Raw genomic sequence first — 72,089 nt, 5'->3', positions numbered from 1 at the left:
AAGCCCATTCTTTGCTATAATGGCTGATGAAGCTGTAGATGTATCCAACAATGAGCAGCTTGTGATTTGCTTTCGTTGGGTTGATAATGAATTTGGGGCTCATGAGGAGTTTGTTGGGCTGTATAGTTTGGCAAACATTGAGGCAAAAACTATATTCAGAGCAATAGAAGATGTTCTAGTTCGGTTGAATTTGAGCTTTAATCAAGTAAGGGGACAATGCTATGATATGGCTGCTAATATGGCTGGCAAAAAGTGTGGACTGGTAAAGCACAGATCTTGAAAACAGCAATTTATACACATTGCAATGAACATGCTCTGAATCTTGCCTGCTTCGACACCATAAAGAACTGTAATGTGTTGAGAGATGCCATGGACAACACCAAAGAAATCACCAAACTGGTAAAAGAGTCTCCTCGACGTGAAGGTATGTTGAAAGATATCAAGGAGATTACGGCTCAGTCATCTCCAGGAATTAGAGTCCTGTGTCCACACAGATGGACTGTCAAAGCTGATACCCTTGAAAGTGTTGTGGAAAATTATGGTGCACTTCAAGAGCTGTGGGATGAGTCAATGACCTATGTGATGGACACAGAAATGAAAGCTCGAATTAGAGGAGTGGCCTCTTACATGGAAAGCTTTGAGTTTCTTTTGGGTGTATGCTTTCATCGTGCATTTTACGGAACAGTGACAACCTTAGTAGAAATACACAATGCCATTTTAGAAAGTGATGAAATGTTACATATGTTATATTTGGGATTACACTTTCTTAGTAAAGTACACATTCTAGTACTTTTGGGGTTGAGTCCCATCCGGGATTCGAACCCACACCCTCAGAGTCAGGCACCTAATCGCCAGCACACAAAGTCAGACGCCTAGACCGCTCAGCCACCGCGGCTTCCACCGCCACCGCGTTAAACCTTAGTAGAGCTCTACAAGCCAAAACATGTTCAGCAGCTGAAGGTCATAGGTTGGCTCACAGTACTTTGGCTGTACTGGAGAGTATGAGAACCGATGAAATGTTCAATCTTTTCTGGCAGAAAGTCTGTCTCCAGGTCAAAAAGTTGGACGTGAATGAACCTTCTCTTCCACGAAAGAAACGGCCACCCAAGCGTCTTGATGATGGCTCAAAGGCTTATCAGCCTCTGTCAGTAGAGAAACATTACCGACAAATGTATTATGAAGCTCTGGACCATGTGGTGTGCAGCATCAGAGAAAGATTTGACCAACCTGGATATAAAGTCTACATGAGTCTTGAGAATCTCCTACTTGAAGCTGCTGCTGCTGAAGACTACACAGAACTTCAGTTTGTCTTTGAGACATATTCATCTGACATCAACAAGAGTAGATTAGACACACAGCTGCACACACTCAGTGTACATTTTCCTGAGGAACACGGATCTAAACCAGACCTTGAGATCATCCAGGAATATGAGAAAGAAAACTGTCTCTTGTTGTCAGAAGTTGTCACATTCCTCAAGCTTATTATTGTCTTGCCAGCAACAAATACCACAAGTGAAAGATCTTTCAGCTCCATGAGGAAGGTAAAGAACTACCTAAGGTCCACGATGAGTCAAAGACGTTGAATTAATTTGATGATTTTGAACATCCACATTGACATTTCAGATCAGCTGAGTTTATTTGATGTTGCACGAGAGTTCGTTGGACACAGACTCAGTGTGTTTTGGAGAATCCAGTGAGGACAGTGTTGTGTGTAGGTGTGAATGATTTAGAAAAGATGACCGCACTTTAAATCAAACATAGGACATATTAGCCACCATGTTACCACAGTATATATTTAAGAAAGCAATGTTTTCCGCAAAATTACATGCAGTAGTAAATGTCAATGAAAATATGTTGTCTGTGTTTTTTTGTGTGTGTTCTTTTGTTCACAAAATTAGCTCCCCCCCGCTCTGAAAACCGTTCCTACGCCCCTGACAAGGGATGGAAAACGGAGGATCCTCACCTTTCAAAAATTATTCATGTGTATATCTGCTGTAGCCAATTGATACGACATTGTCGAATGATGGCCTCTTCAAATCTGGACTGACAACCAAGTACGTGTAACCTATGGTTTTAATTTCATGTAATCTATTTATACCAACTTGGGTGTCCCATTTCTTCTGCATAAGATCACTGATGTGACCTCTGATCCCGTTTGTCGCCTCTTATAACAAGCATGGGTTCCTGGAGACCAGTACTAACCCGAATCTTCACAGGCATAAAAAAGACGACAATCACTATAAATAGAATTCATTGACATTTATTCAGACACGAAATATCACATAGGAACATTGAAAAATGTATGAACCACAAGTTAAGAAGTCTCAAACGTAAACAAAAAATAAAACACATTAAATCAAAACTGTATTTTTGCCATAATTTGCCAAAGAAAATATAATCGAAATTGGTATCAGAATTTCAGAGGACGATTGCAACCAATAGTTAGCTTCTCAGATGCTGCAGGTAAGAAAGGACGTGTTCACTAGTGAGGCTGTGATAATAAGTTTAGATCACTACACAATTAGTACACAATCAAATCAGGGTTGTGAGAATATTGAAACACAACAGATACTGGAGATATTGAATTAAACATTCATGGATATCTTTGAGTGAGTCAGCGAGTTAAGTTTTAGACAGCTTTCAACAATGTTCCAGAAATATTACGGGCAGTTAGCCCAGAAAAGGGCTTCCCAAGTTGTACCTATATGGGGAATAGAACATGGGTCTTCAGTGCGAAGAGCAAATTCTTTAACCACAAGGCTACGTCACCGCCCTATATCTTTGATAAAGACATTATGTAGTATATATTGAACACAACAATTTAAAGTCTGTCCTCACAAGGAACAAACTATCCGTTAACTATATGTATCTTACCTTCATGTGAAATACTTTAATTTCATTGGTCAATGACGCTTTAACAAGTTTCCGTGTCACCCGCTGCCACGGTAACCACCAAACTCTCCGCCGAGAAGCCGTATTGTTAACAATCGTATGACGTCATAATATGACGCATGCAGTGTCCGGAGTTCTAAAACCGTTCGATTAGCTGTTTTTGAGTTCACTATGTACAGATTCTTTTAGCGACTTCCACTGCTTTATTTAAACTATTTTATACATTGAATCGTTTGCACAATCGTTAAACACAATTAACCATTTTTTAGCAGTGTTAACCTTGTCAGAAAATGTTTCACTGATTTAAAGAATCCAGTCGAAGGGCAGACGCCATTTTGTTTACATGTCATATAGTCGGTAGCGATCTTTAAAATAAAATGATAGTTTGTACATTTAACATGACGGTAAGATAAATACGTCATACAAAAATGCAACGTATAATATTGTACCTTGCCTCAGCAAGTAGCCTCTTTAGCGCTCCATATATACCTTCTGAGACATGCGTCCCTATCTCCGTTCTCAGTATCCACGCATCCTCGTTTCACTCCACAATAGAGAAGGCTTCTCAATAAAAATAATATTTAACCACATTCAGATGTTTTCATGACTCCACGTTTGTCTTTAGATCCAGGAGCATATATATCTGTGCAATAGCATGATTCATTATACATATCACTCAATAATTACAGAAAGCATCGGTGTGTGACATTCAGTTATTGTGCCATTGAAAGGAGGTGCAACTGACAATCAGGGTAAAACAATCAGGTATGAAAATTGGCATGCTACCATACATCAAGGTATGGACCTATTCTTTGACCAAAAAGCAACTACATCAAACATCTTTCTCGCAAGCATAGTATTTTGTTTCATGCGAAACCCTGTCTTGCCAGCGAAACGCATAGGCCCTGCTAGCCGCAAGGTAGTCTCTGCTTACTGTGGAATTCTCCGGGTAACCTGGAGCCCAAGCGAAATAGGTCACTGGTCGGCTGTCGTGGTATACCCACTGCCCTTCAGTTGCCACATCTGATCCATCGATGAAGTAGCTATACGTTTTGCTATCTGAAAAGATGAAAGCGTAATGTCAGGACAGACTTTGGAGAAATACATATCCCATGCTGTCAATATTTATCTGGTGTTGTAACAGATTTCCAGTGGTCCATTCATAGAATATTCACAATTACTTGTCCTGCACAGCAAATGGATCCTGTTTCAGAGGACATTCGCGACCAGGCATTTTTTGCACTGGGGTTTTATGTTTGCACAAGTCACATATTAATGTACTAAATGGAACTGGTACCAGACTGTTCAGTCGTCATGAATTCTTCAAGTACATTGTTATTAAACCCCTTGATTAACCAGTCAGAGTGATTAAATATGACTTCATGAACGACAATCATTGAAAAAGTAATGGCCATTTTGGGGGGTTGTGAAAATTACCCAACCCCTAAAGTTGTGGTAGACATGTGCATTACATTTTCAGTTTATAAATAAGTTACTAAAATGATGTCCAATTCAATATAGATTTCCACGTTTCCACAGATGGACACTAGATTAACGAGTGTCATCATCACTCTTTGATAGTGATTCATAACAGTCGAAATCTACATTAGATTCTAACTTGTTGAAAAGCGTTCGCTCGTCACACCGAACCCCCGGCTTCGCTTTGAAAAAATCAAAACATCACAAAGCACCAGTTCTTCACTAGACTGGCCGGTGTAGCAAGAACTGTTTCATAGTGTTGGAATAAACGAGCAAATACAGGTTTTTTTGCAATACGAGTCAAACACATTTTAACATACAAAGTGTATAATATCCAAAGTATTTACAAGGTTGCAGCTAACAAGGAAGTACTGATCCATGTAGCAAGTTCCCACAAGTAATCACAAGTATTTGGAGTCAATTCAGATTGACAACCGGCAGAAAAATCCCAAAATGCTTGACGAGTGCGCGGTCTATTTAACAATAGTAAACCTGTACTGAACGTAAAGAGCTAATTGGCTAATCAGTTCATAATTAAGGCGCATATATCTGCCAAGTGACCAATTAAACTTGTGCTTGTGAAAGGTTCCTTTTCTATAAGAGAGTCTCGTATCCTGTCAGGCATCAGAGGACTAGTTTCCCACCTGAAGAGGCTGTGACCTGCTTTACAAAGTGACTCTGCTTGTCCAGACTGTCAATGGTAACCAAGTGTTCTCCTCTTGAACTACAGTCAGCAAAGCCCTCGGCGTAGAGGATCTTGTCAAGATGAAGCTGATAGCAGAAGTTTAGGAGACGGTTGTGAATGTATCCGGGTGGACAAGCACCTGTGACAGACCACAAAGAACAAGAACATTTATGATTTGGATTTAGTTAGATTTACTTTGTGGTGCCTTTTCATTTGATCTTGAATGTTAATGGAATATTTTTTGGCGTTTCCATGGCAACAAGTTTGACTTTGACTGAAACTGGTGGTGGTATTCCTTTCTGGAGCAGAAGGTTAAAACCGTTCAATGTTTCTTCACCAAACCTGGTATATAGATTGGTCTGGTGGTGAACTGGTGCCTTTTAGTAGTTTTGAATTTCTGAATGAAATATCCTTTTTCCCGTTTCCATAGCAACAAGTTTGACGTTGACTGAAATTGGTGGGAGTGCTCCTTTCCGGAGCAGAACTTTAAAACTGTTCAATGTTTCTTCACTAACCTTGGCACATAGATGGGTCTGGTGGTGAACTGGTGCCATCTGGTAGTTTTGGATTTCTGAACAAAATATTTTTTGCGTTCCCGTGGCAAACAGTTTGACTGAAATTGGTGATAGAGCACCTTTCAGGATCAGAACCATAAAACCTTTCAATACTCTACTTACACTTTGTGGGTGTTCAAGAACCTGATGACATGAATCAACAGTATCTCTCTATTTCCAGTGTCAACTTTACTGAGGTACATGAAACCGTAGAAGCGCTCAGGCAGTCTGTTGTTGATTCACAGGTAATCGTTACATTTGGCCGCTTCTAAAAGGGCATTGTGTATACAGGTACTTTGTATCCTTTATCACCTCGAATTCCAACATATATATGAAAGTATATCAATAGTTGGCATATATATGTTTTCTTTAGATCAATGTAAAGAACAATGTAACATTTGACATAGTCATAACTAGTTGACATATTTATGAAGAGTATTCTACAATTGCTGGGGATGTTGATTACTTGTCCTATTGTTATCATGGCAACTCCACATCATAATCTTGGATTATGTTGCATTGTAACTTCATCATACTTTTACGTCATAATGTAATCTATAACTGCAAGCACTAATCCTTGGAGATAAAACTGAAGCATTGAGAACAGTTCCATTTGTATGGTTAACCTATGAATATATATACTACTAATATACACTGTCCACTACAGTACTGTACTACTCTACAGTTCTAAACTTCGCCCCTATGTATTCGCTCGTTGATACTGTCTAAATGTAGTATTTCTGTTTCTGTATTTTCATTTCACGCACTCATGTTCGCACTCATCCATTGCGTTAATTCAGGCAGACAGTGATCAGCCGGGCGGACAGTAAAGCCGGGCAACTCAATTCAAATTTAATGTTGTTTTTCTTACTTCTGAACTGAAACGTGTCCAGTCCATAATTGACAATTTGAAAGTACAACATACAGTCAAGGACGGCCTACTCGTACCTGACCATTTTCTTTTGTGTGTGCATATTTATCTTTAAATGTCATTCAATGGTTTGTTCCAATGTAGATAAACCTATCTATAATGTCAAAAATATGTTTAAACCCAAAGAAAATTTTGTACAGCGAACCAGGCTGATATACTTTGATATATGCGTTGGAATTCGAGGTGATAAGGGCTACAAAGTACCTGTATACACAATGCCGTTTATGAAGCGGCCAAATGTAACAATTACCTGTGTTAAGGTTGCATTTACACATGTTTTGGGCAAAGTACAGATTCTAGAGATAGAGGAAGGGGTGGCTGGGTGGGAGTGGAGTCCAAACTATGAACTCACATTTTCAGAGTAAGGCACCTAGTCAGTAATCTAACCCACTCAGCCAGTCCGGTTTCCACAAAAATGGAGGTCTGACAACTTGTGAGTTTCTTTGTGTACCCCTCTGACAAGTGTCCATTTGCGCGGGTCCTAAGCCACGAATACACATTGCCTTTCAGAAAGTGGTCAAATGTAACATGTCATATCTGGGATTACGTACCTGTAGTAAGACTGTAGTATGTTGTTCCCGCCTCCTCTTGTCCGTCCAGGGGCGACATGAACAGCACGTTATGCAGCTGACACCGTTGATGTTGTGGTCTGTAAAATGCAGACACACACGCCTCGGTCATAAGACACAGCGACACACATTCAACAGTGCTTCGAATGCAGGAAACTTCAGTAAAGATGTCACTTGTTATTATGACATCCGTGAAATTGTCCCACTTGTTTCCAAAGCCGGTCTTTACTGATGGCGACGTTGAAGTGATGACATAAGTCAGTGTGAGAGTGAAGAAACCAAACTGCATTGTGTAATGAATGTTCTTCTTCTGTCACAGAGGTCGAGTAAATATTCAGATATGCCCGCGCGTTATTTCGATCGCATTGGCCAACAAGCAAAATCAATCAATGCCTCTTCGGGAACACAATGCAGCGAATTGATATTTAAATTACCTATTGTCAGTACTCATACAAATCATAATCTGTTGAATCGTACATATATTGCGGCTTTAAATAGAAGCAGCAAAACCCTTTTCACACTCATAAGAAATACCTGTTAAAGAATGAATACACATTGTGACTTAAACGTTTTGGCAATGAGTGGAAATTCTTTGATTCTTGGTGTTTTTGGGGGTACGTTTTTATTAGTACGAACATTCAGTGCTTCAGCCAGGCAAGCGCCATTGCGCCATTCACACTAAAAAATATGCAATGGCACTTTTTTTCAATTTTTCAATGCTAGAGCGCCCATTGGCGCAACATTGAATATAATCCACAGGTCTTCTATACCATGATTACCATGTATGGCAAAAGTCTCAACTGCATTGGCACACATTTTAGTAGTTAAGGTGCCAATTTGCAAAACTAAAAAAAATCCTGGCTGGAGCACTGAACAGGTACTGAAACGATGTACTTCATGCAAAGTCTCCACTCACATGTAAGTATGATGTCTGAAGGATACCTTGTTTTCCCAAATCCCTTTGTGACTAAGATATTTGGCAAAAATATTGATGTCATCAGAAGATTATTATGTCTGTAATTGTAATTCTGTGATTACATTATCTGTTCTTTATAAGGTCGACATTGACGATCTGACGAATTTTACAAAATGAAATTATTTTCAAATATGTATACTTGTATATAAGCAAATCAAAACGATTCCGGTAGTTTTCATTCTCTGTACCTGCAATCTCTCTCTCTGTGTCTGTTTCTATGGCTGCTTGCGCTTTGTTATTGTAAATATTCTTGAAGAGTTATAAGAACTTAACACCGATCCGGGGTTTCTTCAAACTTTGTGATTAAAATATGTTGTAAACTATTATTATTGCCATCATCAGGTTACACAGCAATGCTTAAATTATCTGGTCCAGACTCGATTATTTACCCGCTCCATATAGCTGAGATTGCTGAGTGCGGCGTATTAGATTAAAAGACAAGTCTATGTGCTAACATGTTTTCATGCATTAAGTGTGGAGACAATTTTGTGACAGTTTTGAAGCATTTCATTTGGAATGGTCCGTTTGGCTCAAACGCGGATCGATGAATTGCAATCTAACTTGAAAACAAATATACATATAATACTCAATGAAACGCTGATCATAATCGAAACCTCAGACCAACGCTGTGAATTTTATTGCAATTTGTGCAGAATTAATGTACTTAAAATAAAAAAGTTGTTTAACTAACTGTCATTAAAAAAATGACACAGTTCACTATTTGTTACGAGGGAGGAGTGCAAAGAGAGGAACGGCCAGGTGTGCGAGAAAGGATGGAGACGGCACAGCACAGGTGAATGAATCATAACTGAATCTCTTTAACGTTAAACCTCTTGGCCAAATTACCTCAGACATTCTGATTGGTATGAATAATTAAACATCCGCAAGAAAGGGGGGACAATTGGCGCCCATGGGGATGTCTCCTTCTTGGCGAAATGTTTTACCCAAAATTTCACAAATATGGTATCAATGGGAAATTCAGCATTTCAGTGGGTATACCACGACAGTCGACCATCAGCCATATCTTGGTCGTATCAAGTCTCAACGCAGGAGTAATACATGCAGATCGATAATATAACTTGGGTAATTTTCTTTTATCTGTTATGGATAGTAATAAGTCAATACCTATATATATATAGTATTAATTAAATAATTACTCACTCCAATTTGATATAAATGTCATGTGCATCATGAAGATAAATGTTTATCGGAAAATATACATGGTACTGGATTGAAGTACACGCTTATGGTATTGTACATTGGATTCTACTTTTACTTTACTATTAGCAACGATTCCATCTGAACAAAGTTTTCACGTGAGCGAAGATGATCTGTGATTGTGTCGAATGCTAAAATCTGACATCGAAAGCCCTCAATATTTACAAGTGCTTCACTCATTTGCGTTACCTGACACTCACAGCAATTCAACTTACAGTAGTGAGTGAGTTAAAAGTTAACGTCACTTCGGCAATATTTCAGCCAGTTAGTGACGAGAAATGTTCTACATAACCAATAAATTTAAGTTGCTAAATAATCAGTCATCAAAGGACTGTAAAATAACTAGAGTATCACAGCATGTACAACTATTAAAACTATTTTTTTACGAAGACAATACAATATAAAAACGGGCTATAGGTCGCCAACAACTGAAGTTAGATCACCACACTAGGGACCATGGGGACTAACAGTACATTTGCTATCTTCATGGACCCTAGCTGGATTTACTCCATCCCTTCAGCCACTGGCGATTGTAGGCAAATTTAGCCGGCAGTTATAATAAAAATACTACGTTTTAAAAATCTGCGGTCTAGATCTAAATTTAACTTTGAAGGTTTTGGCACTTACGTACCTAAACTTACAGTAGTCTCCCCTGCTTTCATCTTGGATGTGCCTGGTATATATACATGAATCAGTCCACAACCTAAATGACTTAAAATGTGGACTCATCATCGCAAGTGAGCATGCTTTACTGGCAGTTGACACAACTGTAGTCAGATCTACACCAACATGTCTACAGTCACGAATGCATTTACCACTGGATGACCAGTGAGTGAGTTGGGTTTTACGCTGTTTTTAGCAATATTCCAGCAATATCACGACGGGGTACACCAGAAATGAGCTTCACACATGAGAACAAACGAACACGGGTCTTTGACGAGACGAGCGAACGCTTTACCCACTAGGCTACCCCACCGCCCCTAGCGATGAAAGAAAAAAAAACGTCCGAAAAACAAAGCATAGGCTTCTGACGTCCTGACGTTATCTGAAAACGAACGCGAAACAATCGCTCAGTGTGTTAATATCACTGAGGTCAAAAATAGAAACATTGGGAAATATAGCGGGAACACACTTAATGAATAGTGACATCTCTCCAGTGCTGTATGAGAAGAAATGGTGCACACGTAAGCCTTTTTAAGAATCTTTATATTATGGATTAAGAGATGTCCTGGATGCTAAAATGAAGTCTCTCGCCCAGAACGATGTCTAGTGTATCTGTACGAGAAGTATATATCCCTTCGGTAACTCTAACAGTTCATTTAATGTGGTAAGAAATTAAGTATCATCATGTAATTACCTGTAATATGTTGCAAAGGGGTTTTGGTTCAGTATGTGATAATGTTATTTTTCACATGTTTATAACAAAACAATACTAAGTCTATTATTTTAAAGACTTTTAAGGATACATGTAATCAATAATACACGGTACATTTGATTTGTATAACGTCAAACTGATTATTATAATATTCTCCTGAAATTACTTAGAATACTGTTTATATTGGAGTCTATTATTTTAAAGACTTTTAAGGATACATGTAATCAATAATACACGGTACATTTGATTTGTATAACGTCAAACTGATTATTATAATATTCTCCTAAAATTACTTAGAATACTGTTTATATTGGATTCTTTTATTTATTATGCACATTTTCTTCAAGGCCACACAAGGATTCGTGTAACAGTCTGTACTTGAGACCAGTTACAGTCCGTTTGAGTCAGAAACGGACCGATGAATTGCAAATTTTATCATTGTAGAAACTTGCCACATAAATATAAATAGTACACATGTTTATCATTTACTTATACCCAACAGCTTTCTTATATTTGAAAATTTTCCGGAGTCCACCAAAAAAGTTCTTTAAGAAACTATCATTAAACTTTTGACACAGTTCACTATTTGTTACGAGGGAGGAGTGCAGAGAAAGGGGGACAGCTGCAGGTGTGCGAGAAAGGATGGAGAGAGCACAGCACAGGCTAATGAATCAATAACTTGGTGGGCACTTGTGCACCTTCTTCTCTAACACCTGGCTGTCCCTGTGTACTATTTATATTTATGTGGCAAGTTTGTACAATGATAAAATTCGCAATTCATCGGTCCGTTTCTGACTCAAACGGACTGTAACTGATGCATGGTTTGCTGACGTACACCCTCTGCCGCAGACGGTCAGTCGACTCTGCAAGGCAGCCGGATTCTCAGAGATTTTCTCAAACCACTCTCTAAGGGTACAGATTTTTTACATTTCGATAGATTTCGTAAACATAGTTACATTTAATGATTTTAGTTAACAGATATTGTAAGAGGTATCAGTGAGTGAGTGAGTTAGTTCAGTTTTACGCCGCACTCAGCAATATCCCAGCTACATGGCGGCGGTCTGTAAATAACCGAGTCTGGACCAGACGATCCAGGGATCCACAGCATGAACATCAATCCACACAATTGGGATACGATGACATGTGTCAACCAAGTCAGCGAGCCTGACCACCCGATCCCGTTAGTCGCCTCTTACGACATGCGTGGGTTACTGAAGATCAATTCTAACCCGGATCTTCACGGGTCAAGAGGTATCAGTTCTAAAATAGGACAATATATACTTGTAGACAAATTTCTGTTTTTCTTATGCCCAAATTAGTTGGAAACCCTAAATCTAGTACCATGGTGTGCAGTTAAATGAATAACTCGTGCTTGTTTGAAGCTTGCATTCTGATTAAATGTCATAAGTGATATGATATAACTACACACAATATAAATATCTCTGAGAATATTCTACAACATCACTATGTTTTCTTACAGAGAACGTCCAAAGAAATGGTCGGAAAAGTAAATGACATTGCCCAAAGGAAATGTCATCAAAAGCAACAATTACGATCTCGCCAACAGCATCCGTCGGCACAGATAAACCGTCTACGGAGTAAAGAGATTACCGGAGTATATCAAATATGGTACTTAACGATGGCACCCGTATCTCCGTTCAGTTGTAATTCTTGAATCATTAAATACCTGAAACCTGATTTTGTCACATTTTCGAGAATTATGACAAGGAACACCCATGGACAGTTATAATCAAAGAAGTTTATTTGATCAAGGTCACTTCTCGTACATGTATACATTGCTCACGATTATCACGATTCATCGTGTGTCGCAAATGGATTTTACCAGCTATTCTAGGTGGCGCTCTAGTAACGTGATGGAGAAGGGGAGCGTATTTCAAATACTGCAAGCATGTAGACCTAATGAAGGCTTTTCTCGTACATTATCTGACTAATCTGGACCAAAGACTACTATTTGGGTCAACTAGTTGGGAATATTCATTGTCTTAATTTCTCCTTGCGGAGGGAAATACAACACATGGGTGTAATTCAGTTGGCGCCGAGCTAGAGTATATAAGGCGTAAAGACGTGAATTGTCATTCTCGCTTGTGTACCACGTGTACATTGCGTCATGGATACTTCTAAGAAATATAACCATCCTATTAACGACGGACTTGTTGACATTTTCAGGCGTACGGACTCTCCTTCCTAGGTGGATTTAGAACGGATGATCTATTCTACAATCGAGACTCGACGGTGTGAGGGAAGAGTTTGCGAAAACCACTAACGAAATCCAGAAATTGAAGGCTGATAAAGTCTTTTCGTGAAGGTAATCGAGTCCAGCACAATATTAATACAGAGAAACTTGAGGCCTTTCGTCAGACTGAAGTAGGTGTTGAGTGCGTGAAGTTAAGACTACATCAAAGAAGTTGTGCAGAACTTGGATAGAGCATCGTAAGCAGTTGATACAAATAGCTGATTCATCCGAAGCTGGTTGGGAGACGGTACGACACTACGTGTCACGTGATTTGGCTCGGAGCTTGGATGATGACAGGCGTATCACGCGTGCAGAGAGAAGGCTATCAAAAAGAAGATGATCAAGGCCAAGAGTCTGCGGTCTTCTCACGGACTCCCGTATAGGTCGATGTCACGACCTGCATCCAGCACCCAGTCCGTGTAACTCTGTGGGAGTGCGAGGCACGGTCATCCTGTGTCTACTGGGACTCAGTGTTTTCGTGGCCGGGAGCATGTTTTCACTGCGGGGACTTCTCCTACTGGCGTAGGTAAACATGATGTCATAGTTTTTTGTGTAGAAACATGGAATTGTGCATCAGAATATTTGACTTTAATGGACATTTACAGTTCAGTTGTGTGAAGGATAACATCCAAGTGCTCTAGAGGTATACACATGTCCATAAAAAAACGTATTAAATATTAAGTGAGTGAGTTAAAATTTTACGTCACATCGGCAATTTTTCGGCCATATAGTGACGAGAAACATTTGGTTTAACTAACAGAAATATCTGTCGCAAAGAACAGTAAAACATTAGCAAGTTATCACAATTTGAATCTAAAAACTAACCATTTCAATTGATAAAAGACTTCATTCAACACAAAGATCAATATTACATGAAATACCAATAAAATACAAACTATATACCAGTCACCAAAGCCAGACCAGCTTGCTGGTGATCATGTGGACTTACAGTACTTTGGCTTCCTGCATGAACCCCAGCAGGATTTAAGCCATAACTTTGACCACTGGCAGTCGTAGGCAAGCTAGCCATAATTTAAAACATGTCAAAATATGTGAGCATTAAATACTGGTTATCTGCAAAATACCACAATACCATTGAGACTAACATGCTATCATCAAAGGACAATCTTTTTACAATACTTCAGCCCCATTAAATAACACTGCTATAATAATATTAGTTATCAATTGCATCAACCATAGTTAAAATACATTCATTCAAAAGCTATTGTACAATCCTATTTCTTTCAAAACACTTAGAATTAAATGAGAATTTACATTGCTAAAAAGATCTTGTAAGTTTGAAACTTTGTAATACGTATCCCTAATGAAAGAAAGTACTACACAGTGAAGCCAGTAGTGCTTAACTGTTATTCTCTCATCACAAGGGATACAGATTGGAGGATCCTCTCCCTTCAACAAATACTCATGGGTAAAACGAGTATGACCAATTCGACATCGTCTCAACATTACAACTTCATCATGTCTGGATTGACATCTTAAGTAGGTATATCCTAAGGTTTGTTTATACCTACTTGGGCGTTCCACTTTGTTTGCATTAAATGTTTAATATACTTTTTTATATAAGGTTTAAAATCAGAATATGGTATCAAGAGTGGAAAAACAGACTTTTCAAGAGCTGCTTTAGCTGCAGCATCTGCTTTTGTATTGTCAACTATGCCGACATGACTCGGTAGCCAACACAAAACAATGTCGAACTGGGCAGTTGAAAGATCATTATATAACTCTAAAATATCAAGAACATGTGGATGACTATAAGATACATGTTTCAGTGCCTGAAGGCAGGACAATGAATCAGAAAGATAATAAATTGTTTACTATTTGATTGATGTTCTATATACTCAAAGGCTGTCAGAATAGCCTTAGCTTCAGCAGTAAAAATTGAGCTATTATCAGGTATTCTTAAAGATATTGTTTTGGATCCAATGACAGCAGCACTTGAAACCTTGCCACCATCCTTGGATCCATCCGTAAATACAGGACGATGAGAATCATATTTCATTCTCAATTGTTGATATTCTTGTTTATAAACCAATTGATTTGTGTCTGATATTTTAAATTGAGTAAGAGTTAGGTCCACGTTTGGCCTGATTAACTGCCAAGGAGGAGTAGGTAACAGCTGAAATGGCGCAATTATATCAAGGTCAAGATTAGCAGCTGAAATGTGTGGTTTGAGCCGTATACCGAGTGGAGGAACTAGTTTAGTATTTTTCTGAAATAGTGCTTCATACTGTGGGTTAAAAACTGATTCATAAGCGGGGTTTGATGGATTCGAACGTAATTTAGTAATATACTGAAGAGATAATTTGGTACGGCGCAGTTGGAGAGAAGGTTCATCAGCTTCCACGTACAGACTGTCACTTGGAGAGGTCCTGAAAGCTCCTATACAGAGTCACAGGCCTTGGTGATGCATTGAATCTAATATTTCGTAATTACTTTTACATGCTCCACCATATATGATGGAGCCATAATCCAGCTTCGAGCGAATGAGGGACCTGTATAAGTGAAGGAGAGTAGACTGATCCCCTCCCCACTTGGAATTTGACACGACTTTTAATAAATGCAGTGCTTTCAGACACTTAGCTTTAAGATATTTAATGTGTGACTTAAAAGGTAAGGTGATGTCAAAGATGACACCAAGAACTTGGCTTCTTCTACTACCTTAATGGAAGTACCAGCAACATATAGCTGGGGGTCAATATGCGGTTTATATTACCGGCAGAAATGAATGCAATTCGTTTTTGACTTTGAGAACTTAAAACCATTATTCATCGACCAAGCATCTATCTTATTGAGACAGAGTTGCAACTATCTCTCAATAGTCCGCAACTATTTTTTCCTCGTCATGACACATGAAAATCATCCACAAACAATGACCCGTCAACAGTGTCATTTAAAACTTTCGATAAACTATTAATTTTTATGCTAAACAACGTTACCGATAATATGCTACCTTCTGGAACACCCTGATCCTGATCATAAATGTCTGACAAAATGGATCCAACACGTACTTGGAAATGTCTATTTGTTAAAACTGTATTGTCAACTATGCCGACATGACTCGGTAGCCAACACAAAACAATGTCGAACTGGGCAGTTGAAAGATCATTATATAACTCTAAAATATCAAGAACATGTGGATGACTATAAGATACATGTTTCAGTGCCTGAAGGCAGGACAATGAATCAGAAAGATAATAAATTGTTTACTATTTGATTGATGTTCTATATACTCAAAGGCTGTCAGAATAGCCTTAGCTTCAGCAGTAAAAATTGAGCTATTATCAGGTATTCTTAAAGATATTGTTTTGGATCCAATGACAGCAGCACTTGAAACCTTGCCACCATCCTTGGATCCATCCGTAAATACAGGACGATGAAAATCATATTTCATTCTCAATTGTTGATATTCTTGTTTATAAACCAATTGATTTGTGTCTGATATTTTAAATTGAGTAAGAGTTAGGTCCACGTTTGACCTGATTAACTGCCAAGGAGGAGTAGGTAACAGCTGAAATGGTGCAATTATATCAAGGTCAAGATTAGCAGCTGAAATGTGTGGTTTGAGCCGTATACCGAGTGGAGGATCTAGTTTAGTATTTTTCTGAAATAGTGCTTCATACTGTGGGTTAAAAACTGATTCATAAGCGGGGTTTGACGGATTCGAACGTAATTTAGTAATATACTGAAGAGATAATTTGGTACGGCGCAGTTGGAGAGAAGGTTCATCAGCTTCCACGTACAGACTGTCACTTGGAGAGGTCCTGAAAGCTCCTATACAGAGTCACAGGCCTTGGTGATGCATTGAATCTAATATTTCGTAATTACTTTTACATGCTCCACCATATATGATGGAGCCATAATCCAGCTTCGAGCGAATGAGGGACCTGTATAAGTGAAGGAGAGTAGACTGATCCCCTCCCCACTTGGAATGTGACACGACTTTCAATAAATCCAGTGTTGCTTAAAGGTAAGGTGACGGTCAAAGATGACACCCAAGAACTTGGCTTCTTCTACTACCTTAATGGAAGTACCAGCAACATATAGCTGGGGGTCAATATGCGGTTTATATTACCGGCAGAAATGAATGCAATTCGTTTTTGACTTTGAGAACTTAAAACCATTATTCATCGACCAAGCATCTATCTTATTGAGACAGAAATGCAACTGTTTTATCCTCGTCATGACACATGAAAATCATCCACAAACAATGACCCGTCAACAGTGTCATTTAAAACTTTCGATAAACTATTAATTTTTATGCTAAACAACGTTACCGATAATATGCTACCTTCTGGAACACCCTGATCCTGATCATAAATGTCTGACAAAATGGATCCAACACGTACTTGGAAATGTCTATTTGTTAAAACTGTGATATGAATCGTAGTAATTTAGTCATTTTAATGTATGGCTAAATCTCAGTATAAACGTCAATGGCTGAAGGGATGGTGTAAACCAAGCAAGGATCCATGCAGGTAGCAAAGGTACTGTAAGTCCCCATGGTCCCTAGTATGGTGATCTACCTTCAGTTGTTGGCGATCTATAGCCTGTTTTTATCTTGTATTGTCCTAATAGTGCTATTAGTTTTAACCTTCCACACTAGTTTTAAATCTAATTGTGATATTCTAGTTGTTTTACTGTCCTTCGATGACAGGTTTTATATTATATCCATATTCCATTTCAATGTAAAGTGTTCTCGTCACGATATGGCTGATATATTGCCGATGTGACGTTAAATCTTAACTCACTCACTGTGATATGAAATTAGGTATATGGCCTCTCAATCCCATTTCATGGAGGTCCTTTAAAATTCCATATTTCCAGGTGGTATCAAAAGCTTTTTCTAAGTCGAAAAAAATCGATACGGCATGTTGTTTATTGACTATAGTGTTTATAACAAATGTCTCCAATCTAACCAAATGGTCAACAGTACTTCTATTTTTCCTAAAACCACATGGGATATTTGTGATAAGATTGTTTGTTTCTAAGTACCATATAAGTCAGTTATTGACCATCCTTTCCATGGTCTTACAAACACAGCTAGTAAGACATACATGCAGGCCTATAATTAGCACGATCTGTATGATCCCGACCAGGTTTGGGTATCGGAATGACGATGGCGTTCCGCCATGATGAAGGGAAATTGCCACTAGTCCATATGTTGTCAAAAATACTTAACAATACTTCATGACATGTGTCAGGTAAATGTTTTAATAGCTGATAATGAATGTTATCAGCCCCTGTAGCTGTGTCATGTGCTTGTCCTAACGCAATTTGCAATTCATGTAATGAGAAAATTTCATTATAGTCCTCCCCATTATCAGAATTAAAATTAAGATTCTTCTTTCCTTCTTGGGCCTTACATTTCTGAAATTGTGGAGTATAATTCGAGAGGAGGAGGAATGATTCTCCGAGTTTGTTTGCTATGTCAGATGTATCTGTGATTGATGTGTTACCCGCCTTTAGATGGTGAACACTTGGTCGAGAACCTTTACCTTTAATTTTCTTTATCATATACCAAACATCGGAGTTTTGGAATTGATTTTAGACACGTACTGATACTCGCCGACTGGCGTTTAGGTTGCTTGAAGGTGCGACGGGCCTTAGCATTTGATACCTTGAATCTATTTAAATTATAGACCGTGGGGTGATTTCGGAAATACCGTTCTGCCTTTTTCCTTGCTTTTCTAGCTTGTTTGCAGTCGTCAGTATACCATGGTTTTCGTATATGTGGATTTGTAGAGGATTTAGGAATGCATTCATCAGCAACTTCCTTCAATTTGTCCGAAAAGATCTGGATAGGGTCACAAACACCCAAAATCAATTCAGGTATTAATGTAGTTTTACATAATGCCTCAAACAAAGACCAATTGGCCTTTGTCAACTTATATCTTGTTGAAGGTTGAACATCATCAGGGTGAACTGGTGTTAGTATAGTTGGAAAATGGTCGCTTCCACAGAGGTTACTATGAACCGACCATTCAAATCCATTGAGCAAATCTGAATCAATAAGGGACAAATCAAGTGAGGAGTATGTGCCAGTAGCAGGGTGTAAATAAGTGTGGGAATCATCATTTGAAATACATAAATCAGTATTCATGATAAAATCGTCAAGAACTTTGCCCTTAGTGTTCGTGTGTGTACCGCCCAAGAGCGGATTTTGACCATTTAGATCACCCGTGATGACACATGGTTTAGGTAATTGATCATACAACGCTTGGAGATCAGACTGTTGAAGAACAAAAGAAGGTGGAATATACGGAGAGCTCAATGTAAACACAATCTGCAATGTAATTCGCACAGCAACCGCTTGAAGGTTGACATTAGCGAGACACGGCTGTGGATAACTCCCTCCCTCACTTAAATATATGAGCCTCCAGTAGCCCTTACCCCAGGGGGACAAAAACAATGGTACGAGCTCTAGTGACGTAAATTAATTGTATCTGTCTCCTTCAACAACGTTTCTTGAAGGCTAAAAGCTGAAGGTTTCTGTTCCTGGGCCAATAACTGTAAATCATTTAAATTTGTCCTATATCCTCTACAACTCGACTAAATCTGTGTTTGGGAATGACTCATCTCTTAGGCGGATTGATTGGAGATCTACCTTGCCAGTTTCTTTTAGGCGAAGAACGTGGATGTTTTCTGAGACATCCATCTCTTCTAATGATCCATACTTATTGTACAGTTTGATGGGATCATCTGAACCTTTCGATTGTCTACCATTTTTGATTAGTACGAGAAGATGTTGAGTCTGTTTTATAACTTGCTTTAACAGTTTGGCCTTTTTACAAAACAGAGGATCCTCGCCTTTAAGCAAATATTCATGTGTATATCTTGTGTGGCCAATACGACATCGTCTATGATGTCAATGGACTGCCAATCGAAGTACATAAGCCGTTTTAGAAGAATGTATTGTGTGAGTTTAAGAACAAATATTTCATGTAATGTTAATGGTAAAAAGGTGAAAATTCACACGTCTATAGACAAAGACACAACATTTATCGATGTGTTTCTGCTTACTTGTGTCCACACGATATCGATAGCAGCAAAGTCAGTACTTTGCATGACCACCATTGGCAGCAATTACTGCGCGGCATCTTGTCTGCACAGACTGGATAAGTCGACAAACTCTTCCTGCAATGCTTTGGCCAGTTGTGGAAGTGTCTGAGGCGTGGTTTGACGTTGACGTACACGTCGATCGAGTTCATCCCATAGGTTCCAAGCTTGTTGGGCTAAAATCTTTTGTGTAGCATATCAGGGTCCAGAGCTTGAGACATAAAAACCTAAATACTTAAAAGTGGAAACTATTTCATTGTTGGTTTCACAAATGATCATATTTTCTTAGTCTTCCTTTGTTACTGAAAACAATAACCTTACTCTTGTCATTGTTGATTTTCAATTGCCATTTATTAGTAATCCAACATTTTATTTAATCTCTTCTGTGGGCCCTTGGGCGTACTGTGAAAAATAACAATATCACTTGCAAGTAGCAAGATGAATAATTAAACATATCAATATTTATACATCTTTGATCATCTGAACTTAAGGATTCAACAATGTAATTCATTCAGAGTGATAATTGGAAGGGAGATAAATGGCATCCCTGACGGACATCAAATAAACAATCAACGTGCACATCCATGTTTCAATAATATCAAAGATTTAACTCCCTGGTACATACTACTGATAATTCTAAAGATTTTTCCTATTTTTCTTTACTTTATACATTAGAGTTGTACTTTATACATTAGCCTCTGTCCATGCTGAGTCAAACGCTGTTTTGAAATCAATGAATGCACAGTACAAATATTAATTAATAATAATACACTCTTCCAAAAAAGAAACGCACATGTGATTTTGAGAATATCCGCCTCATGTAGCTGCAGCAGAAACATACCAATACTTTACTTAGAATTAAGCTGAATGTTGCGTCATTACCTGTTAAGGTTCTTCTACACATCTTTGATATGAGTGACGATAAATTTTAACTCACTCACTCACTCTTTGATATGAAAATTATCATCTGATATTTCAAATGTCCATGATATATACTGGAAAATAATTTTAGGATTGAGTAGAACATCTTTCAACAAAGTTGCCAGAAATAAATTAGTTAGATATTCTTTAAAGGTTACACAACAATGTAAGACAATTGAATAATGGTTGAGACTGGTTCAACAAGATGATACTGTTATTTTCAAACAAAGATATCTGTATCAATATCGTTTGGCAATAAGTACAATAAATTGGTGAGCACTACATGTGGAGAAATTATTATATAAATTTGGCTGTAAGTACTTTGGATTACATGAACAGTAGATAGTAAAGATATTTTCTTGAAACAGTTTCATCAAATGTGTGTTGATAGTGATAACCAACAACTGTTTGATAAAGTTCCTAGGTATTCCATTTTTTTTTGTGTTCCTTTAAGAAGTCTAACGTTTTTGCAAATTACATCTCGGATGTCCAGAATAATGTTTATAGAACAGCACATTCTAGGATACGTTGTACTCGTCACAAGTTGATGATTGCTGAGGGCAGAAAGCAAAATCTATCTAGAGTTGAGAGCTTCTGTTCCATGTGTATTATTCCAACACAAGAAACAAAGTATCATATTTTCCTTGAATGTTCTTTCCTTAGCGGTTTGAGGTAGTCAGTCCTACCGAAATGCTTCCCATATTTTCCTCCTTATAAGGAAATGGTACAATTAATGACTAGCTCTTATCCAACTGTGAATCAGAACATTTTACAAGTTTGTAGTTATGTGTTTTGGTTTGACAACTGCTCCTTGCGTGTTTACTAAAATTACACCTGAGTTGGTAAAGTACTGGCGATCTCAGTCGTACAAATGTGTGGTGAGTGAGTAAGGAAGTTATTATTTAACGTCACAGCGGCAATATTTCAGCCATATCGTGACGAGACAAATGTGTGGTATTTCTAGATGATGTGACAATACATGGGAACAGATTGAATAATGCAAAAAGCATCAAGAGTGACCTGATTAAATCCGGTTTTGTACCGAAGGTTGAGAAGTCATTGTGGGAGCCAAGTCAAGTTGTTGAGTGGTTGGGTCTTTTTATTGCTACCTGAGTTATGAAGTTCTACATTCCTGCACGAAGGTTGGACAAGCTAATGTCGTCTGCTGTCTGATATCTGTTAGATCACACAGGTAAAGTTCCGGTTCGATCTGTTGCTTCAGTTGCTGTTCAAATTATTTTAATGAAGACTGTAGCGGGTTTCGTTTGACAGCTGATGACAAGATCATTGAGTATTCCAGTTATTTCCTGGAATGCTTTTAGTTCACTATCTACTGACAGTATAGATCAACTGATATTTTGGAACGACAATCTCCAGAGAGCTGGTGGAGGTAAAGGTTGTTCTTCAAAGATTGTCTGGAAAGTTAACCTTGCAGCGAGAAAAGTGGTTCACTTACAATACGAACGTTGAATCCATAGTGTGTATAGGTAGCACGAAACTAGATTTGCAGGCTATTGCCAGATCCATATTCAATGTGTGTTTATCTCATTCTGTGCATTAGGTCCCTTGATCTCTTAATGATAAAGCTGACATTTTAAGCAAGATAATTGATCAAGATGATTGGGGAATTTCGCAGTGTATTTTTAGAAATCCGCAGAGGATGTGGGGAAGATATGATGTCGACAGATTTGCTGCTCACTAGAACGCCAAAGTGTGAACTTTCTGTTGAAGATCCTGGGATCAAGGATGTGTTGCAATAGATGCGTTACGGTGATGCAAACCACTGGATTGTGCGGCCTGTGTATCTTGTTTGTAGAGTTCTGGATCATATGCAGGTTTAGCAAAGCTAAAGGTTCTTTGGTTGTGCCTGCGTGGTACTCAGCTAGTGTCCGAAAGAAACGTTCATACCTGGAGTGCTCGATTTTGTGCATTTACCTAGAGACAAAGAAGCTTATGTACCCAGCCAGATTTCAGGGTGTATGTTTGATGTGAGAGAGATTTTATGTGTGTTATGTTATTTGTTGTATTGTGTTAGAGGGGCTAGGAGATATTATATTTATATCGGTTGAGGGACGAATGGCATAGAAATTACTGTCTCCTAGCGGAGAGGAATACACCATAGGGGTGTAATTCAGTTTCAGGTGGCGTAGTTGTAGTGAGAGTATATAAGGCGTAAGATATTTGAATTATCATTCTCGATCGTTGTGCACCACGTATACATTGCGTCATGAATTCTTCTGACAAATGTTTTGATATTGTAAAGTTGTTGGTCATTGAAACGCTCGTCGTCATATAGAACAAACTTAATGGACAACAACTTCTTATATTTAGTGAGTTGTTGTTGACTGCCACTTCAAACGAAGGAACCTTACAATCTTGCAAACCTACTCTAAAAAAGTCAACTTCAAGGAAAAGCTGTTCACAGAGCACATAACATAAACAGGACGTCGAAATTCTGTACAATCAGATGACATGATCCGATTAAGTGACTCTGGAACGAGCATCCGCAAAAAATACTGCCTTTGTTTTTTAATGTAGTCGATCAAGACAAACTCCACTTCTTCATTCATCTATATCCAAGGACAATGACAGCGATTCCTGAACGTCAAGTACAGCTACATAAATGCCCGAGGCTATAATGGTAATCAATAAACATATACAGTAGTTTAGATTATCCGTATCTATAAATCGTATCACACAGCAATAGATATCAATACCTGTTCACTTACACAACCCTATTTACCATTTGACCTTAGCAAATAGACATAGATAAGGTCACAGAAAAAAATTTGATGCAACTGATCGTCAACAGATGCAGTATCATCTCAGTTTCACGAGGTAGCAACGGATAAAAGGCATAATCCACACAGCATTATAAGAGAACGAATAAGATTGTACTTCCAGCAATATCATGGCGGGAGACATCAGAATTGGGCTTCACAAACTTTTTATGAGATCAGATGATATATATTTATTCAGTATTTCGGCCTCATAGCCTAGAAGACAACTGTATTTGATAAAATACATGCCACGTGGTGAACAATGCAGCAATATTTCTATTTCCATTTACATCTCAATAGAAATACATTTTAAAGAAAGAAAAATGTCGAGTGCTCGTAAAATATCTTCATTATTTATACTTAATATATTATACAAGAGTTTAACTGAATAGTGATTAACATTGGATAGGGTTCAGAGATATTTTAATCTCAGGTCATGATACTTTTTACTTGTCCTCCATAACGGTAAGATCACATTGCAAACATAGGTTATTAATATTAAAATCATAAAGAGAGATTCTAAAGTTACATAAGGCTCTTAGGCCTATCCGAGAGACACATTAAATATTTTTATGGCTGCAACAAGGACTTAATGCTGCTATAATTAATACTTAAAAAGAGCGAAGATGATATAAAACTATATCTTTCAACCGTTGTTTGAATATAGTTGTAAACATGATAGAATCACCCATACTTTGTGATAACCAAACGTGGGTAAAACCTGTGTAAAATGGCAAATTTCTGAGATTTGACACCCAGTTTTGCTTTCCAGCATCATCTAATTTGTTTACATTATATAGCATTGGTATGGATATCTAGAACAATTCATAAGAAGTATTTTTATCCAGTATTTTATAACTCTTATCTGTATTGAAACATACATCGTGTGGCGCTGTTTCACCAAGCATAGCCTTATTGGATGCGAATTTGCCAACCTGTAAGAAACGTTTTAAATATTGAGTGTGAACTTTTTCTATAACTTCAAAGTATCTTGTCACCCATATTTCAGACCCATACAGTAATATTGGTGGAACTTTGCTATCAAATATTTTACAAGCCGCTGGAAAAGATATGCAACTATTATTTTCGAAATAATGTGAACAGAGTCATCATTGCCCGTGAAGCTTGAGTTGCTAGCGTTTGAAATGATTTTGCCCAATTTAACGTTGATGAAAATAGAATACCTAAATACTTATATAGTATAATTTTTAGATTTGTATTGTTTAGAACCCAGCTTTCACGTTTAGCAACAAAGCCTCCATTTCTGAATATAACATTGGTTTTATCTGAATTGACTTGAAATCCCCATCTTTCACAGAAAAAATGGAGCACTTTTAATTGCTATTGCAACCCTGAAACAGTCTAAAAACATTATAAAATCATTGGCTTCACAAACTGTACACATGTGAGGACTCGAACACGTGTTTTAACCACTATTCTTACCAACCGCCCCTACATCTGACCCTCAACCAGATAGGAACTACCTACATGCCACGACGGATTTTTGCACGTCGTAGTAATCATTACTATATACAACTCACAATATTTGCAAAATCCCAAATTTGCAAATTAAATGCTATGGCAAATACTACACTACTGAAACAGAATGGATATATTATAGTTTGATGGCACAAAAAGCAGTGAAACCCAATTTAATATGGTTCCAAAGAGAAACAGTAAAATGAACTTTCAAAATTCATCGCGTTTTCTAATTGTAACTATGCAAGGTTTCATTCTTTCTTTTCATCCTTCTATTTATGTTTAGAAATCCTATAACTGACTGACTATATGTACTGTGTATGTATGTGTACTGAATATAAGAGGTAATGTACACACTATGTATTTATATCAACTATTCATCGTGTACTTTCAGTTGAAGAACAGGAAACGGCTGTAATGGACATTGTGACATAAAAATGAATTAATAAAAAGAAATTCACATACACACACACATGCATAGCACAATGTGTTCTCTTTAAATCCATGATATATGTAAGAATACGGATTTACAGACTAATCCATAAATGAGTATCTCAAAAAAAAACAAGAATATCAATCCACTGCATTGTGTCATTGAAGACGCTTTGAGTTCTCATTGAACGCGCATTGCATGTTGTATATGATTTGATTTAGAACAACATTTGTCCGTTGCACTGATAACTCCCAAGGAAACCAATTGTATACGCAGAGAGGAGCAGGCGCGATTCTGCGTTTGCATTATGCATGTGCGATTGAAATAGCGAGCTATAATATCGACGTTTTCTCTCTCGGACAGACGAAAGACATACTTTATATAATGGACTTTTGGTTATTCATTCTCATACCGAGTTATGTTGTAACCCAAGCGTCTGCTTTACTCAATACCGGTTTTGGAAACAATTGGGGAAGCTTAAAAAATGTCATAATAACAAGTGACATCCTATTTGAGGTTTCCAACATTCGGAGCAATGTTGAATGTTTGTCTCTGTGTCTTATGACCGAGGCGTGTGTGTCTGCATTCTACAGACGCCAACATCGACGGTGTCAGCTCCATGACGTGCTGTTCATGTCGCCCCAGGACGGACAAGAGGAGACGGGAACAGTGTACTACAGCCTTACTTCAGGTACGTAATATATATATTCTTCCAGGGCAAGTGTTTACAGTTATAGATTATCACAAATACCACACGGCCAGAAGGCACGGTCAGACGTGGTAGAAGTATACAGAGGCTGGTTGACGATCCAAATGGACATTTAGGAGAATACAGGGCAGGTCCTTGATGCATGAAGAATAGGTTTCATTGTTGAGGCTGTCATGGGTAGTAATACAGATCTTGAAGGTAATTCCAGAGGTGATATGAAACCAGTGAAAGGTTTCGAGAGCAGGAATTTTCAGGATGCATCTTGCTGCAGAATGCTGAATTCGCTGTACCTTGTCAGAAGCTTTATTTGCAAGATTTACATAGAGGGATGGCTGGCTTCCTTGAGTGGCATTTGGAAGCTGGTATGATGAAGTAGAACTCATTTTTATGGATAGACAACTTCTCTGTTGCAGTAGTTGTTGCGCCGTTTCGGTGTAGATCCTAACAACGTAACATATGTTATATTTGGGATTATACTTTCTTAGTAAAGTACAGATTCTAGTACTTTTGTTGGGTTTAATCCCATCCGGATCTGTACTTTACTTAAAAAGTGTAATCCCAAATATAACATATGTTACATCTGACCACTTTCTGAATGGCATTGTATATCCTAACACGGTTTTCAAGCATTATTTTGTACGCGACCTGCAGTTTGTCCACCACTAACATAACGTCACATCCAGGCGCGCTTGAGATGGAGTAGACATCATGGCCGCTGAAATCAACGTTAATGGTCTGTGGCCATGCATAGTTGATTTGGCTGGGGGTCTGTCATGGTATGGGCAGGGATTACTTCTACTGGACGTACTCCACTGCACTTGGTTGACGGTAATGTTACCGGACAGCATTATGGGACGAGATTCTGGTTCCTGTAGCAGTACCATTCCTGGCTTTTATGGTCGACCTTCTTTAATGTAAGACGACAACGCTAGGCCTCATTGAGGGAAGCCTGGGATGAACTCGGTGGACGTGTGTACACGCGTCATTCAGCACCAGTGGACCTCCCAGGACTTCGCAGAGCTCTAGTAGAGGATTGGAATGCGCTTCCACAAGCTTTCTTTATGAACTTGCGAAAGGAAGGTACACAAGATATTCAATGACCGACTGCTTCATGTTTGTCATTTTCATTTTGGGTGGTTGGTCTATACAACTGATGTTTAGTAGTGTTGTTTGAACTATCTGTCTGTATGTCATGATGTATCACGTTTGTCAACACATTCAACATTATGATGACACTTTTAGTTCTGTTATTTCTTTACATGCGTATATATCAATTTACCCTTTATTGACTCTAATATTAGTTAATGACGCATTATAAATACATGTGATGTTGCCATGAATTCTGTAAGCAAATCTAACTTAATCCTAATCATGTCTTTCACAGGTGCTTGTCCACCCGGCTACATCCACAACCGTCTCCTAAACTTCTGCTATCAGCTTCATCTTGACAAGTTCCTCTACGCCGAGGGCCTTGCTGACTGTACTACAAGAGGAGAACATTTGGTTACCATTGACAGTCCGGACACGCAGAGTCACTTTGTAAAGCAGGTCACAGCCTCAACAGGTGAGAATTTAATCGTCTTATACGTGACAGGATACACAATAATATAAAACTAAACATTTACAAGCACAATTTTCATTGGTCATTTATGCGATACATATACCAGGATTTATGTGATACATATGCCAGAACTTATGCCAGAATTTATGTGATACATATGCCAGAATTTATGTGATACATATGCCAGAATTTTAAATTAGCGAGATATATTCCACTGGTAATTACCATATATTCACTAAAAGACCCGTGAAGATCCGGGTTAGAAGTGATGGAATATTGCTGAGTGCGGCGTAAAACTAAATCACTCAGTACAGTTTTTCCATTGTTAACACACTCTCATAACATTACACCCTGCACTGGATGCCGAGTATGCTTGAAAAGTGAACGATGTGTGTGAATTCCGGTCACATATCTACCTACAGCTATATAAATTACACAGAAATGTAGAAAATGAAATGTCCTTTCCGGTGGTATAAATTCAAGTGCAAATATTTTAACGGAAAAATAAACACTGCTAAGAGTTGTCCAAAATTTTGTTATGCGTTAAAAACAGTACATTTCTCAGCTTTTTATGGTACACTGATAAAAGCACTGTGCTACGATTTTCCTTATTTGACATCTTGGCGGAAAGTGTGAGTCCATACATCCTGATACCCTAGCGACATACGTATGTATGAAATAGATTTGTGTGCTCCGAGAGAATTTGCTGTGGATACGTACACATGATTCTTTGCTCACGATAAACCAAATTATTCCAGTGCAAAGACTGACGCTGTAACCGGACACGTTTTAGTAGTATGACAGTTAATAAGAACTGATGACATCGTTTTACGCGAGAAAGCATGTAGTAGCCAATATGTAAATTAGTTCTTAATTCCCAATATTTTCCTGTTTAGGTCAATGTATTTTGAAACTTTCTGCACCATTAATATTAAGGACTAGTCATATCTTCAAATTAAAGGAAATCACTGGGAAATGTACATCATTTTACTTGACCTTGTGGCTTGTTTTATATGTTTTGCGACGTCGTAGAAAGACGACGTTGATATATATAACCTAATTTCTGTTAAAAAAATACAAAATCTCGGTTTCTCAGTCAAAAGTTTCCGCTCCTTTGATAGATCATGAAATGACTGATTTTAACATTTGAACAATGTCCTGAATAGGTAAACAATGAAATAGTTCGATAATAATAATAAAGGCAACACGCGCACCTGTTTGGCAACAGTCTATCGTTTTTAAAAGACATTTATCAAAAGAGACTTATCTGTCAGGATACAACATTTCCTCGTTCATTATTCTCTCTTCATAAATATCCAATGAAAGAAGAAAAGAAATTGGATGAATGAACCAATCAGAATAATACAGTACGGTTTTTCCAAAGGAGAATATGACACTGTATGTGTTTTTGTACAACTCTTGTGCAAATACATTTTAATAGTTTAATATTCTGTCATCACAATATAATATTTTTGCAAACATAAATCCTTAAGTGTTATGACAAACGCGCACTTGGCGAATGATTAGACATAATTTTAAGTCCATAAAAGGATACTCAAAAGATTCCATGATAAGACAATTCCTTAAAATATGTGTGTATGTATACATTTAATAAACAATACATTTAATAAATCACTTTCATAGGTTCATTTTGTCAGTACTTGTACGATTAAATGGAATCGCTGTTCACTAACCTGTTAACATGAAACGACCCCAACACTGAATCACAGGAACAACGAACATATTGGATTTATGTCTACGTTACAAATATGGCGTTCTACGCTAAAGCTGTCAATATCTTATCTACATATTGCTCAAACAAACAATGACTTTCGAAGGAAAAAAATAACCTGTATTGTACACAACAAAATGGAGATAATGAAGTCAATTTTCTGAAATAAATTACCTAAACGATACGCAAAATATGCATCATAATATTGAAACTGAAAACTGGAGGATTGGATTTTTGTGTTTACTCCCATTCAAAGGCCCTTCACCTTAAAGGAATTACCAAATATGTACAACAACGTTGATGTATGACCTCGCAACCGGTGACCAAGTTTTTACAAAATGGCGGGTTCGCTGACGTCGGTACGCAGGTTTATTTGTCGTTTACACAAGTAATGAAATGTGTTGTAAGTAATCAGAAACATTCTGACTATCTGCGTATTAGTATTCGTTTTTATTGGTTTCATTATAAGAAAGAGAAGAAGTCAGAAGTGACGACAATTGCCTTACTCGTTAACGTTCGTGATGTGCGTCAGTCATGGCGTGACGACACATTGCACGGAAACATTGACAATTTGGTATGAATTTATCAAAATAATTTATTGCATCTATTTTTAATTTCCATTCATTTTTCTTGATTTCTTTTTTATCCATATTCTAAAAGTATTCAGCCTATGCATGCTACAAATCAACGAATGGAAATCTGAGAAAATGCTACACAGTGCAAAATCAGATTTCGTTCATTAATTACATTTCAAACAAACCCAGTCTTACGAGCCCAGAGTTCGTTTTCACACCCCATTTGTTTCGTTTGATATCGTCTAGACACTTAGACAGCGATCGATTGTTTGCTGACATGTCGGAACTTGATATCGTGACTGAAATGAAAGACCACGGTGTGCTGTACGTCAAACGCTTTTCAACCCGTAAAAACAACGAAACTGTTCAAACCAATACTTATCTATTTTCCTTTTCATCTCCGACAGCTCCCAAATCACTGAAAGCAACATCAAGGTTGACTTGTATTTTCCGAATCCGCTCAGATGTTTTACTGACTGACTGACTGACTGAGTTTAGTTTTACGCCGCTTTTAGCAATATTCCAGCAATATCACGGCGGGGGACACCAGAAATGGGCTTTACACATTGTGCCCATGTGGGGAATCGAACCCGGGTCTTCGGCGTGACGAGCCAACGCTTTAACCACAAGGCTACCCCACCGCCCCCTCAGATGTTTTAAATGCCAGAAGTTTGGCCATGGTGTAAATACTTGTATATTGTCCGTTGTGGTGTTCACTGTGGTGAGAAGACACACACAACAAAAGTACCTTTAAAAATGCACCAACTATTCAGGAGAACATTCATCTTTCTCAAAAGAATGTCCGATTTGGAAAGAACAAATGCAGATCAACAAGATCAAATTTACCCAAAACATCAGTTTTTCGGAAGGCCAAAAAACTTGTGTAGAGATCTGAACTTACAGAAAGTTATGCTTCAATAACCAAAACACCAACTGAATCAAGCCCTAAAGTATCTACATCATCCACAAGCTGTCAAACAAACTTGACTTGGATCAAAAGTGACAATCCACAGCGTTTATATCCTGCTATATCATCTCAAACCACGGAATCACTTCCTAGTACATCTGAAAGGCAGACAGTCATCTTCAGATCACAAGTCATCCTCTCAATCACGTTCACAATCTCAATCGTCAACTGATACTGAGCAAACTGCTAAAAGCAAAAATAAACAGAAGCTTGATGCTTTCAAAAAACAAAGTGGCAGAGCCCCAAAAGGGTCGGAAAATAGAATAAAATTATACAACAAATACGGATCTCTTGAGGCCATGGACGTATCTGAAAACGTCCATTCTAGGGCACATAGCCTGTCGCCCTCCAAAAAAGTGCGGGGTAGATTCCCAATAAATCCCCCCAAAAGATAATGTCTTCTAATAATATTGTACAGTGGAACTGCAGAGGGCTAAGGAATAATGTCAATGATTTGCAGCTACTAGTCCAGTACTTCACACCATCAGCCATTTGTTTCCAGGAGACATATTTAAAACAGACGGATACATTTGATTTACGCCATTTCAAAGCATGCCATTCCTTTTCACCCCCAGGTGATCGGGCCACTGGAGGATCTTCGATCTTTATCAAACAAAATGTTATCCATAGCCCTGTTATACTTAATACTGGTCTCCAGGCGGTTGCCGTATGACTGACGTTACATGTTGCGTTCACATTATGCTCTTTGTACATCTCAGCGTCTTCAACTCTTCAGAAGACGGAACTTCAACGAGAAAAAATTGTGTCCAGGGACACGGATGCCCCCACAGACATTCATAAGACATATAAAGATCAATAATTGAACACAATTCACGAACAAGTTCAATAAACATCTATGCAACTATGACATGCACACCTTTCGAGTCTCAATGAAACACTTGTATAAGCTTAATCAATTCTGTTGAGCAGTTTTTGTGGAGAAGTTGATAGACTTCATCCCCTATAACACTATATTCAGAGAGAAATTCAACAAAATTGATCTAAGTTCAAACGGCATTAAAATTGGAAAAATGAATAAAATACAAAATCAAAATATGAGATGCACGCCTTTAGAGTCCCTATAAAGCACATGTGTAATCTAAAAGAATTCCATAAAGTTGTTTTTGAGGAGATGTGGATAACGTACACCCACTGTTGGATGGAACGAACACTGGCTGAATAGAACAAAATTCAACAAGGTCAAACATCTGTAAAAGTGACAAAAGTAAGAAATTGCATAAAACATTATGAACTGCACACCTTTGGTGTCCCTGCAAAAGACATGTAGAAGTTCATTCAATTCTGTTGAGCAGTTTTTGTGGATAAGTGGATAGACTTCATCCCCAATTACACTATCATCATAGAGAAATTCAGCAAAATGTACCTAAGTTCAATTGTCTCTAAACTTAAAAAAACAAACAATAAAATAAAAAACAAAATATGAGATGCACACCATTCGAGTCCCAAGAAAGCTCATGTATAAGTTCATTGAATTCCACAGAGCGGTTATGGTGGAGAAGTGGATAGATTACATTCCCTGTTTCGTACGGACGGACACCGAGGGTAACCCTATGTGCCCCTGCCATATATGGCGGGGGCATAAAAATTTAAATGGCCACAACCGGCTCTGGGGTGGTACAACTACTAACGCTAAAGGTAAACTATTTGAAGACTTTTGTTCAGATAATGATTTATGCATATATACTACCCATCAAAAGTTTAGACTCACTTAAAGCACTCACTATAAGTTATGCTTATACATATGGATACATCGAAGATGAATTTTTACACTCACTTGGGGAACCAACTGCAAACCTTATGCAGATGAACTGCACAAGCATTATGCATCAAAATGTTGAAAAGTACGTGCAAATATCGTGCATGTAAACAGCTGCGATTTGGTGTAAAGTTTTGTACAGAATTCGCCAATTTTCACAGAGTTTCAACATTTATTGAACTCATGACAATAATTTTCTCAACGTTACGAATTTGTTTTACAATACATCAATTCATGTGTAAACAGTACCTTTAAACAGTATGAAATATTTAGCACAATCTAGTCCAGAAAAGTTGACTGAAATAAGTGGCTACATTTACACTAGTGAGTCTAAACCTTTGATGGGTAGTATATAATGACGGTTCTAACACATATTTACATCCTGGCACAGGAACTTATTCAGCTCTTGATTTATCAATTACAGATTCAGACCTATTGAATGAATTTGAGTGGTCAGTCCACGACGACCTATGTGGAAGTGACCATTTCCCAACAATACTAAAACCCGTGAATCCATCTGATGTTCCTCCATCATCAAGATGGAACTTTAAGAAGGCTAACTGGCCTTTATATGAAACTTTCTGTGCTGACAAATTTTTTCATGATATTCCTGATGCCATAAAATATTTTTCAGATGAGCTCAAAGTCATAGCTGACAAGTGTATCCCCAAATCCTCTGCAGTTCCTCATGAACGTAAACCATGGTTTACCGCTGAATGCAAACAGGCTCGCAAGGCACGGAAGAAAGCTGAACATTATTTCCGTTGCCGATCCACAATTTAGACAAATTTAAAGTTTTATACGCCAAAGCACGGCGTACCTTTAAACAAAGTAAACGCCAATCTTGGCGAAACTATGTATCAAACATCAATTCGCGCACGCCAATATCAAAGGTATGGAACATGATCCAGAAAATAAAAGGTAAGGGCTCTAAATCTAGCATTAAGCATCTCAAAGACGGAGGTGAATTATTGACTGATAAATCTGACATTGCAAATACACTTGGAGAAACTTTGGCCAAACATTCTTCCTCATCTAACTATGTACCCGAATTCCAGAAATATCAAAGCCAGCAAGAAAAGAAATCTATTAATTTCAATTCACATAATGGGGGAGACTACAATGAAACCTTTTCGATACATGGGCTTCTTACTGCTCTTGACCAAGCTCACGATACTGCTTCAGGAGCTGATGGTATACATTATCAACTGCTGAAACACTTACCTGAATCATGTTTAGAGACGCTCTTAGGTAATTTTGATGACATTTGAACATGGCGTCGTGGCGTGATGCTATAATTGTGCCCATCCCTAACATTAACTACAATTAAAAAATCAGAAACAAATGAATTACAGTATAAACAAGAATTTAGTCAATTACGAAATAAATATAATACATACAAATTCTTATTTACAGACGGGTCCATGGATGGTGGCATGTGCCGCTGTCATTTGATCCAAAACATTATCTTCTCGATTGCCCAATAACAGCTCTATTTTCACAGCAGAAGCTAATGTCATATTAACAGCTCTTAAATATATTAATAAACACCGTAAATATATCCAATATATAATCTTTTCCGATTCTCTTTCTTGCCTTCAGGCTATCAAAAATCTTTCTTATAAACATCCACTTTTAATAAAAATTCTTGAATTGTATAAAGATCTTGCTACTGGCCAATGTGACATCGTCTTTTGTTGGTTACCCAGCCACGTTGGCATTTCTGGTAACACAATGGCTGATCTTGCTGCCAAGGCAGCACTCAACAAATCTGTCACAACTCCTTATTCCATACTCTGATTACAAAGCTAGCATTAGAGCCTACATCCGTTATCTGATGCTAAAGAAGTGGGACACCCAGGTAGGTATCAATAAATTACACGAAATAAAACCCTACATTGGTTACACCTACTTGGGTTGCAGTCCAGATTTGAAGAGGTCATCATACGACGGTGTTGCATTGGCCACACAAGGTATACACATGAATATTTGCTTAAAGGTGATGATCCTCCGTTTTGTATCCCTTGTGATGACTGTGTTGAATATTCCATCACAAGGGATATCTATTTCAAATCACGAACTATGAAGGATATTTTAACTTTTAATAATATAAGTTCTCATTTAATTATTGCACTTTTAAAAGAATAAGATTTGTTAAATGATTTGTAAATAGATACATATTTTACTATTGGTACTTTAGATTAATATCTGAGATTGTTAGTGGATGTACCCTGAAAGGGGGTTGAAGTAGCGTAAAATTATTGTCCTCCTGAGAGGTTACGAAGTCCCAAAACTTTCAAAGGAAATTTACCAGCTGTTTTAAATGTAGCATTTCTATTATTTAATTTTGGCTAGATTTGACTTTAATCGCCAGCGGCTGAAGGGATGATACAAATCCAGCTAGGGTCCATGCAGGTAGCAAAAATACTGTAAGTCTCCATGGTCCCTAGTATGGTGATCTACCTTCAGTTGTTGGCGATATATAGCCAGTTTTTATAGTGTTTTGTCCAGATAGTGCTATTATTTTTAACTTTCTATACTAGTTTTATTTCAAATTGTGATATTCTAGTTGTTTTACTGTCCTTCGATGACATGTTTTTATAATATTCATATATTCCATTTCAATGTCAAATATGTTCTCGTCACGATATGGCTGAAATATTGCTGATGTGACGTTAAATATTAACTCACTCACTCACTCACTCAGAGCTTCCAGAATCCAACCAACGACACCGGAAGCAAAACACAAAGGGAGGTAAAGTTTCAGCTTAGTCTTAACAAATGAAAATACATAGCAATGCAAGGTGTGAGTTCAAATTCACATTCAGAGCTCTCAACTTTAGTGACCCATAATAGCTAATAACAGTTAATTAATGTGACATTGTAATTAACAAAAACACATCTTCGTAACAAAGTGCTATTTCTGAAATTCAGTGCTCCTACTAATGATCCCATATTCACATTTCAAAACATACACCAAATATGTGAAACGCAGTTTCGTAATGTGTAGATAATGGCGACATTACAATGTATTTAATTTTGAAAGGCCATTTCATGATCAGCACTTTTGCTTTGCCTAAGATGACAGTGGATGGTGTCAAGAAACAAAACATTCCCAACTATGAAGTGTATTTGTATGCGTGATACATTTTGAATTTTATTGGACTTCAAAGTGAGGGTTGAAGAGGAAAGACATACATGTCCTGCATCCAAGGGGTTAAATGGATCGCGGACTGGTCAGACACAAGCGAAAATACTGAGAAAAACATCTTGGGATAAGTCCACTCCTGTATATTGGGATGTCTATATGAATCAGAGACTTCAAATGCTTGTGATTCCTTGTGAAAACGAGCTACAGAGCTCAATATATACGGATGAGCTGGTGCCGTTTTGAAAGATTGGATCTTGTATGCTGAAATGCTCAAAGATGTGGGGCATGACTGAAGTCCTAGAAACTTTCAGGAGTCAAGCTGCCAAACACGGTCACCCATCCGAGGACTGTCCGCGACCAACGTTGCTTAACTTCAACTGATTGTGACCTGAGCTCTACGCACAGGACCACACACCGCCAACAATTCGTGTTGTTTGATACTTTAACATATTTGGGAGTTGTTTGTAATTATAATATTAAGTTTACGATTGTTCAGATCCAACTTGCTGATCAAGGTAGAACGGCCCTCTTTTCACTATAATAATGTAAGGTCAATCTCTCTCTCTTAATCCTGAATCTCTTGTATCCGTTTTTGATTGTTATGTTGGCAGTATATTATGATATGCATCGGAGGTCTGGGGTTAGGTATAAGCTGCTTCACACACAAAAATCTTATTCTTCGAAATTGTTATGAATATTTATATGAGGAAGTGGAGACCCGTGGTGTTAATAACTGGGCGTATCAGGTGAAGAATATTTTTATCTAGCATTGGAGTCAAAGAATTGTCCTGCATACCTATACCTGTTGTAAGGCAGCGATTCTTAGATCAAGTGTCTCAAGAGATTTTCAGTAATTTATCTAATTCATCAAAATGTGTAATTTATAGAAATATTATTGATAATTGTACTTTGAAATATTATTGATAATTGTACTTTGCAATATTGCCTATGTAAAGCTATCCCGCACCTCTTTAGGAAATATTTAGCAATAGAAACTGCCAGATACAGTAATGCTAATATAACAGAAAGAAAATGTTTTTTTTTTTGTGAAGACGATATTGAAAACGAGTTCCATTTTATAAAAGGATGTCCATATTATAATAATTATAGAAAATTATACATACAACCATATAACTACCGATGTCCATCAATGCGTAAACTTATTCAACGTTTAAGTGTTAGAAATGTATAACAGATATGTAATTTAGGTAAATATTTATATAAATCCTGTTGTCTCAGAAATGAAATGATTGCTAAATAATAGGTAATGATTTGTACATTCTCGATTATAGTGAATGTCTAGTCATCCACCTGTACCAATTTTCGTGTTTGTATGTACTACCGATTGTCTTTAAAGATATAGGTAAGTAAAGAATCTGAATCTGAATCTGAAGGCTTTATTGCATGTAACTTATATATACCTACTTGGGTGTCCCACTTCTTTAGCATCAGATCACGGATATAAAATCTAATAGTAGCTTTATAATCAGTGTTTGGAACAAGAAGTGGTGTCACGGTTTTGTTGAGTGAGCAGCAAGGTCAACCATTGTGTTACCAGAAATGCCAACGGGGCTGGGTAACCAACAGAGGACAATGTCGTGGCCAGTAGCAAGATCAATATATAATTCAATAATTTCAATTAAAAGTGGATGTTTGCAAGAAAGATGTTTAATAGCCTGAAGGCACAAAAGAGAGTTTGAAAATAAATATGATATATTGTACATATATATGTATATAGGGCGTTTATTAATATATTTTAAGGTTGGTAATATGGGTTAGTATGGCGTTAGCTTCTGCTGTGAAAATAAAGCTGTTATCAAGCAATCGAAAAGATATTGTTTTGGATCCACAGAATCAATTCAATTGATCGATCCATCTTCCTTTAGAGTCTTCCGATCACCAGAAGTACCAGCGTCGCGCAACTGTGGTAATTGCAAGCTATCTGATGGACATGTATTGTGGTGTTGCGTTTTACATAGATCTACATGAAAGTCGATTTAATCCAATATCAAAGTTTCGAACTGATGATTAAATATGAAGATCCGATCCATATAAGATTAAAAAATCACTGCAGGTAAGTTCTAACACGAAAGGAGTTAAAATGTCACAGGTGACACAAACATGACAATGTTTGTAAATCTTCAAGAATTTCAAGAACACGTCACAGTATAAATATAACATTAATGTTTTCCAAAATCTTAGATATTTTAAAAAGAATATTATGCCATTACCTGCTTCAAAGTACATAGGCAAGTTGAGGTTCCTCAGTCAGGTCAATGTGGTTACATAATATCATTGCACGAAGTGTGGAGACAATCCTGTTTAAATTTGGAGGCTGTTTAAGTGTTCATTCAGTAGATTAGAAGAAGTAGGAGTTTGATTAAGTGTACCATAACCAAAGTATAATCTAGCTTCCAACTACGTTACCCATTCCAAAAGCCAAAGAACTTAAAGAGTCAACCACCTTAAGCAGCAAAAAGGAAGTAGTGAGGGAGTGAGTTTAGTTTTACGCCGCACTCAGCAGTATTCCAGCTATATGGCGGTGGTCTGTAAATAATCGAGTCTGGACCAGACAATCCAGGGATCAACAGCATGAACATCGATCTACGCAATTGGGATACGATGACATGTGTCAACCCAGTCAGCGAGCCTGACCACCCTCTTACGACAAGCATGGGTTACTGAAGATCAGTTCTAACCCGGATCTTAAGCAGCAAAAAGGATGTAGACAAGGAGTGTAGCATAATGGTAAATCACAGACGTACGCACGCAAACAGATACAAAGAGACACACATAGTCACAAACCGAGGCATACAATGTCAGTGTTTACTGTCATGAAGAAATTTACGAAACATGATTTCATAATCCTTTTTGTGACAACCTGACAACCAACTTCACCTCCTCTTTGCCCATCTTCTACTCGCCCTGCCTTGACGCCAGCGTCCCAAAACGTCTCGCTTTCTTGCTCTGTCCCGCAGTCCGCTATGACACTTCCTTGCGGCGACCATGCCCGATGCGTTGACTTCCACTTGACTTCTAGGCCATAAATGCAACTTCTGTACCAGTGTACCATAATCAATCTCCACATTCACTACACCAGGTGTCCACGTGTTAACCCGATGTAGAACATCTACAGTAAGCTCTCGCTTGGTCTAACGCTGATGTCGTCTACGAGCTGATGCATTCCAATACAGGTTACGCTGACCTAACCTCGATACCCAAGTTGATAAAAGTTGCAATTGCTTACGGTATTATGTGTTATTGAAGAGTCCAAAGATAAACGGTGCTAGCGCACTGAGATACCATGCCGCAGTGAAGCATGAATACCCCACTCAGACACATTATACTGACTCCGAGCCGACCAGTCCTTGTTGTACCCATTAATGCCGAGCGCTAGCAAGGGACCAACAAGTACCATATTTTAACGTCTTTTGATATGGTGCGGTCGGGGATCGAACACGCGACCCTCCGCCGTACGGGCGGACGCTCTAACCATTACACCACGGAGGCGGTTAAAGATAAATGGCTTGACAGTGATTGAGAGAGTGGATTTCGAACGTTGGATTGCACAGTTTCTAAGGTGGTATATCTGCACGAGCTGACGTGACCGTTCAAACACATAAGAAATCGCCGTTTCAGCTACCGTTTTGCTTAATTTGTATAAATCTTTTATTTCAGTTAAGAACCGTTCCACTGTACTGGACCAAACTTTTTTCTGCTGAATGTAATGGTATGAACCAAAACATTGTACGTTCACAAATAAAAAGTTATACCGACACAATCGGCCTCCATTTTGATTATCTCATTCTTTCAGTTCAGATTTAAAGCATTTACTGAGGGTGGTCGTCGAGATAAATTCGTTACCATGTGTTCGCGAGTTTTCGTTTGAGGTTTAACTCGGACACAAGTTAAATCGCCGTATCAAACTCGCGAACAAATAATAATCTAAAATACCAAATGCGTTCCAACATGGCGGCCACACCACGTGCCTTGTCGCATTTGATCAAGAACCACCAGTCAGCTAACACAGTTATATATAAATCCAAATTTACTTTACGAAATTTTCATGCAAACAAATAATTATAGATGTCATCTAAAATATGTATGAAAACTATGACGAGAAAGGAGGATTTATTGTGTCGATCAGCAAGATGCATAGTTTGCTAACCTAGTTTGTAAAATGGTGCATGGAGTCAAAGTGCAGGGAAGGCCTGGTTATTAGAAATGATGCCTTCCCCCAAATCTCCACGAAGAGATTTTGCAACTCTGCAAATGTCGTTTATTTTTTGAAGTGGCGTTTCATGAAGTCACACTTTACACAAGGAATTTTGAAGAGACTCAACTTTGACTGGTTAATTAGGGATTATAATAATTAGCTGTGATTGGTATAGTTAACTTGAAGACCACATGACGTTCGCATAGTCTGGTCCCAATTCCATTCAGTTAACCAATATACGGTTAGTACAAATGTATGACCCCAGCAGAAAAGAATGCTTGGTCTTAAAAATCCTCAAAAAATGAAACCATGGAACTGTGAATATGCTATGAATAGGCCACTTATTGTACAATGACGACACCAAATGAGTATTGACGACATGGCAAGTGTATTTTCTAAGTCTGTCCTGACATTATGCTTTTCTTTTCAGATAGTACAAAAAGTAGCTACTACATCCATGGATCAGATGCGGCAACTGAAGGGCAGTGGGTATACAACGACGGTCGACCAGTGACCTATTTTGCCTGGGATTCAGGTTCCCCGATGAATGCCACAGCAAGCAGAGACTACATTGTGGCTCTCAAGTTCAGTGCATTTCGCTGGCAAGACAGGGGACCAGAGCACTCAAGATACTATGCTTGCGAGAAATATGTTTGATGAAGTTCCTTGTTCGATACCTTGATGTATTGTGCCATCCAATTTTTCGTTTACAACACATGCCTTAACCACGCTAAATCGTCCAAAATGAATTATGTTATCCTGATCGTTAGCTGCACCACTTTTAATTGGTACAATATCTTAATATTTAGCGTCTAATTGTGGTGTACGATCCCAATGTGCAGTAAATCAAATGAATTTGAGATAGGTATGAAGAATCATACTTATCGAAGACAATACTCTTCTTGATCTATAGGCAAACGTGAAGACATAAAAGCATCTGTATATGTTTAAAATTATTTTTGATTTTTAAAGGATTTCTCCGGGTGTCGTCGTGTACAATTACGTACAATTTTTTTAAAATCTTTGTCAAATTGTGATTCATGACTGCAGTCTTGTGTTTTCTTTTCGACAATATTTTGTTTTCGAGTGTGTAACACTTCTTAACATTTGTGCAGTGTTCCTGTGTGATCCATTTCGTGTTCAAATGAATGTGAATGATTTCTATTCTTAGTGTTGCTTTGGCAAGGATTGAATGCGTACCTGTCTACTTAAGAAGGAGTCATAACTGTCCCAGTTGTCTAAAACCTTACACTGATGAATCTTAGGCACACCAAAAGGGTGTGGTCTTTCGCTCTGCTTATGTGCCTCATCCTGTAAACACAATCCTCGGGAATATGGACTTGACCAAAGCCTTAAACGTCACATGCACTACATGTCAACCCTACGCATATTATAACACTTTAACATGAAGAACTATTTTCCAAACTCGACACACTAGTTCCAGAGGTTATGTCTGGTGCAGATCACAAATACATGTTGTCGATTTATCAAGTTGAAGACTCTCTGGAGTGAGTTAAAACTTAAAGTCACATTGGCAGTATTCAGCCATATCGTGACTAAGAAAGTTGTAATTTATAAATGAATAAAGCTAAATTTAGATAATATAATAATCTGTCTGCAAAGAACAGTGCAATAATTAGAATATCACAGTAATAAATGTAAAATCTAAAACATCTTAACTATTAAAGACAATACAGTTTAATATATATAGATCGCCAACAACTGAAAGTAGATCACCATACTAGGGACCATGGGAACTTACAGTGCCTTTGTTACCTGCATGGACCCTAGTTGGATTTTACACCATCCCATCAGATGTTAGCAATTTTGTCAATCTAGCCATAAATTAAAACAGCATACATACTGCAGTTAAAAATAATAGTATGTTTAGATTTACTTGAATTGTCTTCGGACTTACGTACACTCTCAGGAGGTTGAAGACTCTCTTGAAATGAAAGATGGACCAATAACAATGTTCCAGTTAAGACTGTTAGAACGTGTGAATATCTTGGTCTAGTAACAATTGCATAACAAATCTGGACTACAGCTTATGAGACCCTTGATATCTACTTAGCAACTGAAGCCCTGTACAAATACTTGTGTGGAAATATCTACGTTCACAATTGAACCGATATTGATATAGGGTTGTTATTGGAACAATACACTCAAAGAGAAAAAAAAGCGATCGTACATTAAACATTGATGTTGTAAATACTGGTTTATGTGTTTTATATTTGACCCGACATCCGCATAAGTGTTATCGATTGATGTTACTTCCGCAGTACTTAAGTATGGCCTGTTCATGTTTGAATACTAAAGAATGTCGATTGAGCAGATTATTGTCATGAACACGTAAACCCTAACGCCTTTACGACTTTGACTTAACATGAAAGCACACAGTAGCAGCCATTGCTTACAGAAACATTCAAGTGTAAACAATGTATACATGTATAAATCTGTGACACCACTTCGGTTCCCGAGCAAGTACTCAAATCATATATTTGTGACTGACTGAGTTTGGTTTTACGCCGCTTTTAGCAATATTCCAGCAACATCACGGCGGGGGACACCAGAAATGGGCTTCACACATTGTACCCATGTGATATATTTGTGGGGTGAGGTGAAGTTGGGTTTAACGTCGTGCTTGAGAATATTTCGCTCATATGACGACGTGCATGCGTGTGTATGTGTGGCTGCTTGTACTAGCCCAGACTAAAGCTGGTTTTATAGTGCTAGCCCACTGAGATACCATGCCGCAGTGAAGCATGAATACCCCACTCAGACACATTATACTGACTCCGAGCCGACCAGTCCTTGTTGTAACCATTAATGCCGAGAAGGAACTAACAAGTACCATATTTTAACGTCTTTTCGTATAACGCGGTCGGGAATCGAACCCGCGACCTTCCGGGCGGACGCTCTAACCACTACATCACGGAGGCGGTCTCATATACATGTATTTGTGATGTAACAGAAGTGGGACGCCCTATACAAGGTATTAAATGTTTGCATCAAATTAAAGGCGAGAAGTTATGGATGTCAACTCCTTATTTAAGGAACACCCGATGAAGGAGTAAACACATGCTCCAAAACGTCGTGTTCCTCAAGTGAAGGAGTTGGCATCCATAAATCCTTGCCTTTGTGTGTATTAGTTCTAAATGCCGTTGAAAGACTTCGTATAGTGTATATTGTTATTAATTTTCATGTATTTAAACTGACTATCGGATTCACCTACTAGGGTTGTCAGTCCAGATTCGAAGAGGTCGGTATGCGACGATGTCGTATTGGCCTTTTTCCATATACGCACAACTATGTATTAAAGAGTGAAGATCCTTCATTCTGTAGCCAGTTTGATAAAATAATCACGTCAAAACATGTTCTGCTTGTCTCTGTTGAAATTTCCATCACATAGGATATATATTTCATATCAGTATCTTTAAAGGATCGTTTGAACAATGTCAGTGCTAATTTAATTTATGTTGGTAAAGGATGTAGAGCTGCATCATATTTTTTTTATTTCTGTGTCTTATAAATTAAACAGCATATTATAACTGGTAGAATAAATCGATAACTAACTGTCAGTGGCTATACGCTCAAAGGAAGTTGAAGTAGCGGGTAATTACTATCCGCTTGAGAAGGTATCTAGGATAACATCTTGCAAAGTAATTATTTCTGCCATAGGTTTAATCTTTGAATATATGTTCTTTTAATTTGGCTAAATTTATCAATAATCACCAATAACTAAAGGATGAGGTAAATCCTGTTGGAGTCCGGGTGATCTAACTTTAGTTGTTGGCGATCATGTGTTTATTATGTCTCGTTAACAATCATTTCCTTTTATGATTACACAGACTTGTATACAACGTATACAATCTGATAATTTCAACGTCTTTTGATGACAGTATTTCATATATACATATTAGGGCTGTGTAAACGCCTAGTGGTAAATTCATCGCTAGTCACGCCGAAGGCCCGGGTTCGATTCACCACATGGGTACAATGTGTGAAGCCCATTTTAGGTGTCCCCCGCCGTGATATTGCTGGAATATACCGGCGTAAAACCATACTCCCTACTGATGTATTATGAATGTATAACTTGTTAGTCAGATATGGCATATCTACTGATAATGTGACTCCAACGTCTAACTCGCTCACTCACTTCATTTATCTTCTGAATCAGCAGGTTGACTGACGGATCGGGTGGCCAGCCTCTCTGACTTGATTGACACTAAGTGATCGTATCCCATTTGTGTCGATCGATGCTCAAGTTGTTGGTCATGGAATCGTCTGATCCAGACTCGATTTTTTACAGACCGTTGACCTATAGCTGAGTGCGGCGTTACACAACAAACAAACAAAACTCAACATTCCAGTAGACAAATAGAAAAATTACGTTTGTGTCCAGAAAAAAATCAATTCCCTGTTTCGACTGTTTTCCTCAATGTTCCTGTGCTTTTGTTGTTTGAACAACATTGATTTATATGTTTTAAGACATATGAAGCTAAGTACACGCATGGTATCATCACTATACTAATCAATCGTCATTCATAAGTACATGCTCATGGTATCCTACATTGAAGTCTGCTATTACTCATAGAAAAGATTGTAACTGAACAAACATTTTATTTGAGCAAAGAATGGATAAAATTATGACTGCTGCTCAAATCTAACATCAAGATCCTCAGTATTTTACAACCGCTTCAATAATTAGCATCACCTGACAATTACATTGAGTGAGTGAGTCTAGTTTCATGCCGCTTTTAGCAATATTCCAGCAATATCACGCCGGGGGACACCAGAAATGGGTTTCACAAATTGTACCCATGTGGGGAATCGAACCCGTGTCTTCGTCATAATTGGCGAACGCTTTAACCACTAGGCTAACCCACCGCCCCCACAATTACAGTATACAATCTTACAATAATCATCCCACCTAAAACAAAGTGAAAATTTTCGTTAAAATAGATAATATCAAGAATAAAATTGTTTACGTTATTAAACAACCCAGCTGTATTTACAGCATCCCTTCAGTAATTGGCGGTTGTATTCTCGTTTAGCCAACATTAAAAGAACACACATTCTACGATTATAAACATGTAGTATGAAAATATCCTAAAATCTTTGAATGAGGATGGACTTGTTCAATCATTTTACGCCATTTCATCCCACTTTGAAGATATTGCCACTCACAGGCAAAATAAAAAATCATATCATTTATTAATTACAAAACCAAATAAAAATTTATCAATTGAAACAATTTCTTTGAAAAAAAACCCCAATAATTAAATGAACATGTACTTTATTCAAAAGGTCCTTCATCGTTTTTACATTGAAATAGTTATCCCTTGTGATGCCAAAATCAACACAGTCAAGCAGGACACAATTGACCGTTAATCTTTCGTAACACGGGACACCAAACGGAGGATTGTCGCCTTAAGCTTTCGGTCTGCAGAGACTGACACGGGAATGCCGACAAATGATTCAGTTGACAGGTTGGTTGCCTGTTGGACCGGGGAAGAGCTGTTAGCGTTACCCAACGCTCACCGCGAGAAAGTTGCTTCTCACGAGTGCCGGGGCTAGGAGAACTCACAACGATTAAACTTACAATAATCTCTACTATCACATACCATGCTCTCAAGTGACTCAGGAAAGCGTACAAACAGTTCCCCCGTTTTTCATGTAGTCGATCAAGACAAAGTCCACTTATTCATTCATCGCGGCCTGTACGATCAGATAAACTGTTCCGATCAATTGATTCTGGAAAGAGCATCCGTACAAACACTGCCTTTGTTGTTAATGGATCATGTAGTCGATCAAGACAAACTCCACTTCTTCATTCATCTATATCTACGGACAATGACAGCGATTCCTGAACGTCTCCATAAACGTCCGAGGCTATATTGGCAATCAATTAACATATAGTTTACATTAACCGTATCTACTCATCGTATCACAGAACAATGTATACCAATACCTGCTCACTTATACAACCATATTTACTTACTGACCATAACAAACAGACATAGGCAAGAACACAGTAAAATTTATGCCATTGATACTCGTCAAGAGATGCAGTATCATCTCAGTTTCACGAGGTAGCAACGGGTAAAAGGCAGAATCCACACAGCATCATAAGAGAATCCAGCATGATCCTGGCATGAAACATAAGAATTGGGCTGCACAAACTGTAGACATGTGAGGATTCGAGCAAGTGTCTTAACCACTACGTTCACGCTGAACCAGATATGACACTCAACCAGATAGGAACTACCTACATGCCAAAACGGATATTCGCACGTCGTAGTAATCATTTGTACATACATTAAACAATGTATACATGTATGCATACACGGCCCACAAGTCGGCGTAATTGTGGAATTTTTAACTATAATATGTAACTCATATGTCACTTGACATTGACGCCTCGAACAAAATCTCGTCATCTTTCCAAAACCTAATATGTGTGTGATTGAGCGCCAAAACGTGGCAATTTGAATGTTTTTCCTCTGTTTCAAAAACTATTTGGCAAAACGTCACAAAGAAAACAAGCAGTCTGTTGTTGCCCAACCTTTCAACGTTCATCAGAGCACCATATCCTGCCTTTGGGATCGTTTACTGCAGGCAAATTCCGCCCAAGATCGCCCGAGAAGCGACCGTCCAAGCCCAGGACCGCTACATCCGGGCTGCTCACTTGCGTCATCGTCTTGCCACAGCCATGGAGACTGCACAACACATCCCTGGTTTGAGAAGAATTTTCGACCAAAGTGTCATGAATCGATTGCATCAAGTAGGGGTTGGACCAAGAAGATCAGTTCTCGCCCCTGTTTTGAGAGACTTCCATCAGCACAATCGCTTGCGGTGGTGTCGTAGAGTCCGAAAATAGAACCTTAGAAACTGGTTCAGTGATGAATCACGATTTCTTCTTCACCGGCGAGATGGTAGACCGGCGTGCGTGTTTCTAATTTCGACAGATCGGTGGAGAAAGTGTCATAGTGTGGGGTGAAATATCCAGCCACAAAGATCTGATCTGGTGGTTGTTCAGGAAAATGTGACAGCAAATCGGTACATCAGTGAAGTATTTGCATGCCACATGCTTCCGATTATGGACCGAGAGAGGGAGATGTTCCAGCATGACAACGCTACTTCACATACAGCACTCGTCACGGTGCGCTACCTTGCCAATTCTAACGCCAATGCCTATCTATCCATGGTCTTCCCGGTCACCAGATCTAAACCCGATAGAACAGCTATGGGATGAACTCCATCACCGTGTACATCAACGTCAAAACACGCCTCAGACACTTCCACAACTGACCATGGCGTTGCAGGAAGAGTGGGGAAAAAATCCGCAAGAGGAACTTCGTCGACTTTACCAGTCTGTGCCGAGGCGTTGCCGAGCAGTAATTGGTGCCAATGGTGACCATACAAAGTACTGACTTGCACGCCATTTTGTGGACTCAAGTAAACAGAAACACAACATTAAAGCCCCTTAAACTAACACAATAAACTCTTTTCAAAATGGCTTATGCGTTTCTTTTTTTGAAGAGTGTAAGTGTACGAACTTACAAATTATGCTATGTATGAGTACCTTACAAGAAATACAAAAATATCAATTCACTGCTTTGTGTCCCTGAAGAGGCTTTGAATTCTCATTGAACACACATTGCATTATGTATATATTATATATGGATATTTCCGTTTCTTTTATACCACATAACCTTAGCGGAAACCAATTATATACGCAGAGGGGAACAGATACAAGTCTGCGTGTCCTTTACGGCATTGCGATCGATAAAACGATCGAGAATACCGACGTTTTCTCTGGAACAGAAGAAAGACATTCTTTACAGAATGGAGTTTGGGTTAATCACTCTCTTACTGACATCTCTTATAACCCTAGCGTCTTCCTTAGTCAAGACCGGTTTTGGAAACAAGTGGGAAAATTTTACAAATGTCATAATAACAACTGACGTCCTATCTGAAGTTTCCAGCATTGGAAGCGATGTTGCATGTGTGTCGCTGTGTCTTATGACCGATGCGTGTGTGTCTGTGTTCTACAGACCACAACATCGACGGTGTCAGCTCCATGACGTGTTGTTCATGTCGCCCCAGGACGGACAAGAGGAGGCGGGAACAGTGTACTACAGCCTTAGTTCAGGTACGTACTCATCCAGCTAGGGTCCATGTAGGTAGCAAAAGAAATGTAAGTCCCCATGGTTCCTAGTATGATGATCTACCTTCAGTTGTTGGCGACCTATAGCCCGTATTTTATATTGTATTGTCTTCCTTAATTGGAATGTTTTAGCTTTGTTCGCGAGTTTTATATTCATATCTGTAATTCTCAGGTATTTTTACTGTCCATCGTCGACAGGTTTTAATCTTCAAAATGTTTTCACTTTTTCTTGTATAACTTGTTTTCGTCACGATATGGCTGAGATATTGCCGATGTGACGTTAAATATTAACTCACTCACTCATTCAGGTACGTCATCCTGCCCAAATCCAGTTTTTGTGGAAACTGCGGAGTTGGTTAGATTTCTGACTGTGTTAGCTGGAGTTTAGGCCCCGTACTTGGAGACAGTGAATTCAAACCATGGATTGGACAAATTATACTTCTTGAATCTATACTTTCCTATGTAAATGTAATCCCAAGTATAACATACAATTAACAGTAACAGTTATATTTGACCACTACCTGGAGTACATTGCGTAGCAATGTTCTATAGAATTATATCAATTACCACCTCGAATTCCGAGGTTTGTCTGGAAATTGAAATATTTAAGTACAGTTTACGAAAGGAAGGTACTGAAATACATCATTCGCCGATACTGTCAAAATGATGGATTGCAGTATTGCAAAATGATGTATTGCAACAAATCATTTTGACAGTATGGACGAATATATAATTTATATATGTATATATGTTTCCCTGAAGAGTAAAGAGCGAAACATGTTGGAGAAAAAGGCATTCTGTTTTTATTTATTATGTGACACACACACACACACATATATATATATATATATATATATAATGTGCTAATGACATTCGTGATCTAATGCGTGGGACACCCAAGTAGGTCTCAATAAATTACATCACATAAACGTACTATTGGTTACACCTACTGTCAGTCCAGTTTGAAGAGGTCATCCTGCAACGATGTCGCATTGACCATGCAAGATATACTCATGAATATTTAGTGAAAGGTGAGAATCCTCCGTTTTGCATCCTTTGTGGTGTAAGAATCACGGTCAATCATGTCCGGATTGACTGCATTCATTTTTCCATCACGAGGGATAAATATTTCAATGCCAAAACAATTGGCGATCTTTTTATCAATGTAAATTATCATTTGGTAATTGGATTTTTATGAAATTGGCATACTTAATAAATTTGTATTTTGTTTTGTGATTGGTACATGGATTTTGATTTGTTTAGAGTGAACTGATAACTTTGGTTGATGGTGGCAGTACCTTCGTGGGGGGATTGTCCCCCTGATAGGGTATGGAATCTCTCTCTCTCTTTCTTTCTCTCTCTCTCTCTGTTGTTGTTGAATTATGTAAGTTAATCTAACTAAATCCAAAACCTGTCTTTCGCAGGTACTTGCCCACCAGGCTACATCCACAACCGCCTCCTCAACGTCTGCTATCAGCTTCATCTTGGCAAGATCGCTTACGCCGAGGGTCTTGATGACTGTACATCAAGAGGAGAACACTTTCTTGTCATTGACAGTCCAGACAAGCAGAACCACTTTGTAAAGCAGGTCACAGCCTCTTCAGGTGGGCAACTAATCCTCATGACAGGATACACCATAATAGAAAAGGAATCTTTCTAGAGTTTAATTGGTTTAATTGGGTGATGCATATGCCGGGATTTTACATTAGCGAGATATAATCCAATGGTAAACTACCATCTATTCTTTAAAAACAAAATACGTTCAGGACAGTGTTTCCATTGTCAATACCCTGGATGCCGAGTAGATCTGAAAAGTGGACGTCGTGCGAGAATTGCGCTCACACACCCACAACTACCTACCTACAACTATATAAATTACACAGAAATGTAGAATATAAAATGTCCTATCCTAAATACTTAGGCGGTTTGTTGGTGATCTACCTTCAGTTGTTGGCGATCTATAGCCCGTGTTTTATATTGTATTGTCTTCTTTAATTGGAATGTTTTAGCTTTGTTCGCTAGTTTTATATTATATCTGTGATTCTCAGGTATTTTTACTGTCCATCGTCGACAGGTTTTAATCTTCAAAATATTTTCACTTTTACTTGTATAAATTGTTTTCGTCACGATATGGCTGAGATATTGCCGATGTGACGTTAAATATTAACTAACTCACTCACTCACTTAGGCGGTTTGAAAACTAGACACTGCTAAGAGTTGCTAACAATTTTGCTGTGCATTAAACCCCCCCAGTAGTTTCTTCCGTTTGTATCGTACACTGACAAAGGCTCTGTGCGACGATTTTCTTCTTTTGACATCTTTGCAGTGACCCACCAAAATACTGCCTGATACCTTAACTACATGCATATATATGAAATAGGTTTGTGCGCTTATGGATAACGTCATATGACTAGCAATACATGACGAAACTGGACATTCCTCTAGATGACGTCAAACGACGAAAGAGGTCATGCACGTATAACGATAAAGGGGCACTGCTTTGCGTAACACTTTTCCAAGGCAAAAATCGACGCTGTAACCGGATACGTTTAGTAGTATGGCAGTAGTATTATTGTTTAAATAATCAGGATATAAATACATCAATTAAGTAAACAAACATTGATATTGACTAGAATTTGGACACTTGGAAGACAAGTCATTCATTGAATTTGTTGTTAATACAAGCTGGAAGAAATGCGTGTCGAACCCTGTTTCTTCTCAAAGTCGACATACGCAGCCTGCGTCCAGACGTTAATAGTGAACATTCCAAAATAGTATGTGAGTAGGATCACTTAAATTTTTGTTTGCCTTTTTTGAAATTTGCTGGTCATAAAAACTGCAGATACGTTCGACGGGAAGCCCAATAATTTTAGACGCAGTGTTTACGATTTTTGAGAGTTTGCTTTTATTCTGGACAGACAGGTTCCCGAACCAACTCAAGAAATTACAGATTATGACACTTTGAATAAAGGGTTTGTGAATTAACATCATGATAGTTTTGTCGATTTTAAAATGTTTCAACTTTCGCAAAAAATCCAAGCGTTGTTGTCCTTTCTTGTATATTTTCTAAGTGTTTTCGTTCAAGGAGAGTTTTGAATCTAAGACAGTACCCAAATGTTTGTATTCAGTTACTCTTTCTATTTCATTATCTTCAATACTTACAGCATTTATTGTTGCCTTAGCTTTTCTAACATCTATGATCATTTCTTTGTTTGTTGTGCACATTCAAAAATAAAAAGGTTTGATTTAGACCATTCTACAAATTTTGAAATTTCAGATCTGTAAGTAAGTTCTGATTCCTTAATAAGGTATACCAATGCATCATCATCAGCAAATGTAACTGTAAAACATGTTTCTGCGTTGGATACACAATCACTGGTGTACAATATAAACAAAATTGGTGAAATAACGCAACCTTGTGGAGCTCCAGTTGATGTGTATAAAATTGATGATTTCACATTATTAACCTGTACAAATTGTTGTCTGTTAACTAGAAATGAATTAATCCATTTGATGATGTTAGAATTAACATTCATTTTGAAAAGTTTATCAATTAACAACTGAGGTTGCATATTATTAAAGGCAGATGAAATATCAACAAACATTATTCACACATAAGTACCATAGTTTTAACGTTTCAAAATGCTTACAGATATTGTTTAACACAGTGATTGTTGCATCTTCTACCCCACGCCTTGATCTGTATGCAAATTGTAATGGGTCAAGAACATGGCTGACTTCATTCAACAATGCGTTCTAAACATTTCATGGCAATAGATGTTAGGGTCACTGGTATGAAGTCATTATTAACAGAGGGATATTTTTCTTTTTTGGCAATGGTTTTCCAAAGAATTGGAACATTATGAAAATTAATTGATATCTGAAATAGCTTTTGAAAATATAAGCCAGTTGCACTCTACATCCCTTAAGAACAATCCCAAACAAGTTATCAGGTCCACACCATTTATGTGGTTCTATCTTAGCGAATTAATTAGTTACATCATCTGTGGATATATTTAACATTTCACAAGGTGGAAGCGATTCCAATACAAGTTTCCTATTAACTGAAAGATTCCCAGTCTCAAATCGGGAGTAGAAGGAGTTTAACTCATTTGAAAAAGATAAGTCATCGCTGAATTCCAACTGTCGAGGTCTAATATTTGATCCAATGAAAGTGTTTTTTATGCCACTCAATGCATTACGTAAATTGTTCACAGAATATTGTCTTTCAATATTTGTTTTGTATTCATCTTTACACTTTCTTCTCAAACAAGCAATCTCCTTCTGAATCTATTTAACCTTGGCCTTGTCCCCTGCACAAAAAGCCCTTTTCCTTTCATTTAATACTGATTTGAAATCTTTAGTTACCCAAGACTTGTTATTAGGAAATATTTTAATACATTTATATAATCAGTTACAGTATATGTAAACTTATTCAAATTATCACTAGTATGTTCAGACACATCCCAATTTGCACAGTCAAAACATCCTCTCAACTTCTCTTAACAATCGTTTGGCAATGACTTTACATATTTTAAGACTGGCTTCTCTGACTTTAAGTTTTGACGACACAAACGAACTAAATAAACAGTATTGTGGTCAGAAGTCCCCTCGGAGACGTTGCAAAAGATTTATAGGTGTCTTTCACATTACCATAGCACAAGTCAATAGTTTTTTCTAGATCTTGTCGGACACTTTACATACTGATGGTACATGATGGCAGGCAGAACATGCATTGAAATCTCCGAGTTTGAAGTTTTTTGCCTCTGGTGAAAAATCATTAAGTTTGTCCATAGTGGTGTGAATAGTGTCGGCGGCTCTGTTGACATTAGCATCCGGCGGAATATGTACACTGGACACAAATGCTTTTCCGAATTCTCTAGGAAGATAATAGGGCCTGAGTCAAATGCACAAGTTCAATGTCCTTGTTGCAGATAGTTTCTCAAACCACGTGCTTCTTGCACCCGCGTTCGTTTGCATAAACGCACACACCTCCGCCAACACGTTTCCCGGTCATTGCCGCAGCTCTATCCAGCCGAATCGGCCATCCGAATCCACTGAGATGCAAACTTGTTTTGTCCACAGTCTCGTTCAACCGTGTCTCCCTAAAGCACAGGAGACAGCTTTCCCGAAACTCATACATATACTTTACACAAGCCTCAGTTTCATTTATTTGGCGCCGTAGACTTCAGACATTTGACAGAATGATTGTTGGGAGTGGGGGTCTCTACTTCCGAGTTCCACCTTTAGTCGAAGCCCCCCTCTTTCCTCGTTTGCGCTTGGAAGTGCTATTTCCTTTATCACTATTATTATTGTTGCATGAACATTCTGGTAGCAGGTCAATTTTCAAATGACTTACATTATTGAATCCTTGGAATAGAAGAATCTGGTCCCTTCCAATGCGAATCGCGTCGTAACGGCCGTGACGGCCAGGATGGTGGTCATAGACGCCACTGGTCGCTACGGAAGTAATCTGTTGCAAAAACCTCGTTACTGCCAGTGATGATGTTGAGTATAAATCTCACCTAATTCTGTTAAAAAATACGAAATCTCGGTTTCAGTCAAAAGTTGCCACTCCGTTGACAGATCATGAAATGACTGATTTTATCATTTGAACAACGTTCTGAATAGATAAACAATTAAACAGTTCGACCTTGTACCTTAATTTGGACAACGCGCGCTCCTGTTTGGCATCAGTCTATCGTAGATAAAAGTGATTTATAAAAAAACAAATATTTTGTCAGGATAAAAAATTTCCACGTTCATTATTCTCTCTTCCCAAATATCCAATGAGAGATCAAAAGAAATTGAATGAATGGACCTATCAGAATAATTCTGTACCAAAGGAGAACATGGCATGGTGTGTATTTTTCTACAATTCTTGTACAAATACATTTAACAGTTTAACACACAATATGTTATTGTTGCAGGCATAGATTCATTATATTGGGAGAGTACAAGAAAATGGTGTTAAATCGTTTAATGTTGTGACAAACGTGCTCCTGGCGAACCGTTAGACATGATTGTCCATAAAAGGATGCTAAAACGATTCCATGACTAAGACAAGTCCTTAAAAATATGTGTAGATAAACATTGAATAAACAATGTTAAATCACTTTCATAAGTTCATGATGTCAGTCGTACTTATAAGATTAATTGAACTCGCTCTTCACTAACCGTTAACGTGAAATGAATCTCAAGAACTACGAGCATGTTGTAGTTATGTCTACGTTACAAATGTGGTGTTCTACGCTCTAAATGTCAATGTCTTATCTACATATTGTTCAAACAAACAATATCTTCAAAGGATAAAGCTACCCTCCAGCCATCATCTACGTGTGATATGATATTATACAAGGCAAAATGTACATAATGAGGTTAATGTTCTGAAATATGAGATACGCAAGATATGCATCATAATATTGAAACTATAAGCGGCAGGATTATTGTGTTTACTCCCATTCAAAGGCCCTTCACCTTCAAGTACTTACCAAATATGTAGAACAACGTTGATGTATGCCCTCACACTCACAACAGGTGACCATTTTTTCTTTACAAAATGGCGGGTTCGATGACATAGGTACGCAGGTGTGTTTGTTGCCAGTAGATAGAAATGTGATGTAAATACACAGACACATTCTGAGTATCTGCGAATTATTATTTGTTTTTGTTGGTTTCAATGTAAGTAAGAGAAGAAGTCAGAAGTGCCGATAGATAATTTATCGTTTGCGTCAGTCATGGCGTGACGACACGTTGCACGGAAACTTTGGTATGGATTTATCAAAATAATTTTGTGTACCTATTTTTACATTTCGATTTCTTGCTACTATATTCTTCTAGCCTATGCATGCTACAACAAAGACGAATGGAAATTTGAGAAAATGCTATTTACATGAGAGCAACGTTCGTTTTCACACCCAATATGTGTCGTTTGGTTTGTCTAGACGCTTAGTTGTGGTGGCAAAGGCCATTTGTATTGTTATTCTAAAATGTATGAGGAATTCAATGGATCATATGTCGCAGCTATGTGTGAAATAGACATGATGTTTCATGCGTATTATGACCGGCCCATGACCAGCGTTTTTTGAAAGGTCAATTTAAGCACTTTTACTTTGCCTTAAGATGAGAGTGGGTGGCATTTAGAATCAGGGCATTTCCCGCAGAATTCAAAACTGTGAAGTGTGCGTGATACATTTTGAATTTTATTGGTCTTCAAGGTGAAGGTTGAAGTGGAAAGACATATATGTGAGAAATGTTCTTATCAAACACATCATACAGATATCATCTAAAAATGAGTATGTAAACTATGGTGAGGTGGGGTTTAACGTCGTACTTAAGAATATTTCGCTCATATGACAACGTGCATGCATGTGTATGTGTGACTAGCCCAGACTTAAGCTTGTTTAATAGTGCTAGCTCACTGAATACCATGTAGCAGTTAAACATCAATACCCCACTCAGACAGACTTTACTGACTCCGATCATGTTGTTCCCATTAACGTCATTTGGTATGACGCAGCCGAGGATCGAACCCGCGACCTTCCGCTCTACGGGCGGACACTGTAACCATTACACAAAGGAGGCAGTCATGTTAACTATGGAGACATAGAAGGATTTATTGTGGCGATCAGCAAAAACATATTTGGCTAGCCTGGTTGGATAAATGGTGTATGGAATCGAAGTGTACCAAGGTAGCTACACATTTGCTTATATAATTTCAGAGAAAACATTGCGGGTAGTATAAACAAGACGAAACGGCTTGACGAAAGTGGTTGTGGGAGTGTTTTTTTCCTCATGAACATGCTGTACCATGTTCTATCCTTCAGGGTACTACTACGCTTGTCAGTCTGCAGGGAAGGTCTGGTTACGTCCTCCAGGAAATGGTTACGGTAGAAATTCAGAATGTGAGACGTCACTTGACTTGTCACATGACACTGTCCCATATTCAAACTTTCAAATAGAAAATAACAAAACCCTTCCCACATACCCCCAATTCTCCACCGAGTGTTTTTACAACTCTACAAATGGCGCGTATATTTTCATTGAATCGCGCAAGTGGCGTTCCATGAAGTCACACTTTACACAAGGAATTTTGAAAATTCTTAACTCTGACTGGCTAATCAGAGGTTATTATAATCAGCTGTGATTGGTATAGCTGACTTGAAGACCATATGACGTCCGCATGGTATGTCCCAATTCCATTTAGTTTGATTTAGTCAGGATATGGCTGAAATATTGCCGATGTGACTTAAAATTTTAACTCACTCCCAATTCCTTTTATTTCATCAATATACGTTTAGTACAAATAGATGATCCCAGCAGAACAGAATACCTAGTCTTTACTATCCTCAGAAACTGAATCCAAGAAACTGTGAATATGCTATGAATAGGCCACTTATTTTAAACTGACAGTATTGACAACATGGCAAGTTTATTTTCCAAACTCATTTTGCTTTAATTCTTTCAGATAGTAGAATATATAGCTACTACATCGATGGATCAGATGCGGCAACTGAAGGCCAGTGGGTATACCACGACGGTCGACCAATGACCTATTTTGCTTGGGCTCCAGGTTACCCGATAAATTCCACAGAAAGCAGAGACTACCTTATGGCTTACAAGTTGACAGCATTTCGCTGGCAAGACAAGGGTCCAATGCCAACAAGATCCTATGTTTGCGAGAAATATGTTTGATGAAGTTCCTTGTCAGAAGAATATGTCGATACCTTGATATATCGTGCCATGCCAATTTTCATGTACAGCACATGCCTTAACCACACTGTATCGTCCAAAATGAATCGTTATCCTGATAGTTAGATGCACCACTCTTTACTGGTAAAATATCTTAATATTCAGCCTCCAGTGGTGGTGTGCGATGCAAATGTGCAATGTATCAAATGAATTTGAGATAAGTATGAAGAATCATACTAATCCAAGACAATATGCTCCTTGAACAGCATGCAAACGTAAAGTCATAAAAATATCTGTATATGGTTAAAATTAGTTTTGGTTGTGAAAGGATTTCTGTGGGTGTCGTCTTCTACAATGACGTACAATTTTCGTTTTTTTCTTTGACATATTAATATTGTGATTTACGATTTCAGTCTTGTTTTATCTTTTTGACGATATTTTGTTTTCGTGTGTGTGACACTTCTTAACTTGTGGTTATTAAATTTGAGCAGTTTTCATATGTGATCCATTTCGTGTCCAATTGAATGTTAAAGATTATCTATTCTTAGTGTTGCTTTGGCAAAGACTGAATGCATACCTCTCTATTTAAGAAGGACACATAACTATCTCAGTTGTCTAAAACCTTACACTGATGTGGGTATCTTAGGCACACCAAAAGCTTGTGGTCTTTCGCTCTGCTTATGTGCCTCAGCCTGTACACACAATCCTCGGGAACATGGACTTGACCAAAGCCTTAAACGTCACATGTACTACATGTCAATCCTACGCATATTATAAACACTTTGACACGTGGAACTTTTTTCCAAACTGGTTCCAATGGTTATGTCTGGTGCAGATCATAAATACATGATGTCTGGGATTTATCAGGTTGAAGACTCTCTTGATATGAAAGATTGACCCATAACAACGTTCCAGTTGAAACTGTTAGAACGTGTGAATATCCAGGACTAATAATGGCTGCAAAACAAATTTGGACTACAGCGTCTGAGACCCCTGAGTTCTACTAAGCACGTGAAACACTGTACAAAAGTACTTGTATGGAAATACACTATGTATGCTCACAATAGTACCGATATTGATGTATGGGTGAGTTATGGGAACCATGCACTCAAAGAGAAAAAAGCGATCGTACATTAAACGTTGATGTTGTAAATACTGGTTTATGTGTTTTATAGTTGACCAGATATAGACATCCACATAAATGTTATCGATTGATGTTACTTCCGCAATACTTAAGTTTGGCCTGTTCATGTCTGAATCATAATGAACGTCGATTGAGCAAATTATTGTCATGAATATGTAAACCCCTAATGTCCCCTATACAAAAATACCCAGCCATTTTGTAATTACTTGCAGCACGATTTGACAGGCTGCAGCAAAAGCAGCACTCAACAAATCTGTGACACCACTTCGACTCCCCTCTGAGCCAGTAGTCAAATTATATAATTATGATCTAACAGAAGTTAGAATAAGTTACATGCAATTAAAAGTGCGAGAATTTATGGATGTCAACTCCTTTATTTGAGGAACACCCGATGAAGGAGTAAAGATATACTCCGTAACGTCGTGTTCCTCAAGTGAAGGAGTTGGCGTCCATAAATTCTTTGTGTGTATCAGTTTTAAATGCCGCTGAAAGATTTCATGATTTTAAACGAACTGCCGGATTCCCCTGCTAGGTTTTTCATTCCAGATTCGAAGAGGTCGGTATGCGACGATGTCGTATTGGCCTTGTGTGGATATACACAAAACTATGTATTAAAGAGTGAAGATCCTTCAATTCTGCAGCCAGTGTGATAAAATAATCACGGTAAACATGTTCTATTTGACTCACATGGGATATATATTTCACACAATTATCATTAAAGGATCTTTTGAACAATGTCAGTGCTAATTTAATTTTATGTTGTTAAAGGAAAGAGAGTTGCATCATAATTTTTTATTTCTGTGTCTGTTATAAATCAAACTGTTTTTTAAAACTGGTAGAATAAATTTGATTACTGATTGTTAGAGGCTATATGCTCACAGGACGGTGAAGTAGCGGATAATATTATCCGCTGGAGAAGGTGTCTAGATCACATCTTGCAAAGTCTACTTATTTCTGTCATGGTTTTAACCGTTGAATATATGTTCTTTTAATTCGGCTAAATTTATCGATAATCGCCAATACCTAAAGGAGTAGTATACACAATGGGGCTACGGGACCAGGTACCCCCCAAGGGCTCAATTTAAAAATTGAGCCCTTGGGAAGTCCCTCATCCCGTAGCCCCATTGCGTATACTACTACTGAGGTGCATGCACAATTTGATGAAAATCGGTCGAATAGTTTCTGAAATATTGACTTTTAAGTGAGCATGGGGTCGGTCTGGAAAAGGCAAAATGTCAAACTTTGTGCGGTAATTAAGTCTTAATTAATTTAATGAAGCCATCGAGAGTGTTCCCAATGCCGTTTTGCTATAACGTAACCATCTACCGAGATGCATGCAAATTTCACGAAAATCGGTCAAATAGTTTAGGAAATAATCACTTTTTAGTGAGCATGGGGTCGGTCTGGCGAAAGGCTAACAATCTAACGTATTGTCGTACTTGTTATATAGTATCGAGGCGAGAGGTGTTTTAGCTGAATGAAACGCAGGCCTCGGAAGTCATCACCTCGCTACCGTCTCGGGGGTTGCTTTGAGCGAGCGCCGTGGACGAGTATCAGTGTGTGTGGCTCGGCTCGGCTATGATGATGATGCACGGCCGGCTGACTAGCGAGGCTACAGATATCTGAAAGTGAATGAAACGCATCTCTCGGCAGTTCCTCCCCGGGTTGTCGCCTCGGTATCACCGATCGAGTGCTATGGGCGAGTCGCAGTGCGTGGCTCGACTCGGCTTGTAGAGCCAACTGGCTGGCTGGCTGGTAACGTTATGTTGATTTCCACTAAATCATACCGCATCTCTCGCCAGTTCCCCCGGGTCGACTCGCTCCCGTCTCGGTAGCCCTGAGTGAGTGCTGTGGGCGAGTGTGTGTGTCTCGGCTCGGCTATTTACCTACAGCTCGCTGAGATGGCTGGCTACGTTATGTTGATGTCCTCGAAACAGTTTATTGTGAATCTCCTATGATTTGTTTGGTTGTCGTAATGAAGGCTTGTCGGGCCTGTTGCTTCCCTTGTTCTATGAGTTTTTTTCTCTCGTCTTCGCAAATGACGGCGTTTTTACGAGACTTTTCCCAATCTCTTGTTTCATTCTGTGATATTTTGAGATTTCTGATAGCACCAAATGAAAGTCTTCTTCGGAGATTTTAGAGTCGGTGAGCACGGTGGAAATATGATCGTCTATCGTGTTTAACTTCGCTTCGGCTAGAATTCTAATTTCGTCGTGTTTCAATGCTTTACGTTGCAGTCTGCGAGATATGAACTTAGGGGTCAATCCCATCAACCCTGGCACTCCGGCTGTTATTTGGATGCCTAGCACCATTGGTGCGGCCATGATTGTGGATAATAACCCGATACCTGCTACGCCTAATCCCATGCTGGCTGAAACCAGAGTCAACACCGTCCACGGAATTGACGGCCCTGTGATATTGCTTCTGTAATGCCAACCACGTATCGCATTCACGTTCTAGCTGTTGTTTGATCTCGCATATCTGTCGCAAACGAAACCCGTCTACGGTTTCCAGTGTTTTCGCTACTTCATCGACGACCGGGTACAGTCCCATTCTCTCTTTATAAAAAAGTATTAAATTGGTCCTCAGTCAATGTTTGATGAATATACTTTAAGCTGATGAGGTACAAGTTTTCATATATATAAATGGTCCTTTTGAAATATCATAATATCTAGATTTGCGGTGGGGGTTCTTCCTGGTTGTATACAAATACGACAACGTTTTTGTTGATGGCGATCATGCCTGCATATTTTTAACCCATGCAGAATGTTTATATCTACTCCGGGGGCATCTCCAAGAAATACTTCGTGGAGACCAGCGTGGAGCTGAATCTACTGACGGATTACGACCTGCACCTGTTCGTGGAAAAAGGCATGAGAGGTGGAATTTCCATGGCCTCCAAGGCGGTCACGACCCCGGGCAAACCGACCAAACACATACTCTATCTTGACGCAAACAACCCGTACGGCTGGGCCATGAGTCAGTATCTCCCCACAGGGGGATCGAATGGGTCTCCTCACCCAAGATGATTGACGTGAATAGCATCGCGCCGCATTCGAACAAAGGCTACGTGCTCGAAGTGGACTTGGACTATCCCGCAGAACTACACGAATCGCACAACAGCTATCCGCTAGCTCCCGAATGATTGAAGGTGAACCCGGACTGGATGTCTGAATATCAACGAAACTTGCTGGGAGACAATGAGCCGGCTAACGTAAAAAAACTCGTGCGAACTTGATGAACAAGTCAAAATACGTCGTTCACTATCGGAATCTACAGCTGTACTTGTCACTGGGAATGAAACTCACAAAAATACACAGGGCACTCCAGTTCGATCAAAGTCCGTTGATGGAACCCTACATTCAGTTGAACACGAATCTGTGAAAACAAGCCATGAGCGACTTCGAGAAAAACTTGTACAAGCTCATGAACAACTCGCTGTTCGGCAAGATGATGGAGAATTTGAGAAGACGATTTAACGTGAAATTAGTCAGATCCAGCGAGGAAGAAAAACTCTGGAAACTTATAGTCAGCCCGGCGTTCAACCGAAGCAAGATATTCGATGACGACTTGGCAGCGCTGCACATGAACATAAGCCAAATCAAATTCAACCGCCCCGTTTACATGGGGATGAGCATCCTCGACTTATCCAAACACTTGATGTACGATTTCTACTACAACGAGCTGAAAAAGCCGTATGGCGACAGGTGCGAAGTGCTGTACACGGACACAATTTCCTGCTGATGGAAATTCACACTGAGGACGTGTACAAGGACATGAAGAAACACATGCAACTGTTCGACACCAGCGACTACCCTAAAGATCATCCTATGCACAGCCAAGTCAACAAAAAAGTGCTCGGCAAGATGAAGGATGAATGCGCGGGCACGCCGATCGCCGAGTACGTCGGCTTAAGTCCCAAGATGTATTCCATCAAGAAAGCCGACGATGATAAAATCTGAAAGGTGAAAGGCGTGAAAAAACATATCAAACACACCAGATTTAAGTAAGCCCTGTTCAAAAATAAAACGTTCAAACACCAAATGAACATACTGAGAAGCGACGGACACAGGAGTCACCACTTATGCGTACGGACACAAACGTGTATCGAATAATTGAACGCTTTTGCACACATATGTACATATATCATGGAGAAAATTTATTACAGCCCGCGCAGGTACTGGAAAGGCGCGGACGCCATCCCGAAACTCGCGAAAGCCATTGGAGTCTCGGAAGACGTCGGCAAAGTTTGGCTTAAAAAACAAGCCATTTAGCAAGTCTACCTGCGGGCGCCTCGATATATCCAGAGAAGAAAAGTCGACATTTCAACGCCGAATCGCGTCCACCAAGCCGACCTCCTGTTTCTCCCTCACGACAAGGTGAGGCGTAAAACCTACAAGTACGCCCTGACAGTCTTCGACGTCGCCAGTCGCTACAAGGAAGCTGAACCGTTGATGACCAAAGATTTGAACGATGTCGCCAAAGCCTTAGAACGCATCTATAAACGCAGTCGCTTGATCTGGCCTGCCGTATTGCAAATCGATCCTGGACGCGAGTTCATGGGAGCTGTGTCACAGCTGCTGGCCAAGCGCGACGTCCAGGTGAGACGAGGTGTGGCAGGAGCTCACCGAAGCCAAGCCATAGTCGAGAGATTCAATCGCACCTTAGCCGAACGTCTGTTCTCACATCAGTACTCGCAGGATTTAATGGATCCCAAAAAAAGAAACACGGAATGGATCGTACGGTTACCGCGAGTGGTGGATGACATCAACAACGAAGTCACCAGACTCGTGGGCAAGAGACCCGTCGAAGCCATCAAAATGAAATCTGTCGAACCGTTGTCGGCAGCAGCAAGTCGCCATAAAACAGAGAAAACATTACCGGACCGGGTCAGCGTTAGGTACTTGTACCAGCCGGGAGAATACGTGGGAGACAGCAAAAAACGTGCCACCGATCCGATATGGTCCATGAAAACGTACAAGGCGACTAACGGATAGGGTGGCCAGCCTCGATGGTTTGGTTGACACTTGTCATCGTATCCCAGATGAAAAAAAACGCGCGAAATCTGGGGAAAACGGGTTTCAACAGCTGGGCTGCGCTCATAGCACGTGCACAAGTAAATAGGTTCGCGCAGCTTGGAAGCGGGTTGTCCGGTGAATACTCGGTGAAGGCTTTGGTGTGAGCTATTTTTCTAATGTTTTGTTGATATCTCACAGGCGCGAGCTTTTTATATGTTATGACAGTAAATTAACTGTTTATATAATTTCATTTGTCTATTTCACCGCACGTTCTTCTTACCGAGACACTTTCTCAGTTCGATACTTAAAAGCAATGTCATTATTTAGCGTTGACAGAATTTCTAACTGTGATATAGATATGTCGTTGTCACAGACAAAACTCAATGTCTTGTTTTATTGACACCTGTGTGTCTGCCTGCCTGTCTGCTAATGACAATATTCAATACACAACTGCTATCACTGACCACATGCAATTTGAACTTAACACCAATCAGGCTATACACCATAAACAAAATGCATTGATTTATGGCCCGAGTTCGGTCTCTGTCACATTATGTAATTACACAGACAGGCAGGTGTGATACTTGAACACATGACATGTTATGATGTCTGTTGATTGCAAAATGTTGTACACAAAAAATGAGCATGTATTTACAAAACCCAACATCTCTCTCTATATATATACACACAATTAGCCGTGAAGGCATCTGCAAATGAACCAGCCGTTACACTTGAGTGCACACCCACCCGCTCTGACTGGGTTCGGTATCCCGGCTGCTTTGTTTCTTGGGAAGTAAACCGAAGTACACAATTTTGCACTTTCGATTCGCGATTGTACGCTTATAATTTTGTTGATATATTTGTTTGTAACCAGCAATGTATATTATATGTCATGAAGAAGTGATAATTGTGTTTTAATTATGTTTGATTTTTTGGTTGCATGTGACCTTTAACCACTAGGCAACCCCCCAGTTACATTATACAATCTTACAATAATCTCTACGGCCACATAACACCCTCCCACTTAAATCAAATCAACCTTCCACTCAGAGAAAACTTTCGTTTTGGACAATATCAAGAATAAAGGTGTTTACGTTATTAAAAAATACCCATAAAATACATGTGTTGATTTCAAGACAAACTCGACCTGTTTCATCTGTTATATAAGGACAAAGACAGCGATTGCTGAACGTCCAGTTGGTTGGTTGGCTGGTTGGTTGTTTAACGCTGCAGTCAGCAATATTCCATCTATTTGACGGCGGTCTGTAAATAATCGCGTCTGGACCAGGCAATCCAGTGATCAACAGGATGAGCATCGATCTACGCAGTTGTGATACGACATGTGTCATGGACTCTGACCATATGAACCCGTTAGTCTTACGTTAGTTTTACGACAAGCAAGCGTTGCTTCACATATTGTATCCATGAGGGGAATCGAACCCGGGTCTGCGGTGTGACCAGCCAACACTTTAACCATTCGGCAACCCCACCGCCTCAGATGCCGATCCTTGGTTTTGATATAACTGACACTGTGAAACATAATCTGGGATTTTGTCCCAATTCAGTGATTTCTGGCACGTCTACGGGATACAACTCTGCACTCTAAATAGCGGCGATTTACACGAGTGGGCCACCAGCAACTATGTAAACGAATATAGAACCACAACACAAGATACTCACTAACCCAGCAAAGCATATTGCATTGGGCATATAACGCCATTGGACATATCTGACATAAGTTCCAAATATGTGTGTTAACGCAGCATTAAGCAATATTCCAGCTATTTGGCGGCGCTCTGTAAATAATCGAGCAACAGCAGGAGTGAGCGAGTGAGTTAAAAGTTATCGTCACATCGGCAATACATCAGCCATATCGTGACAAGAGAAGCATATACAGCAATAAAAAGGTATGCAATATGTTTAAAGGTTATAAAATTCTGTCGCCAAAGGACAGTACAACAACTAGTACATCACATTTTGCTACCTGCATGGACCCTAGCAGGATTTACACCATCCCTTCAGCAGCTGGCGATTGTAGGGAAAATTATCCAACATTAAAATCACAAAAACACTACGTTTTAAAAAGTTTAAATGTACTTTGAAGTTTTGGGACTTACGTACCCTCTCAGGAGCACAACAATTTTACGATACTTTAACCCCCTTTGAGGATACAGCCACTAACAAACTACCACTAAAAAAGAATTATTTAATGAAAATTAACATTATCCAAAGATCCTTAATTGTTCTGACATTGAAATATTTATACCTTGTGATGGAAAAATTAATACAGTCAAGCAGGACATGCTTGACCGTGATTCTCTCATAACAAGGGATACAAAAAGGGGGATCCTCATGACAGGTATTCATGAGTATATTTAGTATGGCCAATACGACAGCGTCGCATAATCACCCGTTTAAATATGGACTGACAACCCAAGTAGGTGTAACCAATATAGAGTTTTATTTCATTATTTATACCCACTTGGGTGTCCCACTTCTTCTGCATCAGATCACGGATATAAGATCTGATGACAGATTTATAATCGTATGGAATAAGAAGTGGTGTCACAGACCTGAATTGCCAACAGAGGACGATGTCGCATTGGCCAGTTGCAAGCTCATTATACAATTCAATAATTTCTAATAAAAGTGGATGTTTACAAGAAATATTCTTAATAGCCTTAAGGCACGAAAGATTATCGGAAAAGATTATGTATTGTTTATATTTACGGTGTTTATTAATATATTTAAGATCTGTTAATATGGCGTTAGCTTCTGCAGTGAAAATAGAGCTGTTATTTCGTAGTCGAGAAAATAATGTTCCAATGACAGTGACACATGTAACCGCGCCACCATCCATTTTTTAATTGATTTTATTCTTGTTGATATTGTAATTCATTAGTTTCAGATTTCTTAAACTTTGTCAGAGTTAGGTCAACTTCAGGCCTCACCAGTTGCCAATGAAGAAAGAAGACGGGATGGAGATATATTTTCAAGCTCAATGAATGGTTTAATTCTTAGCCCAAGGGGCGAAACAAGAGAAGACTTTTTGTTGTATAAAGCCTCATAAAGAGGATTGAAAACACAGTTAAATGCAGGATTCGACTCGTTAGAATAGAGTTTTGTTATATACTGTAATAATAATTTGATACGCCGTTGGTTAAGGGATGGCTCATCAGCTTCAACATAGAGACTGTCAACAGGAGAAGTTCTACAAGACCCAAGACCACAGGGGTTTGTATTGCTGAAAATAATACGTCCTGGGTCCTACACGCGTACACTGATATCCATATACATATAAAGAAGGATCCTATTTTCAGCAATACAAGCCCCTTTGCTCTCAATTAGGTCACATTCTGACGTTACTATTTTTTCATTCATAACAAACACGTGAATTCATTCATTCTACAACTTATATGCATTGTGGGAATGTAAACATTGCGAACGTTGCCGTGTCGCTGTTTAATTGTGAGTCGAACTGAGACATTATAACCGTCGAAAAACATAAACGCTACGTTTCCACCAGTGATGTTAGCCGAATGAAGCAACTGGAAACGAAGAAACGAGGTGTTACGGAGTAGTTTACTGTATGAGGCGATGACAACGGACATGCATCGTGACGTCGGTTACCAAGGCAGTGACGTCATTACAGTGTGACGTCATGCAAATATTGTACTACAGTACAAAACTCTTCCGCAACCTCTTTATGAAACCGGTTTCGGTTTGAAACCAAAAACATAACAAAAATACGGTATTTTGTCAATTTAATGCATGTAAGACGTGGGTAATAAATAAAATACCACACTCGGTCTCATTACATACGAATTATACGAAACTCGTGACCTTCCTATGTTATCTGACCTCGCTTTCGCTCGGTCAGATACCATAGGAAGAACACTCGTTTCGTATAATTCGTATGTAATGAGACCGAGTGTAGTATTCTCTATTTATCATCACCCGCTGCAGTGTCATGAGCTTGTTCAAGAGCAGTATGTAGCTCATGTAATGAAAACACTTCATCTAGTCCTCACCGTTATTTGATTCGAAATTAAGTTCTGTCTTTTCCTGTTGTTTCTGATATCTCTGAAACACAGGGACATAATTTGCCGATGAAGAATTTTTGGCAAGAGTTTCGCCAATTTTATTTGCAACTTTAGACTTGTCGGTAATTAAATTATCACCATCTTTAAGATGGTGAACAGCAGACTTTGAACCTTTGCCTTTAATTCTCTGAACCATATTCCATACCTTGGACATGGGCGTGCGTGAATTAAGTTTGGAGACATAATTTCTCCAAGATGTCCGTTTGGTTTGTTTGAAGGTACGAAGCGCCTTTGCATTGAGTATTTTAAATTTATTTAAGTTATGGACAGTTGGATGATCGCGGAAGTAATGCTCTGCCTTTTCCCTTGCTTTTCTGGCTTGTCTACAATCTGTATTAAACCATGGTTTTCGTACATGTGGAGTCGTGGAGGACTTTTGTATACACTCATCAGCTGTTTCATTTAAAACGTCAGCAAAAGTTTGAATTTGATCAGTTATATCACTGAAATATTCAGGTCGCAGTTTCGATTTACAAATCGTTTGATATAAAGACCAGTTAGCCTTCGAAACGTTCTATCTTGTATACGATGGAGAATCAGATGGAGTTATTTCTGAAAGGATAGTTGGGAAATGATCGATTCCACAAAGGTCATTATGAACAGACCAATCAAATTCATTCAGGAGGTTACAATCTGCAAGAGACAAATCCAGAGAAGAATAAGTGCCAGTTGCAGGATGCAGATAGGTGCTCTAATCATCAGTAAATATGCACAGGTCATTATTGGAAATAAAATCTTCAAGTATTTTGACTTTAGTATTAGTGTTAGTACTGCCCCAGAGTGGGTTGTGACCGTTTAGGTCACCCATAATAACACATGGCTTCGGGAGTTGATCATAGAGTCATTGAAGATCAGTCAGCTGATGTGTCGATGAAGGCGGAATATACAGAGAGCGTAACGTAAATGCTACACCCAGAGTAAGTCGCACTGCAACAGCTTGGAGATTAGTGTTAAGTGTATCAGGGCTGTGAATAGCATCCTGTCGTATGAGGATAGTAGAATCTCCAGTAGCTCTATCACCTGGAGGGGCACAATAATGAAAGGCATCAAACTGACGTTAGCTAAAATTATCTGTTTGTTTCAGATACATGTACGTTTCTTGCAGACAGAACGCTGATGGTGTTAAATCCTGGATTAATAGCTGTATTTCATTCAAATTTGTCCGTAGTCCTCTACAGTTCCACTGCACGATATGTTTAAATAGACCTATCTTTTAGGTGGATTAATAGGGGATCTACCCCGCATCTTTTTCGAGGGCGACAAGCTATGTGCCCTAGAATGGACGTTTTCGGACACGTCCATGTCCTCAAGTAATCTGTATTTGTTAAATAATTAGATTTTATCATCTGACCCTTTGGGGGCTCTGCCACTTTAGTTTCTTCAAAGAATCTGGCTTCGGTTTGCATTTGGTTTTAACGATTTGTTGAACGTTTGACGTTGATTGAGACCTTTGAGGTGACTGAGAAGATGTGTCACGGTCGTAAGATGGTTCTGATTGGATTTGGGGCGTACCAGGAAGTGGTTCTGTTGTTTGTGTAGATATTGCAGGTGACAAAATCTTAGGAGAATCTGTTTTGATCCAAGTCAAGTTCGTGTGACAGCTTACAGATGATTTAGTTATTGTTGGGGTTGTTTCTGAAGATGTTTTGGCATTGGAAGCATAAATTTCCTTAATTTCCGATCTCAAGAAAACTTTTTGGCATCAGAAAAACTGATATTTTGAGTAAACTTGATCTTTGATTACACAATGCCATTTAGAAAGTGGTCAAATGTAAAGAGCTATATTTGGGATTGCACTTTCTTAGTAAAGTACCAATTCTATTACTTTTTGAGTTGAGCCCCATCCGGAATTCGAACTCACACCTTCATATTCAGGCACCTAATGGAATCCCGGATGGGGCTCAACTAAAAAAGTAATAGAATTGGTACTTTACTAAGAAAGTGCAATCCCAAATATAACACATGTTAAACTTGATCTTATTTATTTTGAGAACGATGAGTGATCACCTGCACAATTGGTACACTTCTTAAAGGTACTGACACAATCTTCTGTTGTATGTGTCTTCTCACTACAGTGAGCACACACAACAGACAATGTGCAAGTACTAACACCATGACCAAACTTTTGGCATTTAAAACATCTCAAACAGTGGGTTTGGTATGTAGGTGTCGACATTAATGTTACAGTACCCTGCCTTTAGTGATCTTGGACCAGTTGGAGAAGAAAATGAAAACAGATACGTGTTTGTTGAAATGGTGTCCTGGTTTTTACGTGTTGTAAAACGATTTACATATAAGACCCCTTGATCTTTCATTTCTGAAACAATATCAAGTTCAGACATGTCGGTGAACAATCGATCTCGGTCTCTTACGATTCCTTTGCTGGTAGTAAGTGTTCTGTGAGGAGAGATCGAAACCGGAATGCCGACGAAGGTTTCAGTACTCATCAGGTTAGATGCCTGTTGCCTTTTGCTGCACTCAATAAGCAGTGCCCCTGAACGTAAACGTTTGATGGTTTTTATATCAACGGCTATGCCTTGTATGCCTATTTGGACAGCAAAAGGATTTAACTTCAATCTGGTGTTATCTTGAGTCTCAATCACTAAGAAACGTGGCCAGTAATCAATGGATGTGGACAGTCGTTGGTCGTTACCATCTGGATCAGTGTCAAGTTTTTAAGGGGGGTTTCGTATGCCATGGTTAGTTTTTAAGGGTTCATCATCCGAGCTCCCCACCTTCCACGGAGTATCACAAGGAATATGCTAAACACAAGCGCATCTCCGACTTGCAGCACCAAGGATACTCGGATGATATACTCCAGCAGAAAAACTAAAAGATTAATTCTTCTACCAGATTGGCCCTTGAGCCACCGCCTTCTGGCATAAGACTCTAGGCAAAGTTCACGATAAACATATTACAAAAATCAAATGATGTTACATGAACAAAGGGTGCCAAGACCAAAATTTATACAATTTCAAATCAATGTTGTGCAATTACATAAAATCTATGCATCGGGACTGGCATGACCAGCCGATTGGTTGAACCGGGCCCATTCAACCACCCGTCTAGGTGAAGTAAGGGGCGAAGTCGTGTGTTGGGCAAAGGAACACTGTTCCTTGAACCAGTGCCCTCAACCACCAGACTCCCTTCCTCCACCGACACAGGGGCGCAACCCACGGCAAACGGGTTGGTGGACCAACTATACCCCCGGGTCCACAACGGGGGGTTGAAGAGCGCTTAGCGTTACCCAGCACCCATCACGAGGAGGTGGCTCTTCACGGGTGCCCGTATTGGCCAGTAGTAAGATCATTATATAAGTCAATAATTTCGATTAAAAGTGGATGTTTACAAGAAAGATTTTAATGCCCTGAAGGCAAGAAAGAGAGTCGGAAAAGATGATATATTGTTTATATTTTGGATGCCTTCGGATATATTTAAGAGCGTTGGCTTCTGCTGTAAAATACAACTGTTATCCGGCAATCGAGAAGATATTGTTCTGGATCCAGTGACAGTGGCACAAGCCACAGCGCCACCATCCTTGGATCCATCTGTTAATAAGGATTTGTATGTTACCAGTGCCTTCAACAACCAGAATCACTTCCTCCACCGATATAGGGGCGCAACCCACGCAAACAGGTTGCCCGATTCGGTCGCCTCTTGCGACCAGCAATGGGGCGCTATGGACATACTCTGCCCCGGGTCCACATGGGGGAAGAGCTATCAGTGTTACCCAGCACTCATCCCGAGGAGGTGCCTCCTCACAAGTGCCGGGGCTAGGAGAACACACAACGATTGAACTTACAATAATTTCTACTGTCTACTGTCACATACAACGCTCTAACTTCAAACGTAGAAACTTTACACACTCGCAAACCTTCTTTAACACAGACATCAAGTAAAAGGTGTTCACAGATCACATAGCATTAAAAAACATTCACTATACACGACCTGTACAGTCAGATAAACTGATACGATCAAGTGACTATGTAAAGAGCATCTGTAGAAACACTGCCTTTGTTTGTAATGTGAGTGAGTTTAGTTTCACGCCGCACTCAGCAATATTCCAGCTATATGGCGGCGGTTTGTAGAAAATAGAGGCTGGACCAGACAATCCAGTGAACAACAGCATGGGCGGATCCAGGAATTTTGAAGGCCGCCCCCCCCCCCCCCCGATGACATGTGAACCAAGCCAACGTGCCTGACCACCCGATCGCGTTAGTCGCCTCTTACGACAAGCATGGGGTAGTCGATCAAGACAACCTCCGCTTCTTTATTCTCCTATATATATCTTCGGACAAAGACAACAATTGCTGAACGTCAAGTACGGCTCCATAAATGCCCAAGGCTATATTGGTAATCAGTTAACATTTACAGTAGTTTACATTATCCGTATCTATAAATCGTGTCACACAGCAATGGATATCAATACACTCACCTACACAACCCTATTTACTATTTGACCATAACAAACAGACATAGGCAAGGTCGCACAAAAATTGATGCAATTGACCCTCGCCAGCAGATGCAGTATCATCTCAGTTTCATGAGGTAGCAACGGATGAAAGGCAGAATCCACACAGCATTATAAGAGAATGAGTAAAAGTGTACTTCCAGCAATATCATGCCATGAGACATCACAACTGGGCTTC

At 38.9% G+C, this 72,089-nt stretch overlaps 1 protein-coding gene across 1 annotated transcript; it reads left to right on the top strand.

Moving 5' to 3' along the window:
• Positions 1–26,184: 26,184 nt before the first annotated feature.
• On the top strand, positions 26,185–40,968 carry LOC124265344 (perlucin-like). Its single transcript, XM_046700123.1, has 3 exons — positions 26,185–26,314; positions 27,717–27,896; positions 40,742–40,968. Exons 1-3 carry the CDS (start codon positions 26,185–26,187, stop codon positions 40,966–40,968), a joined length of 537 nt encoding a protein of 178 aa, XP_046556079.1.
• Positions 40,969–72,089: the final 31,121 nt, after the last annotated feature.

This window comes from Haliotis rubra, unplaced genomic scaffold, assembly GCF_003918875.1.
Source record: "Haliotis rubra isolate DU_JTF1 unplaced genomic scaffold, ASM391887v1 Scf972, whole genome shotgun sequence".
NCBI classification, from domain to species: domain Eukaryota; kingdom Metazoa; phylum Mollusca; class Gastropoda; order Lepetellida; family Haliotidae; genus Haliotis; species Haliotis rubra.
This window is presented reverse-complemented; position numbering and strand designations above follow the sequence as displayed.

Coding starts and splice junctions, on each gene's coding strand:
- LOC124265344 (XM_046700123.1), top strand. CDS start 26,185: ATGACCGAGGCGTGTGTGTCTGCATTCTACAGACGCCAACATCGACGG. Junction 26,315..27,716: donor GTACTACAGCCTTACTTCAG/GTACGTAATATA, acceptor TGTCTTTCACAG/GTGCTTGTCCACCCGGCTAC. Junction 27,897..40,741: donor GCAGGTCACAGCCTCAACAG/GTGAGAATTTAA, acceptor TTTTCTTTTCAG/ATAGTACAAAAAGTAGCTAC.